Here is a 72,089-nt window from a genome sequence, read left to right on the forward strand (position 1 = left end):
TATAATTTGCGTAATCACTGGTGGTAGAACCTCTTGTGAGTCCGCACGGGTAGGTACCACCACCCCGCCTATTTCTGCCGTGAACCAGTAATGCGTTTCGGTTTGAAGGGCGGAACAGCCGTTGTAACTATACTGGGACCTTAGAACTTATATCTCGAGGTGGGTGGTGCGTTTACGTTGTAGATGTCTATGGGCTCCAGTAACCACTTAACACAATGTGGGCTGTGAGGTCGTCCAACCAACTAAGCAATAAAAAAAAAAAACTTTAACTAACACGGGGAGTCTGTAACAGCACGATAGCTTCACCGTGAAAGGCAAAATCGTGATACCTACCCATGCAGACTTAAAAACTCACTCTAACTAATATTACAAACAATTAACAATAGTGTCAATAATTGTACGGTTCGCCCTAATCGTAACGAAATTCTGAAGAATGTATAATCTTTTCCGCCCTTTGCAATTTGTAATAAGACAACAATAATGTTGTTTAGATCGTTTTTGTAGAGATTAGAATCGGTTAAACAATTTGCTTGTCTCTTATGCCCTTATTGGCACAAAATTCGATCCACAAAACATTGACGCATATTGCACCTTCTGTTTTTAGGTTTGCAGCTTTGGAAAGGGTAATAGGAAACTGCATCATTGTTTATTTATGAGTTTTGATAGAACAGAAAGGCAACAGCTTATTGACATATCGACGCTTGAAAGGCAAACGTGACTAAGCGACAATGCGTGAACTTTACAGTAGACTATACTGTAACTATACTGAGATCTTAGAACTTATATCTCAAGGTGGGTGGCGCATTTACGTTGTAGATGTCCATGGGCTCCAGTAACCACTTTACACCAGGTGGGCTGTGAGCTCGTCCACCCATCTAAGCAATAAAAAAAAAGACTAATTTAAAGTTGAAATACCTGAAAAAAAATCTATTTTAACAAATCTAGCTGTAGGATTGAAATGATTTTAATAGACCTAGAAATATATATATTTCTTTGCGCATCGAATATGCTTATTGCCTATCATTTATGTACAAAGCTGTTATTGTCGGTTAGTCACGTTTGCCTTTCAAGCGTCGATATCGTCATCTCGCATTAAAACTGTATAATCTCAAAACTTAATAATTTTACAGGAGAGTGTTTTAAAGGTTTAACATGTCATTGTAATATTTTTAATATTAATCATATTTGCAACATATATTTTTTGAATTTTTACCAGTTACATTATCCGTCTTTTAAAGTAAGATAAAATTATGTATTAAATTTTGTTAATAGTAGAAACAAAATATAGATAAACTAAAAAAAATAATCTAAACTACGCTCTTTTGACAGTATTTATGAGAAAAATACTGGTGATACCAAATATTTAGGCATACTAACTCAATTTCATGCGAAATGACGATATCTGGAAGCATGAACATGGTCTTCTCTGCCAGTCTATAACGGAAAAACTAACGGAATACCTTTTTTTTTATTGCTTAGATGGGTGGACGAGCTCACCGCCCACCTGGTGTTAAGTGGTTACTAGAGCCCATAGACATTTACAATGTAAATGCGCCACCCACCTTGAGATATAAGTTTAAGGTCTCAGTATAGTTACACCGGCTACCCCACCCTTCGAACCGAAACGCATTACTGCTTCACGGCGGAAATAGGCGGGGTAGTGGTACCTACCCGTGTGGACCCCCAAGAGGTCCTACTACCAGTGATTACGCAAATTATAATTTTGCGGGTTTGATTTTTATTACACGATGTTATTCCTTCACCGTGGAAGTCAATCGTGAACATTTGTTGAGTACGTATTTCATTAGAAAAATTGGTACCCGTCTGCGGGATTCGAACCCCGGTGCCTCGCTACATACGAATGCACCGGACGTTTTATCCTTTAGGCCACGACGACTACTGCTTTCTTTAGTTAAGCCTAGATTACTGATAGTCAAGAGGTGTTTAAAGCTTTTCCAGAACTAATTAGTAAGCTCCAAGGTTCAGCCGGGAGGGAAGAGGTTTGCCAACCACCAGCCAAGCCATGGATGAATGAATGGATCAACCATCGGATGAAAATCGCGAAATGGGAAGACAAAGCGATAGATTTACCGGATTGATGCTCTCGTCTGTGTAAGGGATACGGAGAACTGTGCTTTAACTTATCACTAGTGCTACAATACTAAACTGTGTTTTACTGGTGGTAGGACCTCTTGTGAGTCCGCACGGGTAGGTACCACCAGCCCACCTATTTCTGCCGTAAAGCAGTAATGCGTTTCGGTTTGAAGGGTGGGGCAGCCGTTGTAACCATACTGAGACCTTTTACGTTGTAGCTGTATATGGGCTCCAATAACCACTTAACACCAGGTGGGTTGTGAGCTCGTCCACCTATTCTAGGCAATAAAAAAATTAAATTTAAAAAATCTTGCAGAGATTTATGCCTATGAAAGTATTTTTCAGTAAAAAGTTAGACATTTTTAAATCGTGCGTTGTGGATAGAGTAGAAATCAACTCGAGAATAAAGCTAGGCCTCTGTTATCCGTCGCCGACGGATCCTGTCTAGACCAGAACAACTGGGGTGTGAAGATATATCAATATTTACGTTTGTATTCACGTCTCGTCATACTAAACGTTAACCGGAATTTAAAAGCATTCGGCGTTACGCGGCTATATTTTGCGGATCGCTTTGTGCAATATCGAACCAATAATTCAAGCCATTAGAAGCATATAGAACCGGTTTGTTAATTTTATTTAAAAAAAAAGTGTGGCACTCGGGAACTGCCGCGGTAAAGATATTGCATAGCATTTTTTATCAACTTATGCAATTATAATTAGACAATGATAATTTAATATTAAAACAATAATAAAACAAGTTCACGCTATATTAAACATTAATAAAAGCAAAACCTTAACTGTCCCCTTCACACTCATAAGATAGACCGTGCGAGAGAGGGATGAGCAGACTTTTCATGATGCGCATGGAGTGTGACGTCACGCCACGCGCTTATTCACAAACACTACACAAGCGCAACGTGTGAATGTGTTGAACGCGAGCTACATGGTAGGCGGAGTGAGGGGGTGTTGGGTTTTTTTCGTTACGGAATTTCATGATTCGGTCGCCGCACTCAAGGACCGCGATAAAAGCTATGCAATAGGTTAAAATTTTTTTTTTTTAATGGTTCGTTTTGGTTTTGTATCTGTTATTTAGATACTATCTTTGTTAGTGTAGAGTCTACATATGCGACATTATGTCTATAGAGTTTTTTCGGCTTTCGCATGTCCTAGTCCAGCGAGTTCCAAACTTTTTTACAGAGCGACGCATTAACATTCACATCACAAGCAAAATTTTTGTTAGTTGAATTAAATGTAGGTTCTTTCTTCTATATCGTTCCCTCACTACTGAGGATCGCGACCACATGCGATGTACTTCCAATGTGCTCGATCATGGGTGGCATGGACTGCATGGTACAGACTACCACCGAATGCTTCTCTTGCTAGATCTGACCATCTGGCTGGTGTTCTGCCCACGGCGCGCTTGCCTTCTATTCGACCCGTAATTATGAGCTTCTCTAATTCATGTCTGGGAGACCGCATGATGTGTCCGAAGAAGCTCATAACACGTTCCCGGCAGATGGAAGAGAGCCTTTTTCGGATGTCTAGCTGCCTTAGAATGGACTCGTTTGTTCGCATGGCAGTCCACGGTATTCGCAGCATCCTCCGCCACACCCACATTTCAAATGTAGGTAACATTCACTAAATGTAGTAAACTATTGTACGTTTACACTAAATGTTCCCCTGAAGAAGAAAATTGAGGAACTTTTTTATAAAAAAATACCATATTTGTGAATCTTGTCACACATTTGAGAATATGTCGCGACGCAATGGTTGAGTGCCGCTGTCTAAGTAAGTCAGTCCTAATAAGGCTCATATAATTTTCGTTCTAATCATGAGAGGTGATGAGAATGGGTTCCGTTAGCCGCCAATTCGTCCGTTAACTATAGAAATAAGTTTAAGGTACTGACGACATCTTGGATGCGCACTTCCCGCGCGATGGTAGATCTGCACAATTAGACCACGTCTGCTCAGGGGAGGTGATTTTAGCGTTACTTCACGCCGAACCCCGCGGGGACCGTCAGGGATATTACAAAGAATTACACTGTGATTTTTTGAAGTGAAACTTCTTTATCGACGTAGGGAGACAAAAAACGTATGTAACGTTTTTCGGTTACGCGCCATCTTAATTTCTTCCGTTACGCGCCATGTTTATTTTATTTCTATTTAGTTTGTTATCAACAGATGTCGCTGCACGTAAATTCAACCATTCCTGAATCGCGGTGACGAGATGTTACACAATTGATAGACGTTCTCGTATTTCGCTTGCTAGATCATACTTACCTGGTATAGGGATGCCGTGATCATGCAGGCGTTTCCCCGGGGTGCGGCTGCTCCATTGCACTGCGGAGTGGATGACCCTTGCGTTTATTTTTACATTTTACAAGTTTCACTTCTACCGTGTGTGACTTGCACACACACACACACACACATTTTTTTCTTTCATATCTCGATATTTCGAAAGTTTCCCCAGGCTCAATTCTAGTTGATGATACCGGTGGCAGCTTCAGACGGGCAGATTGATTTTAAAGATATTTGATAACAGAAAAAGCTCCTTAACACGTGCTCTGAGGAATTGTTAAAACGTTCGCGTGGGCAACCTCATTTCTGAACATTGCTACTGTGCGCATCTTTTTAATACGCTTCTATTAGCTTCAGACGTATGTATGTTTGTAACGGAATCTTTGAACATGATTTTGACCCCCTTCAAAACGTCGGATTAACTCGAAATTTGGTACACTTATTAAAGACCGATGACAATTCAATATTTAAAAAAATAATAGAAAAAAATATTGAAAAAATTGAAATTCAACTAAAAAATGAAAAATAAATAATACTTTAAAAAAACTAACAAAATATGCTTTTATAGAAAATACAACTGAAAAATAGAAAATAAATTTTAATAAATTTGAATTCTGTGTGCTTTTCAGGAAAAATAATCAAATAATCAAAATAATCCTTCTACTCATATCTGTTCATAAAATATTTATAACTACTGATACCATGCACCCCACGCTTCTTTTACAATAAAATATTTTTTTCTTACCATATTTTTAAATCAAATTTATAATTTTTTTTTTTTCTATTTTTAGTTGGATTTTCTATAAAAGTGTATTTGGTTAGTTTTTTTAAACTATTATTTATTCCCATACAAAGCAGCAGTTTAGCAGCGTTCAAAAACGACCCACTGTAATACGTACATCCTATGATGATTTTTTTAGGGAACGCGGCGGTGTGGGCTATGAAAATCGAATGTGTCGCGGCGCTAAGTAGATGCGCCATAGGAATTTGCCCATAACATAGACGTCCAAAGACGTTCCGACAAAATAAATATGATTATCTAGAGGCCGTCATATGACGTTGCGCCATTTCATAGTTTTAAAAACACTATGTGAGGTTTGCTGATGTTGAGGGTTTACTGTGCGCTCTCTTCCGGAAACCTCATCAGAGTGGTCAATGAAACAATGACTATAATTGTATGTTCATTCGCCTCAGCGACCGCAGTGGATCGCTGCACGTTAACCACTGACTGACTAACGTATGTTGCTCATTACTATAACTGCATAGTAAGCTAAGCGGGGCGGGGTATCATTCCCCTACAACGACTTTGTAAGACGTTGCTCATGTGAACGTGGATGATTCCATCGTCTCGTTTCTACCGCACCGCGTCGCACCGCCCGCCACGAGAGTAGAGTTCATCCGTACTACCTGGACCCACTGCTTTCATCACAGTACGCTTCCAGAGATCTTTTTTGCCACGTACCATCCGGCTATGGAATGAGCTCCCTTCCACGGTGTTTCCCGAGCGCTATGACATGTCCTTCTTCCAAAGAGGCTTGTGGAGAGTACTTAACGGTAGACAGCGGCTTGGCTCTGCCCCTGGCATTGCTGAAGTCCATGGGCAACGGTAACCACTCACCATCAGCTGGGCCGTGTTTACTAGGGCAATAAAAAAAAATTGTTTGCTGGATTCAAGCCGGTGTCGTCTGATAAGGATACACCGGACGTCTTATCAATAAGCCTTTTTTTTCTTTCCATTTAAACCACGTGTCAAGCCCTTTGGTCTCGCAGTGACCTTATATCCCTGATGCAGTCTTTGGGAGAGGCTTTCTCTAAAGCAAAGACATAAAGAGGGGTGAGTCGGGGAGACTTTTATTGATTTCTCTTTCTATATTTGATGTGCAGTCAGTTTGGTTAAGATTGGCGTCTTTTTTATATTAAATTTCTGAGAATAGTTTGAATGTTGTTTCAGATTAAGTGGGCGTTCATTTCTGAAGCTTATCTGAAGGCATAAAGTCGAATATTAATAATATTTTAGTATTTAACACTAAACATTATAATCAAAATGATTTGTCTACAATACTCCCTACCACCAGTGTGTGATACTATACATCGCAGCATAACACAGGTAACCCTTCTATAACACGGTAGATATACTCCTACCAAGTGCCGCGTTGTGTGAAACCGTTGTATGTATACGACAAAGGGAAGGTCTTCGAACGAGCGGGTGATATTGCTCTGTAGACCGACGGTCCGAATGTTGTTGTTCGGAACTTGTATATATGTAAGCTTATCTTGAAAATGTCGTAAGCGAGATTCAGATATCTGACAAAGGTGATTGTGTTCTGTGATGGCTACCACCACACCGAATTAAATGAGACTAGAAGCCAGTACAAAAGGAAGAGTAATTTTTCTGTGTGAAACATCTTAACAACTATGCCTGTATGTATTTTTTAGCTTTTATACATAAATAATAAGCAGTGATATTTCGGTTGTTCCCATTTATATTGTGTATTCATAGTGCATAATGTAATTTTAAACAAAAATATCGTTATCGTGTTGTAGAAGTTTCGTGCTGTGAGAGGGTTTTAGGGAATTTTTCTTTACGTGTTAGATTGTAATCGTGTTGTAAAATACCGCTTTATAGAAGAGTTGCTTGTATTCAGATAATACTGCGGCCTCTTTCCCGGGGAATCCCTGCGTCGCCTCTTAAAATACTCACGGGAAAGACGGAGTGATGCGATTCTACGCTAGATTTTTTTAAATCCACGGCCAACCTAGCTTTTGGGCAAGGATGCAAAAGAGCAGTAAAGTTGTTGTAATAGAAAAATCGAAATACACAAAAGTGCCAATTCGTTCCAATCCTACTACCGATAAGGCATAAAAGTGTAAATCGTAAAAACGTTGACACAACGTGCGGTTTACCTACAGACACCAAAAGTCGGGGCCGTAAACGTAAGCTGAAGCGATTTGTGATTCAATTCGAAATCGTTTTTTACACACTTTTTTTCTTCTATAATAAAATTATAAATTCAAAATTGAGCTTTTATGTTTTTTTATGCTATCACGTGAACCAAACAGAAACATAAATTATATCTCAAATTAATAATATGTATTAATTATTAATATTTTTACGCCGGTAAGAGTAACGCCATCTATCGCCGAATAGCCGAACGAATATCGAATGATCTAGTAACTATTGCACGGTACAACTATTGCAAGCCATCTATTGTCAGATAGCGGAAACACAATACTCGAAATGTGCGGAATGCTCTCGATAATTCTAGGGATGAGGTATCGACAATAAAAACGTTGCAGGGATGGCACGCAGTCAGTCAATAATCGGAACTACTCGAAGCGAAACAGCGAACGGATCACCTGAAGCGAAGCGGAACAAGCGAATTGAGAGTGTTTGTTGAGTGTTTAAGTGTTCTAAGTGCTGAATACAGTTTTTAGTTGTACTTTGGTGAAATTTTATTTATCCCGAACCCCAGTGCGTAACATTATCTAAATCTGACAGCTAACGCTCATGAGTGCCCGCTAAACGCTTGTAGAACGACTCGTACCTAAAACCGGCTGTACCTGGTTGTATGATAGAAATCCATGTTATTTGTAATAAGGATTCCGTTGTAATAATGCTATTTGGATAGGAAGATCTGGCTTAAGGCCACGTACCTACGTTGCGCATTGAACCACGCATTTAATCTGATTTTAAAGTATGTTTTTTGTTATGTATGGGTTGCGAATTGAGTAAGCTAAGTAAATAATACGACATAGCCACACGATAAGGCTTTACAATTCACTGGGTTCTTACAAACTAAAGTTGCGTGAAAAATATATTATGTTTGAACCAGCGAACACGGATCACACTACGCTGTGATTCTCGACAAGTATCGACACATCCATTTGATTCATCTTTTATTTTTATTTTTTATTGCTTAGATGGGTGGACGAGCTCACAGCCCACCTGCTGTTAAGTGGTTACTGGGGCCCATCTACGACGTAAATGCGTCACCCGCCTTGAGATATAAGTTGTAAGGTCTCAAGTATAGTTACAACGGCTGCCCCACCCTTCAAACCGAAACGCATTACTGCTTCACGGCAGAAATAGGCAGGGTGGTGGTACCTACCTGCGCGGACTCATAAGAGGTCCTCTCTCCTCCACTGAGAAGATCCGACGAGAAACTCAGGGGGATGTGTCTACGGGTTAGTTTGCTCGTTGAATTCGGCAAGCGACGGGTTCGACGAGGACGGTCACCGGTGCTTGAGGGTCCTAAAAGGACCGAGAGTTGTGATGGTATAAAGCAGACGAAGGGAGTATCACGGTACATTAGTGTGCATGCCTCCGTGAATATTATCAGAGATATTCATGGATATAATTTATTCCGTTTTTCTTTCTTTTTTTTTCTTCTGCTTATCCCCATGTTGCTTGGAAACGTGATGGCCCACCGAACTACGCCGGATGTAAAATTCGTACTGATAAATAAAGGAAGAGGTTAAACTGCCGAGGTGAGCTCCACAAACATCATATACGTAGGGCTGGCACCGAGCTTGTTGGTTTTATAATAATTTTTGAAGTTATACTTCTTTAGGCGCGCTATGAAAAATTGATGAGAGTGATTACGATGCGCGCGCACCGTGACACAAAATTAACAGAATGAAGTTGCCCACTGAATCGCTCATTACAATACGACCGACTTAACTTGGCGAGTCTGAATATAGCCGCAGGTGAACTTTCCGAGCCGTACCGAGAATCACCTAATTTATACGATGTCAAGAAAAGGGATATCCAATATACGTGTTTGAGGATGTTGTTTAATCGATTTTTTTTCAAATTGATTAAAATTTAAATTAAAAAAAATAATAATAATAAAAATAAAGTATAACTTCTTACGCGCGTACATAAGTACACGCACCCTTTTTTTTTACCACCTACCTATTAACATTTTGATTGTATCCCTGTCTACCATTATAGTGGAAAACGGAGCTTTGTGCCCAGATAGTGGTGTAGAAGGAAATCATGGGGAGCTCTGAAATCATACACGTACAGTTGTCCAAACAGCGACTGTGAACCTGATGGGAAACAATGAAGGGTATCAGAATAGACGATAAGATACGAATATTCCAAGATGCAAATTCTGCAAACGGTACACATTGGTCTGGGACGATTTCCGCAATGAAAAATCAATATAATAACTGACATATAATATAAGCTTTGACGAAGCATGTTGCTGATAACTCTGTTTCTATAATCTGACGAAGCGTGTTGCGGATAATAATATTATGTTTAAAAAAAGTGTTATTTCATTATTGCGAAAAATAAAGATATAATTTTGATAGTTAGAATCCCTCGATACAGTTAACCTAACTCAAATGCTAGATGTATACTATCAATAAAAATAAAATATAAGCTACATATAATATAAGCCATATAAGAAGCATATAAAAAAAGCCATTAAATACATATAATGCGATTTGCACAATGTGAACACTAGGAACAAACATAGGCTTGCGTTGCCGGCGGCTCGAATTAAGAAAATAAGCAACTCTTTTGGGGGCTCTTTGGGGCTGGGTGTACAGCTTTTCAACAAGATCCCACAAAACGTTCAACTACTACCTGTTCATAGATTTAAGAAAACTGTCAAGGAACGTTTGTGCAACAAGGCATATTATAAAGTTAAGGATTATTTACTAGATGGCACTACGTGGGAATGAGGCGCTCGCTCCTGGCCTTTTCATTTTTCATTATTATTATTAATTGTATTTTTTTGACTTGTTTTTTCTTTTATTGTGAATATTTCTATTTATTTAAAAAAAAAGAAAATATTTGAGAAAAAAACAAAAAAAAAGCCCGCTGAGTTTGTTTCGCCGGTTCTTCTCAGGACTGTGGCTTTTTTTTGGAACCGGTGGTAGAGTGAACATTGTTATTTGTATTTTGACATTCAACAAGTTTGTCATACTGACATCTAAGTTGAAATAAATGATTTTGAATTTGAATTTGAATGTAAGTAAATAAGTGCAGTATTATTTGGAATATTTTTTGTCGCTTAAAAAAAAACTTTAACGTGCCATCCCTGGCGGCTAATATGTGAGTGACGGGAGGTCATAAATTGCAGACGTCACACGCGTCGGTCCCGCGACCTATCGTGGGCCACGGCGATATTAAAACTGTTACCAAAACTTGAGTGGTTCAGTATATACAGTCGTGGTCAAATAATTAGGGACAATCTCTAGTTAAGCCATATTGTGAATATTTTTTTATTTTCCAACGAGTCTTGGCAATATCCCCTATCTTTTACATGTAAGTGTAATTAGTCATTTATGTGCGCAATTATACAAACAATAACAACTTCTTAAACATTAAACCTCTTTACAGTATAGCTGATACAATATCATAGTGCTATTGGTTCAAAGAATGCTGGCTGGCCATTTAATTAGGGACACTGAGGTATTGCGTTCTAATTCCAAAATTGGAATTTTAATACTTTTTTGTTTCTTTTCTTATTGTTTAGTGGTTGTTTTGGCGGCAATCCAGATTTTTTATTTTAAGTTTTGAGAATTATTTTGAAGAAAAATGGGCAAAAATAAAAGTTGCGATCCAACACTACGAAAAATTATCATGAAGTTTGTCGAGCGTGGTTGGTCATACCGAAGGATAGCACAACATTTAAATTGTTCAAAAACTATGGTATCCAATGCAGTGCAACATTTCAAGCGCTATAACACAGCTTTAAATGTGTCAGAATAAAAAGATCGAGAAAAACGACTCCGCAAGAAGATAGAATGATAACCAGGTTAGCTAAGAAAGATCCGTTTCTAGGCTCTATTTTAATTAAACACCAAGTGTTTGGGGCAAACGAAAGAGCCGGTGTATCTGCGAGGACCGTTCGACGACGTTTGGTAGAAGCAGGGTTGTTCGGAAGAGTGGCTCGCAAAGTACCGTTGTTGAAGAAAGAACGTAGAAATGCTCGATTGGCATTTGCACGTAAATATGGACATTGGAGCTACGCCCAATGGCAACATGTACTTTTCTCTGACGAGACCAAGGTTAATTTGATTTCTTCAGATGGAAGGCAATATGTACGGCGTCCTGTAAAAGCGGAAATGAATCCAAGATTCACAAAAAAACAGGTGAAACATGGCGGTGGAAACATTAAAACATGGGGTTCATTTTCTGGACGTGGAGTGGGACCTGTGAGGAAAGTTCAGGGTAACTTAGACCAACATCAATACAAGGCAATATTGGAAGAAACTATGCTTCCCTATGCTGAGGAGCATCTCCCTATTATATGGATGTTTCAGCAGGATAACGACCCGAAACATACCGCCCATTCAGTCAAGTCGTTTCTTACCAGTCAGTTTGTATCGGTGCTAGATTGGCCAGCAAATAGCCCGTACCTCAACCCAATTGAGCACCTTTGGCACGAAATCAAGAAAAAAGTTGCCACTTATCGTAATACAAATTTGGATGAACTTCATGAAGCTTTTTGTGAAGCATGGGCAAACATTCCTGTCGAAACATATCAGAAACTGATAATGTCTATGCCACATCGGTGTCAAGCGGTAATTACTAACAAAGGTTTTGCTACTGGGTACTGATTTTTACACGTAATAAAATGGAGCTGTTAAAGATATTATAACACTGAAGATTATAAATTTTGTGTAACTGTATATTTTTCATTATACTTTACTGTCCTTAATTAAATGTCCACTACAAAATTGTACCTTAATATTTAATACATGTTTAATCTTTGATATTAAATACTTTTTCTATTTATTAATTCTTTTATTTACAGCCATTTATAGCATAATAATCGGACCACATTATGCAAATGATAGGTGCTGAGATATCAATAGGGTTTTATATTTAAATGTACATAACCGGTTATAGCCCTTCACTATCTTGAATGTCCCTAATTAGTTGACCACGACTGTATATATTTTAATAGTTGCTAAAAACATAGACATATGCCCTTTTCGCTCTAAATAAACACGTTCGAAGAGATTGGTCTCTTTTATTTTTGTTTTGATAGGTGGACGAGCTCACGGCTGAATGATATTAAGTGGTTAATAAGCCCATAGACATCTACAACGTAAACACCACCTTGAAATATGAGTTTTAAGATCTCAGATTATCCTGACTCATGCCTCGCGCTTTGTCGTATAATGTGTCGCATGCTTCGCCAAAATACTTAAACATATTTCGAATTCTCTCTCTCCCTCTCTCTCTCTTCGATCGGTTCCTCACTGCTGAGGATCGTGACTCCGTCCGATTTCGTCAACCAACTGTCTCCATCGATCCCGCCCTGCAGCCCGGTGGAGTGCGTCGCTGATAGGTATCCCCAGTTCCTCCGCTATTTGGTCCGACCATCGTTTGGGACCTCTACCCCTAGGCCTTTTTCCCTCTATTTTACCGGTCACCACAAGGCGTTCCAAATTGCTGGTATCCCTACGTGCAACATGACCAAAATACCGCAATATTCTTTTTTTCAATATTTCGCTTTAGTTAAACTAAAAATAACAAAACTTTTATATTGTACACTTTTCTCCTCTTATACATCGTATTTCTCTCTGCTAATGGTTTGCTGGAAGAAAACTCATGAATGAGTTAAGCTCGCCTTTGTACATGTACTTGCTTCGGCAGTACATATACTAAAATTGGAACGATACAGAGAAGATTAGCATGGCCCCTGCGCAAGGATGACACGCAAAATCGTGAAGCGTTCCACATTTTTTGCCGGTTGTGAGCGGCAGGAGTTTTTAGTGGGTTCAACTCCCACATACCCCACCTGCCGCGCGGGTGGGGATCCGGCGATTTTCTCCTGTGGGAAAAAAAAAATAAAAAAAAAAAGGTCGCCTTTGTACATAGTATTTAGAGATTCTTTTAAATCTATTTTTATTGTATTTTCTTTTTTGTGTACAATAAGTATAAATAAAAACAAAACAGTTCATAAGGGTAATGTTGTCAACCTACTGAGTTTCGTCTGAGATTTTCTCAGTTGGTCGCGACTCCGATCCGGTGGTAGATTCTGCGAAGCACTGCTTTTGCTAGGGCTAGTGTTAGCAAACTCTGTCAGCTTAAGCCCGTGAGCTTACCCACCCGTCAGGGCGTAGCTAGAATCAGAGAATAAGTAGGTTTTTTTTTTATAACGTTATTGTCGTTAAAAACACCCACCCTGTATAATGTTTGTTAATGGGTTTTTTTATTGCTTAGATAGGTGGACGAACTCACAGATCATCTGGTATTAAGGGGTTACTGGAGCCCATAGATATCTACAACGCAAATGCCACTACTTACCCTGAGACATAGCTTCTAAGTTTTCAAGTATAGTTACAAGGGCTACCCCACCCTTCAAACCGAAACGCATTACTGCTTCACGGCAGAAATAGGCGGGGTGGTAGCACCTATCCGAGCGGACTCACGCGAGGTCTTACCACCGGTAAATAATAATACCACGAATCAGTCCACGATTCGGCTCCTTGTAAACAACATTTTTTTTTGTTTAATATCAAAAAAAGCCCAAGGAACCCTAAATTTATCGGTTTAACCTCAAGTAAAGTCAGACAAAGTCGAGTAAACAGGTTTATGAGTTCGGTCCGTCCCGGGGGCGTCGTTCCTACGTCCGGGGTGCTTCGCCCCACCACGCACGTAATTGCGACGTATCGGATCTTAGCAAGGTGTCGATGTTACGGCGCAAAATTGTTTTTCGATGGTCGTTTCTGACCGGGAACATCGCTCTTGTGATTGTAAGTTGAGCTTAACAGAAATAAATAGACGTAGCTTAAATTGCCGCGCCGGGACAGAGGCCAAGACCCACTTCGGGGTCATAGCGCCAGCGCTGTAGTAGTAATGGTAGACAGTAGTAGTAACAGTTGTAGTAGTAAATAATAAGGATAATAAGCCTCTTTATTTCTGGTTATATTATATTAGGTGGATTATACGAGGGGCTTAAAGTATGTAATTGCCGATTGATACTGAAAATTGGAAATTAGTTTTTGGAACGAAGTTCCTTATAGGGCGATGCGGAGGGGTACCCTAACCGGGAAAAAACGTCCGTAACGTAAGATTATTATTATTTATGTATAGTCTTAGTATGATGGCGATACAGTGTCTAATGTATAGTCTACGTGATAACGGTTATTATTATTATTCATATAAATAGATGTTTATTTGTATATTATTATTATATATTCTTTATAAATCATTGTGAATAAAATGAAGTTTATAACTTTGTAAAGTAGTTTTTTATTTAAATTATCAATAAAAAATAATAATAAAAAATGTATACCCGAACAATTATTTTCTTTATACCTCGAATAGAACTTAAAATTAATATTTTCATAATAAGGAACTTCGTTCCTATCCGGGGTTCAACACACCACATATCTTTTTCTTTTCATTTAACATATTTATTTAATCAAAATATCTACCATTATTATCTATACATTGCTGCCATTAGGAAGGTAATTTATGCCTTTACGATAGAACTCTGGTGATCTAGATTCTACAAACTGTGTGAAAGCATTTTGTACTGCCTCCTGGGAAGAAAACTTTTTATCACCTAGAAAATTGTCCCAATTACGAAAAAAATGGTAGTCCGTTGGAGCAAGGTCTGGCGAATACGGAGGGTGGCGAATGGTTTCTAATTGCAGTTCCTGTAGAGTTAAAACGGTTTCACGTGCCGTATGAGTCTAATCTGAAGTCGTCGTGGCCTAACGGATAAGACGTCCGGTGCATTCGTGTTGAGCGATGCACCGATGTTCGAGTCTCAGGCGGGTACCAATTTTTTTAATGAAATACGTACTCAACAAATGTTCACGATTGACTTCCACGATGAAGGAATAACATCGTATAATAAAAATGAAACCCGCAAAATTATAATTTGCGTAATTACTGGTGGTAGGACCTCTTGAGAGCCCGCGCGGGTAGGTACCACCGCCCTGCATAGTCCTGCCGTGAAGAAGTAATGCGATTTGGTTTGAAGGGTGGGGCAGCCGTTGTAACTATACTGAGACCTTAGGACTTATATCTCAAGGCGGGTGGCGCATTTACGTTGTAGATGTCTATGGGCTCCAGTAACCACTTAACACCAGGTGGGCTGTGAGCTCGTCCACCGATCTAAGCAATAAAAAAAATATTCATTGTTATGCCGACGCTCGTCCTGATATATGAAGTTCAAGTCTGAATGATATATTTTAACGGCCATCCCACTCTTCAATCATAGCTGCTTCGCCGCAAGAGAGGTTGTTGCAGCTCTGTAGCACTGTAAATAAAAAATAGAATGCATCTATGGTTGGCCGAAAGGACTAATTTCTAATTACTTTTTTATCAACCTTTTTTTTTTATTTTAATTTAAAATTTTGTAACATATTTTTTGTGTTTTTTTTTATTGCCCTTGTAGGCAGACGAGCATACGGCCCACCTGATGGGGAGTGGTTACCGTCGCCCATGGACTTCAGCAATGCCAGGGGCAGAGCCAAGCCGCTGCCTACCGAAAAAGTGGTCGTTAAATTCGAATCTCTTTCATCAGAATAGACACAGTAAGGTACGAAGAGGTACTTCGCAAAGTGGACGCAGTATTAAGGTCCGAACATACATCAACAACCGGATTGAACACTAAATGAAGAGAAATTAAAACAAAACTTCTTCATCTGCTTCCTTCGTCTTTCCCAATCCATTTTGAGAAGGCGGCACGACATGAGAACCCTCTCATCGTAGCCGCTGGAAATTACATACCCGACCCAGTAGACCGAATGGTAAACCGTCGACGTCGCCCAAAGCACGTCATTACGGATCCTCCTGATCCATTAACGGTGCTTTTAGGCACCACAAGCACCGGTCACCGTCCTCGTCGAACCCGTCGCTTGCGACGAAGGGCTCGACGAGCGAACTAACCCATAGACACAGCCCACTGAGTTTCTCGCCGGATCTTCTCAGTGGGTCGCGTTTCCGATCCGGTGGTAGATTCTGCGAAGCACTGCTCTTGCTAGGGTCAGTGTTAGCAACTCTCCGGTTGAGCCCCGCGAGCTCACCTACTAACGTTAGGGTGAAGCTGAAATAGCCTCTCAAGGCTATCAGCATAGGTAGGAAAAAAAAAAAAAAAAAAGCCCGATCTTCGCCTTTATTAACCGACTTCGAAAAAGGAGGAGATTCTCAATTCGACTGTATGTTTTTTTTTTATGTTTGTTACCTCATAACTTTTGACTGGGTGAATCGATTTTGATGATTCTTTTTTTATTAGAAAGCTGACGCTTCCCGTGTGTTTCCAATTTAATTTAGTCCAGTTCTGATAATGGTATCCATGAGAAAACCATGTAAGTCTTAAATTTGCATTAAGTACGTGCCCGACAAATAGATGAATATCACGCCAACGGAATTCGATGATTATTGTTTGTAGTGTATATTAATTTGTTTTGGAATATCTTTTTTACTTTCTATTTGAAGTCGGTTTTTGTTAAAGCATGTCTATTTACGATTATATTTTTTTCAATATCGTCACAGAAATTGAAAAAAATAATATTTTACAATATTTTTTTTAACATTTTAACAATATTTTACAACATTTTTTTTAACCTAATGCCAAAGTCACCTTGCATGATGTACATTTGATTCCGAAGTATTTACTATATTTTTATGGACTACCAGCTGTACCCGTCAATAAAAATTAAAATTAACATTATTATTTCTCACCCCCTTAAAGATTCTCATCATTAACGCCCCCGCAACTGGTGTAGGGAGTCCAACACTCATATAAATATTAGCCTATCCATTAAGTACATGTATGTTCTACATGGATACCAAGTTTCAAGTCAATCGGATGCATGGTTCAGTAGTTATAACGGAACATCCGTAAAAACCACTCTAGATTTATATATTAGTATAGAACCTCTTTACGTCGTAAGCTTGAAATAAAAAAAGTAAACTCACATTTGACAATTGTCTCAAATGATCATAGGATTTTTCACAATGTTTACTTATTTATTTTAGAATGGGTTTTAGTATTAAAAGGTAATTAATTGTGTGTGGTTTAGGATTGGATAGATGTTTATCGGATCTTGATCAGATTATGTACAAAAAGATGTTGCAATTAGTATAAAGACGTAAAGGACTGGGTCTATAGAGGTGCAGTACAGGACTAGAGGCTAGATGTAGGTCAGATCTGTGTCTGTTTGTGTACGAGAATAGCTCGGGATCAGTACAGAGCTGCAGAGGACTGTGTCTATAGTAGTGCAGTATATGACTAGAGGCTAAATGTAGGTCAGATCTGTGTCTGTTTGTGTACGAGAAGAGCTCGGGATCAGTACAGAGCTGCAGAGGACTGTGTCTATAGTAGTGCAGTATAGGACTAGAAGCTAGATGTAGGTCGGATCTGTGTATGTTTGTGTACGAGAAGAGCTCGGGATCAGTACAGAGCTGCAGAGGACTGTGTCTATAGTAGTGCAGTATAGGACTAGAGGCTAGATGTAGGTCGGATCTGTGTCTGTTTGTGTACGAGAAGAGCTCGGGATCAGTACAGAGCTGCAGAGGACTGTGTCTATAGTAGTGCAGTATAGGACTAGAGGCTAGATGTAGGTCGGATCTGTGTCTGTTTGTGTACGAGAAGAGCTCGGGATCAGTACAGAGCTGCAGAGGACTGTGTCTATAGTAGTGCAGTATAGGACTAGAGGCTAGATGTAGGTCGATCTGTGTCTGTTTGTGTACGAGAAGAGCTCGGGATCAGTACAGCAGCAGAGAACTGTGTCTAAAGTAGGGCAGTATTAAAAGTTAGATATAGATGAATATATCTTATGACGCTAAAGAGAACTGTACTTGTTTCAGTCACAGCAAGAGAAGTGATAAAGAAACACAATCATCAATGTTGAAAATAATCCAGGATTTAATACGAATAGAAAAATGGTTAGCCTCAGATTCCGACTAGTCGTGATATCCTCGCAAAAGGAACTGTCCATCTATTTCAACGATAATCATTACCTTAATTATTGTAACTGTATGTGTTCTATATTGACCCAATTTAGGGTTTATATTTTTATTTTTTTATTGCTTAGATGGGTGGACGAGCTCATAGCCCACCTGATGTTAAGTGGTTATTGGAGCCCATAGACATCTACGACGTAAATGCGCCACCCAACTTGAGATATAAGTTCTAAGGTATAGTTACAACGGCTGCCCCACCCTTCAAGCCGAAACGCATTACTGCCTCACGGCAGAAATAGGCAGGGTGGTGGTACCTACCCGTGCGGACTTACAAGAGGTCCTACCACCAGTAATAAAGGTGTTACGTCAAGCCTCATTAGATCACCATCAGCCCACAATCGTCCACTGCTGGACTAAGGCCTCTCCAAATATACATCACTGAGCCCGGTCTTCTGTTCTCCTCAATGTAGCGCGAGAGGCTATGGGCTAGGTGTGGTGATGATTTGCGAAGATTGGTCAGGAAGAAACGGATGAGGAGAACATAAGACTGGGCTCAGTGATGTATATTTGGAGAGGCCTTAGTCCAGCAGTGGACGATTGTGGGCTGATGGTGATCTAATGAGGCTTGACGTAACACCTTTATTACTGGTGGTAGGACCTCTTGTGAGTCCGCACGGGTAGGTACCTCTACCCCGTCTATTTCCGTCGTGAAGCAGTAATGCGTTTCGGTTCGAAAGGTGGGGTAGCCGTTGTAACTATACTGAGACCTTAGAACTTATATCTCGAGGTGGGTGGCGCATTTACGTTGTAGATGTCTATGGGCTCCAGTAACCACTTAACACCAGGTGGGCTGTGAGCTCGTTCATCCATCCAAGCAATAAAAAAAAAATTGTCGCGTTAAATATATCTGGTTTAGGTTTATTATCCAGTGACATTTCAATTCAATGGAGTGACAAAAGATTTCCCACTTGATACGTGTGTTTCAGTGATCCAGAGAAAACGAATCTGCTGAAACAGAAGGCGGATAAGAAGAAACGTCAACATTCTCAGAAGTCGAAGACAAATCACGTATGAGTATCACGATTTATTTCACTCTTCTATCCAATATTGAATGTAATGGACGGGGTTCTGGCAATTTCTTCCAGCTAAGCAACTATCTTATGCTGTGATGACCGTGATGTAGGGAATTTTTCTTTTTATTTTTTTTATTGCTAGATGAATGGACGAGCTCACAGCCTACCTGGTGTTAAGTGGTTACTGGAGCCCATAGACATTTACGACGTAAATGCGCCACCCACCTTGAGATATAAGTTCTAAGGTCTCAAGTATAGTTACAACGGCTGCCCCACCCCTCAAACCGAAACGCATTACTGCTTCACGGCAGAAATAGGCAGGATGGTGGTACCCACCCACGCGGACTCACAAGAGGTCCTACCACCAGTAAAAATTGTTGTATTTGTATGTATGTATTTGTTTCAATTCAGGCAGTTAGTTAAAAATATAGTAATGTGTTTTGTAATGAAACAAAGAACCAAGTTGTTGCTCTGCAAAGAGTTTTTATTATTATTATTTTATTAACTTATTTCTACACTTACAATTATTATAATTATTTTCGAACCTGCAAAGAGAAACAACATTGAAAGATATTGCTTCACCCTTTTTTAAATCTGCAAGTTTTTTTAATCTATTAAGAAAGCACGTTATATTTTTGAATGTCCGAAGCCAGAGAGCAAATCCAATTATGGAATGAACATAGCTTCCACCACAGATAATACTATTATGATAGTCGAAGTTAATGCGCGGGAAATTTAAATGTAATTAATGAAGGGCCAAGAGAGCTTCATTTACATATATATATGTCAGAGGAAGCAATGAGTCGAGTTGATACATGCATAATGCTTACTATTATTATTTTTACGTTGTAATTACTTTTATAATTCTTAATTTTATTTTATTTTGTTTGTTACGTTTTTTTCAATAGCTTTAAAACCTTTTATTAAAATAAATTGTAATAAAAGGTGCCAAAACTGTAAATTCACGTAGGCAGCGACCAATCAGAGCAGAGCGTTTGTCTCGAGCGTGGTCGAGGCGCCATCTTTACTTTTGGGAGGGCTTGTATTGTCGGTTGACGCATTCTTGATCATAAAAACGTATCGAGTTGGATCGTTGGGGACAGTTATATTGAGGTTGGTGCACCGAACTCGCTGCTCGGTCTAAGCTGTTGTATTCTCACAATATTACTATGGAATAACAAGGTATTGTTTAAATAAAATTAAACTAGTGATGAAACCGTATCCATTGTTTTTTGTGCGCGCATTTCATCCCAAGGAAGCCCACTAAGCCCACAGCTATTAATGACGATGCCATCAGGAATATACTTTCCCCGACATATTATATAATGTATTATTTCATTCACATCAAAATAAGGTTTAGCCCAGTAAAACTATAGCACTAACCGAGTTGCTCTATAAAGAGAAATAACATTTAAAGCTATTGCTTCACCAGTTATGTTTTTTATATTTCAATATTCAAAAAATGTTTTAATATTTCTAATGTTCCTTCCAATGTTTTTATAATGTTCCTATATTCAAATTACCATTTATGTCATCTTTATAACATACTAGTTGACCCAGCAGACTTCGTAGTGCCTCAATCGATTAATAAAAAACCTAAGCTTTTGTATAAAATAAACTTAAAACAAACAAAAGAAATCCGTCCGACGGGGTACACATCAAAGGAAAAATAAAATTGTTATTTTTATTTAATTTCGAGCATTTTCATATTTATCTGCCTTTTAAACCTTCTCTGGGCTTTCACAAATAATTCAAGACCAAAATTAGCCAAATCGGTCCGGCCGTTCTCGAGTTTTGCGAGACTAACGAACAGCAATTCATTTTTATATATAAAGATTAACCTCTTTTAAGATTTATGTCATAAATCGTATAGAGGTTACAAATATTTGAGACGCCAGACTCATTCCTCTAGACCGATGATGGCTTGCACCAGTCTCACCGTGAGTTTTACATCGCGTCGCCATCTTAGATAGTCTTGTCTCATTCTATGAAAACCTTTTTATTTTTTTCGTTGTCCAAAGAGTTCAAGCTGTTCTGAAACATCAAAGGCAATGCGCGACGTGGATAATGCGAAGGGAATTCGGATTGACAATAAAAATACTGTGAGTTTGTATATTTTTAAGTGCATTCCTATGTCAGGGATCGTCGCTTGGCTATTTCAACAAACGACCGGTCTAATTCAGAAATTATAAGTTTCTCTTTATTGCTAAAATGGGCCGACGAGCTCACGGCACATCTGTTGTTAAAGGGCTAAGGGCTACCGGAGCCTAAAGACATTAACGTAACGTAAATTTGACCACGTACCTAGAGACATGAGTTCTAAGTGTCAAGAGTTTTAGAGTTTTACAGGCTACCTCACCATTCAAATCGAGTTTTCATTTATTTTTTGGCTAGATGTGTGGACGAGCTCACAGCTCACCTGGTGCTAAGTGGTTACTGGAACCCATAGACATCTACAACGTAAATGCGCCACACACCTTGAGATATAAGTTCTAAGGTCTCAGTATATGTAAAAAGGGTTTCAAACCGAAACGCATTACTGCTTCACGGCAGAAATAGGCGGGGCGGTGGTACCTACCCGTGCGGCCTCACAAGAGGTCCTACCACCAGTAATTACGCAAATTATAATTTTGCGGGTTTGCTTTTTATTACACGATGTTATTCCTTCACCGTGGAAGTCAATCGTGAACAATTGTTAAGTACGTATTTCATTAGAAAAATTGGTACCCACCTGCGGGATTCTAACACCGTTGCATCGCTATGTACGAATGCACCGCACGTCTTATCCTTTAGGCCACGACGACTTACATTATTACTTCATAATAGAAATAGTGGGTAATACCTATTCGTGCGGACTCACAAGAAACCTTACCAGCTTGGTTTGAACAGTAGACTACGAAAACGCATGGATAGTAATTATTATCTAGCCTACTACTAACGACATCTATGTAACGGGGTGGTCAGTTAATTTCACTTTTAATAGAAACTTAAATTAGATTTTGGTTATCAAGTACCTAGTCTTTTCAGCTCATCGATGAAGAGAAAGGGGAATGGTGCTTTCGGGTGAATATTTTTCTCAATAAATAAACACGTACATGAACATAACACACATCTTTTTTGTAGCGACATCTGTAGTATGTTAATGGTATGATAAAATTAGTTTTTAAAGTGCCTAGAACATTACAAAGCTTCAACAGGCAGAAATGGATGTGTGGTGCCCTCTCTTATCAGACCACGACGGAACAACGCAAAACCGCCGTCGCCTGAAACATGTCTTGGCAGATCCTCCGCATTCATTCTTGGTGCTTTTAGGCCTCAAGCACCGGTAACCGTCGAAGCTAGATGAGTGAACTAACCCATAGACATGCCGACCGAGAGGGCTGGTGGTCGTGGTGCCGACGACCGCCGGTCCGGCGTCCCGAAGGGGAGGGTGATGGGGGAGATGTGCTCCGCACTAAACGCTTCACTTTTTCCCCTTTGCCTTTTCATGAGTTTTGTCTCATGCGAGGTTTGGATGCTGGTTGTTGAGCGACAGGAGGTTTTAGTCGGTTCAAGTCCGACATGCCCCGCCCTCCATCCCCAGTGGAGGGCGGCAGTCCGGCGGTTTTCTCCTGACAAAAAAACCCATATTCGTATTCATATAACCCGTAATCATACTCCACTGAGTTTTCAGTGGGTCGCAATTCCGGTGGTAGATTCTGAGAAGCATTGCTCTTGATAAGGCTAGTGTTAGCAAATTCTCTCAGGTTGAGCCCGTGAGCTCACCTATTCGTCAGGGCGTAGCTGGAATTGTTTCATAGGCTACCAAGGCTACGTAGGTTAAAGAAAAGATGGCGTCCATGGCCACTCCATCCCTTCTCCTGAGAGCTTCTTTTCACCAGAGAATGGGAACAGCGTTCTCTGAGTATCACACCAGCGTACTGCTATCGAAACCCGGCATTATTTGCTGGTGAAGAGCGTAAGTCCACAGTAGGTACCGTAGCCTCCCCTATTTTTCCCTTCAAAGGTACAGCCATTATACAGGGCAAATGGAAGATTCGACTCCATATCTCGAAGAAGGGCTTGTTGTGATGTCCATGGGCAGCTTGGTCGTGGATTCGCTCGTCTCATCACGCACTTTGTTATATTGTAATACAAAGTGCAATTTAATACTAAATACTTTTGTAATTACCATGGTAACTTTGATTTCATGTCACAGGGTGGTATTAACGCCTCATCATGATTGGGCTCCGATAGCCACATAATAACAAGCGGACCGTCAGCTTGTCTGCTCAACAACGAATACGCTCTAGACACGTCGTATTGAATTAAAAGATTTATAAAAAAATAATTAAAACCATTTTTACGGTTTTACCTCGCCTCTTTTAAAACCTGAAAAAAATTGCGAGATTAATCCGTAAAATTTGTTTTAATTTTACGAAAACTCGCAAATAAAAACAAAGATAGTATCTAAATTAATGGAATGTCTGAGGTACTTTTTATCGAAAAGTATTTTTTTTATTTCTAGACTGAGAAAGAAGATCTAGACAAGGACGATACGTTTTCGTGCATGTCTTGTGCGTAAGTATCTTTTTAAGATATTTCTTTAGACACGAAACAGGAGATATTGTTGTATTTATTGAAATGAAAACTTCTTTAGAATCGTTGTGATTTCAAACCGGATGCAACGGAAAAAACGACAGGTAAGAGACACAAATACAAAAATGTGTAGGATGAAGCCAGCAAAGAGTGAGACAGAAATATACATACTATTTAATACAGCGCCATCTGTGAGATTTTTTAATACTAACGTGTGTATGAAAGCACTTGTAGTGAATTTTAATTTAGGATTATACGTGAAATTAAAATATCAATTCACAGAGGGCGCTACCTTACAATTATTTACTAATAACAAAATTTTACATATACTTAAGACGTTTAGGATAATTGTATTTTAATTTTGGAAGGTTTCACTTCTACCACGTGTGAATTGCACACATTTTTATTATTTTTATTTATTTCATTATATATGTACGTGTATGTATATGCTTATGTTATTTATGTGTATAATTGTGTATGTATATAGTCTGATATATTGTATATGAACGTTTTTATTTATTATTGTTACTATTATTGTTATTTTGTATTGTATCAATAAGTAAATTGATTAGATTGTACTCTTCTACCCACCTATGTAAAGCTCACCCTCTTTAAGAACGGTTAGCTGGTTGAGTTAAGCTCGCCATTTTATAACTTTTCGTAATATTATATTGTATTAACTGTGTGTACAATAAAGAATAAAGAGATCGGTTTTTTGAGTATCCTTGGTTGTACGTTTCGTCCAGACAGCCCTTTTTTTACTGCCCTTGTAGGCAGACGGGCATACGGCCCACTTGATGGTGAGTGGTTACCGTCGCCCATGGACTTCAGCAATACCGTTGAGTACTCTCCACAAGCCTCGTTTAAAGAAAGATGTGTCATAGTGCTGATAGTTGTGATAACAACTTCAATGATCTAAGAAATTCTTCATTGATAAACTTATTGTAGCTGATCTATGATATGGTACAAATTATCTTAAAAGAATGTACAATGACTTGCTGATAGCGCGTATATGAATTGTCCCGAATATGAATGACTTCGATGTAAAATCTATCCGTATGCAATATTCGTATGCGCTTGCCCGTAGCTACGGCGCTCAGATTTTCTTTTGAGAACTTTAAATAAAATAAAAAGAATATTAGCCGAAACAAAGCGAATTAAAATCAAACGTGTCCAAAATTACAATTGTCCTAATTAAGTAATAATGCTTTAGGACGCTTAAATAAAAAGCGGCTCTAAATAAAATGATAAAATGTTTATTTTATACTAGCGACCCGCCCTCGCTTCGCTTCGGAAACATTAAATTTTATTGTTCATAGTTGAATTCCGCGATGTTACCTGCGGTTATTGTCGTACCGCGGGTGATGCCGCGGGGCGAAGCTAGTCTAAAAATAGTAGCCTAAATTACTCCTTATATCATCAGCTACCTGTCAGTGAAAGTTCAGTCAAAATCGGTCCAGCCGTTCCAGAGGTTAGCCGGAACAAACAGACAGACAGACAGACAGATAGACAGACTGACAAACTGACTGACTTTTTACTGGTGATAGGACCTCTTGTGAGTCCGCGCGGGTGGGTACCACCACCCTGCCTATTTCTGCCGTGAAGCAGTAATGCGTTTCGGTTTGAAGGGTGGGGCAGCCGTTGTAACTATACGGGAAACTTTAGAACTTGTATCTCAAGGTGGGTGGCGCATTTACGTTGTGGATGTCTATGGGCTCCAGTAACCACTTAACACCAGGTGGGCTGTGAGCTCGTCCACCCATCTAAGCAATAATAAAAAAATAAAAAAAAGTGTTAAAAATGTTATTTTGGTGTATGTACCGTATATATGTTCATATGCATGTAGTAAAGCGGTTATTTCAATATTGCAAACAGACACTCCAATTTTATTTATATGTATAGATGTATATGTAGATGTAAAAATGTACAATGCCTTTTGTTAAAGGCTCGGGGATCGTGGCCTCCTAGATTTCTTCGATCGCGCATGCGCGTGACGTAACCAAATATTTCGCCACAATACAACCTACTTTAAAACTATTTTTACGGTTTAATCTCGCAAATTTTTACTATAATTATATCATTTCCGATGTTTTGAGTACTTTACAGTTTTAGCGGTCACGGTCGGACGGGTCAGTGACCTTCGTCACGTTTAACCGTAAAAGTAGTATTTATTAATTGTGTATCTGACACGCGTAAGTTGAATTGTAATTTTATATTTTTTATATATAAAAGGAACACATAGAAAGAGGTAATACGATAGGAATAGGGATTAGAATAAGTGTAGGAATAGGAATAGGAATAGGAATAGAATAGGAATAGGAATAGGAATATGAATAGGAACACGTGTTAATGATTATAATGCGAATTATTTTCTATTCGAAACGGGTTTGGTGTGTCCGTTAAATTCTTTTCTTCGGTCAGATGAGTGAATTCTTTGTTCATTGAACCAATTTATTAGCCCTAATATTTCTTTCAAATCCTTGTTGTTGGCTTCGCGATATTTCAATTGCTTTCAGTACGTTTAGTTCAATATTTTGGATTAATAATTTAATCTACTCATAAATATAAACATTTTTGTTTATTTAAATTTGTTGTCGGCGACGATACCTAAGCGTGGGGGGCACGCGGAAGCGGAGCGCGGGGAGACCCGGAACAAAACGTGGAGACACAGACAGACGCGATACAGACGCGTGCGCAACACTAACATAAGCAATAAGCCGCAGACTTAGAAATCGAGTGATTCAGATGTGGCATTGTATAAGCATGGATATTTTCTATTTATATTATTTTTTCGGGCATCATCTACTATTTTAATACACATTCACTCCGACGCTAAAATAAAATTTGTAAAAATTTACAACGTCTGACGTCAAAGCGTCCTAACGCCGCGACAGAGCGTTGCGTACCTACTTATAGCGCTGGGGCTCTGTTTGACGGTATGTTACCATAGTAGTACAACAAGCTTCGGCGTCATAGCGCGGCGTCAGATTAGCGCTCTGACGCGCGCTAATTACGCGTTCTGTTTGACGAAGCCCTTAATGTGAATCGAATAATATATAATTGTAAAAAGCAAAGTACATAATAAAAGCATAAAAATATAATTTTATGATTTTGTTCAATTCCTAGACATTTGTTTATGGTAATAAGGTCAATGGTAAACACCCGAATTAGGATATATTTTTTCTTTTTTAGGTTAAAGAAAATCGCTGGCTCCCAATATGCGTGCGTTCTCTGCATTACCGCAATATTGCTTGTAACAGTATTCATTGCGTACCTAATTCTATTTAAGAGTACTCCAGTATTTAACTCACAGCCGACTAGATTCTACGACAGCGAACGACTGAAACGGAAGATCGATTATCTGAAAGATAAAAAGGGATGGAGAGACGACAATTTTCGGTGGGTTTTTTTTTTCCGTAACGTTTTCTTAAGTGCTTGTTTCTTCTTAGACCAAGGTTTTTATTGGCGGTAGGACGTCTAGTAAGTCTAGTACGTCTAGTAAGTAGACAGCGTAAATGCGCCACCCACCTCGAAATACAAGTAGTAGGTAGGTAACGCTACCCTGCCTTTAAGGGCGGGACAGCCGTATAAGACGGAGCGTGGGTGGCAGCTTTTACATTGTTGATGTCTATGGACTCCAATAACCACTTAACACCGTAGTTCAAATACCTTCATTATTTGTATTTGCTACAGACTGACAAACAAAAAGCTACCGAATTCCTCTTACAAAAGAAATCTTTCGAAATGTTTATTGCCCTTGTAGGTAGACTAGCATACGGTCCACCTGATGGTGAATGATTACCATCGCCCATGAACGTCAAAAATGCCAAGGGAACAGTCAAGCCGCTGCCTACCATTAAGTACTCTCCACAAGCCTCGTTTGAAGAAGGACATGTCATAGCGCTCGGGAAGCACCGCGGAGGGGAGCTCATTCCATAGCCGGATGGTACGTGGCAAAAAAGACCTCTGGAAACGCACTGTGGATGACCACAGTGGCTCCAGGTAGTATGAATGAACTCTACTCCGATGGCGGGCGGTGCGATGGTAAAAACGAGATGACCGGTTCATCTCAATTAATTCCTTAGAGTACTCTCCATGACTGAGTTTCTCGCCGGATCTTCTCAGGAGGTCGCGTTCCCAATCCGGTGGTAGCTTCTGCGAAGCACGGCTCTTACTAGGGTTCGTGTCAGCAACAACGTCGGTTTGAGGCCCGTGAGCTCACCTACTCGCCGGGTTACGCTGAAATGGTCTCTCAAGACCAACAATAAGGCGCTTTAACACCAATAGTTGTAAGAGACACGCGAGTTGCATGGTTTGACAAATTTTTTTAATGTTACAGAAAACCTAAAGGCGATTCAAAACCCTCAAGCTATGCAGGTGCACCTGAAACCGGTAAGAACTTAGCAAATGTTAGCCTAACACTTTGTATGCGATCTTTATTGGAGCCAATAAGCCGCGTCTCATGACGGACACCCAAATTGAGACATGAGGTCAAAGTCGCTGTCTCAAGCCGAATCCGTTAGTTTGTTTCGCGACAAACGGATGCAGAATTTTGCTAGTAAATGAGCAACCATTTGAGTCGTCTATTATCAAAGGTGGCAACCTGTGCATTTGGACAAAAAAATGTTATTTATATGTCAATACAGATTGATTTGAATATAATCGTCTCCTTCAAAGAATACGGTTCAAAACCTGCATTAAATAAAGGTTAATACTTAACCTGTTATTTATCTAAGATGTCGTTCAGAAGAGTTTTGTGACTGCCAATGGAATACAAAGTCAATAATTCGTTTTTCTGATTTACCAATAATTTTCCAAAGTCACATTGCCGGCTTTGATAATAGTCGACTCATTTATTAATTACACTTCATGTAATATTTACATTAGCGGACTTAATGTCTAAGGCATTCTCCTCTACCAGTCAACCAAAGGTGGTGCAGAGTAGATAAAGGTAGGTAGGTGCATTTAAATTATATTACAAATATACCATATATTTATATACACAAAATACATACCATACATAAGTGTAAATAAATAATGGTTTAAAAAAAAGAAAAAAGACGCTTTATATAAAATTGAACTAAAATTTTTTTAAGACATTATTGAAATAATGATTCTTCTACTCATATCTGTCAGAAAAATATTTATAACTAATAACACCATGCGCCCCACGCTTTTTTTACAATAAAATTTATATATTTTTTACACTATTTTCAATTTAAATTAATTAAATTTATATTCAATTTTTTAGTTGAATTTTATATAAAGCGCGTTTTTTTTGTTTTTTTAAACTATTATTTATTTTTCACTTTTTAGTTAAGTTCCAATTTTTTTTTTTCATTTTTTTTAATATTGAATTGTCATCGGTCCTCGGTAAATCTACAAAGTTTGAATGAAATCTGGCCGTTTAAAGTGGGTCAAAATGGCGTCTTAGGGAGTCAGTTACAAACATACAAACATACATACAAGTGAAGCTAATATAAAGCGTGTTTGGGAGGCTTGACGACGGAGGAAAGATCTTCCACCGAGCGGGTGATATTGCTCGGTAGACCCACGGTCCTAATGTTGTTGTTCGGAACTTGTATATATGCAAGCTTATCTTGAAAATGTCGTAAGCGAGATTCAGGCATCTGTCAATTATCTTGCGTTGTATGATGGCTACCCGCCACACGTGTAATATATGTACATACGTATATTTAACATAACTTTTTTTTTCATAGATACTTTATATTTTTACCGATACAGATATTATTATTACAGATTACAGATTCAGATATTTTTACAGATAATTTATTTTCAGGTTTCGGTTCGGCAAGCTTTCGTGGTTGGGTGAGTTTTAAGCTGTATTTTTAATGTATTAAATGCGTGTTTACCTTACCACTAGATAGATGCGTATGGGGTAGTGATAATGACTGTGGCGATGAGGAACATCTTCCGACGAGCTCGTGTTTGCTCGGTAGACCGTAGGCAACTGTCTAAGAGTCTCCTGTTGCATGGCAGAAATAGATAGGGTGGTGGTATCTATTCTACCAATCTCTACCAAGGTTTTTACTAGTATTAGGAAGTCTTGTGAGTCCGCACGGGTAGGTATCACCACCCTGCCTATTTTACTGGTTCTCTTATTTTACTGGATCTTTTCCAAATAACCGTTTAATTCACAGTAACTCTGGAAAAGATAAAGATACAGCAAGTATGTTGCGGTGTACTTATTAATAATACATTTGAATAATCTATACTAATATTATAAAGAGGAAAGATTTATTTGTTTGTTTGTATTGAATAGGCTCCGAAACTACTGAACCGATTTGAAAAAATCTTTCACTGTTTGGTAGCTATGCTATTCCCGAGTGAAATAGGCTATAATCTTTTTTTTTTTTAAATTAGGGATCCTTACTAAAACTCCAATAATGTAACCCAAGGTGTAAAAAAATTACCTAAAATATTCTTTACATCGCGTGCCCTGCGAAAACTATTGACGATAAAATAAAATAATGTACTACGACTTTGTAAAACAAATTATTATTTACAGAAAATGTCGCGACAGCATATGTCTAACTATTATAGTTATGCCGCAATAAGTGTTCTTTTATTTAAAAAAATAAAACAACGTCAAATATCGTTGAAATTTTTGTTAAAGACCCGAGCAGAGCCGGAGTGGTCCGCTAGTACATTAATAATACCGTTGAATATAATATGAAATCACTATATGATCTACATAATATTCCAATATACTTAAATACATGTAACATCTATACGATTAATCTTAAAAGAGGTTAATATGATATAAAGATGACATAAATAGAATTTCGAATATTGAAACATAAAAAACATTAGAAAGAACATTAGACATATAAAAAGCATTTTTGCAATATTAAAATATAAAAAGATATAAAAATAGTGGTGAAGCAATAGCTTTAAATGTTGTTTCTCTTTATAAGAGCCACTCAATTTGTGCTATAGTTTTACTAAGCTAAACTGTATTTTGATATAAATAAAATAATACATTATATACACTGGTGGTAGGACCTCTTGTGAGTCCGCGCGGGTAGGTACCACCGCCCTGCCTATTTCAGCCGTGAAGCAGTAATGCGTTTCGGTTTGAAGGGTAGGGCAGCCGTTGTAACTATACTGAGATCTTAGAACTTATATCTCAAGATGGGTGGCGCATTTACGTTGTAGATGTCTATGGGCTCCAGTAACCACTTAACACCAGGTGGGCTGTGAGCTCGTCCACCCATAGAAGCAATAAATAAAAAAAACACATAATAAATCAACAGTATAGATAAAGCATAAATAAGCATGTATGCTTGTGTTGTAACACTAGGCGAATAAGTAATGTTCCTTCAATATCCTTTTAAAACAGCTTAAAGTTCTAAATTCAAGATCTAAGTCTAAATCTTATGTTAATTTTTTGAATAGAACCGACAATCTCGAATGAGTTATCAATCAAAAGCTTCACGATCATATAAAAAGTGATTCGTCACGAGTGAAAGCAAAGGGAAAAACGAAACAATGCATTCCAAAGAGGGAGAGATAAAAAGCGGTCCATTCAATGTTGATAGTGCCATATAACTAACTACATTGCCGAAAGTTGTGTACATGCTTAAGCATTTACTAATCACTGAGTATCTTTGTGAGGACAGATTTGATTTTTTTTTTTATTTTTTTTTTATAACAACTAAGAGGCAAACGAGCAAGACGGGTCACCTGAGGGTAAGTGATTCACCGCCGCCCACGGTCACCAGCGTTTACGCCAGTGCGTTGCCTACCCTTCAGATAAGAATATGCTCTTTTCTTGAATAACCCAATGTCGCAGTTGTTGGGGAAGACCGCTGATGGCAACGAATTCCAGAGATTTACTGTGCGTGGCAGAAAACTGTTTTTAAAACGCATTGTAGTGGAACGCCAACCATCCAGATGGTGCGGATGATAGTTCCGACGAGACGATCGGTTGCGAAAATCAGCGGCTTCTATTAAATTGAACAACTCCTCGGAACACTCCCCATTGTAAATTCTGTAAAGTATGCATAGGGAAGATAGATCCCTACGCAGTGCCAAAGGATCTAGCCGATCGGCAAGTTCAGGATCGTCGACAATCCGAGATGCCCTACGTTGGATTCGCTCAAATTGCATCTTATAGCTCTTAGGAAGGCAAACGGGGATATTATTTGTTCGGGCATTGTGCCGAACTTCCTACGAGGTATTTTCGCCTAAGGGGCACGCAGGATACGTGGCACTTGACGTTGTCCAGATATTGGGAGCAGACCACGGGCCCAAGGATGTTTTAGGGCTCTACCTCACCAGCACTCTCCCACCCGATGTCTGATCTCCGCCCGGGTTTGGAAACAGGTCAGATTAGGGAGGTTCCCGCGGTCTACACTTAGGCAATAGGGCAAAAGACTCAAGTGATGTCAAATGGCTACCTGATATTCGGAAATCTGATCGAGAGATTTGAGATAGGCTACCGGGTTCGCCGCAGAAACAGATCGACGCGAATTTACTGGTGATAATGCGTGTTAGGAGTTTGGCAGATTTAGTGTCGCTGACGGTCTATTTGGGCCGTGAAGCTACCATGGGTTCTGTTCCAATAGGTAGCAATAACCTTCAAATCAAATCAAACCAAAAAAAAAAAAAAAAATATTCATCATAAATGATAGAACATACTTGTTGAACGTCAAAAGAACTACCGCCAATTCAAAAAACTAGCCTCCGTCTTGAGAAGAATCGGCAAGAAACTCAGCGGGCATGTCTTTTTTTTTAAATATTAGTTTTTTTTTTATATTAGATTATTTTTAAATATTCATTTTTACAATGAGTATTATAACGTAACAATTATTGCAATATTGAAATGCCCGAAGCGAGCAACTCATTCCCACTTTGTGCAATCTTCTAGATAATCATTGACTTTATAGTAAGCTTTATTGCACAGATGTTCTTTAATAGTTTTCTCAAGCCTATCTATATGTAGGTATATGTAGGTTCTGAACATCTTGTGGGATTTTGTTGTACAGGCGCATAGACAAGCACCCGAATGAATTTCGTATCTTATGTAACCTACTCATCGGCACAACAAGCTTGTGTTTGTTCCTAGTATTTCAGGATTGCGGTTTGCCCTTGATATCGCGAGTTCCCTTGTTAAAGCAGTGATATTAGCGTTTGAAGAGTCGGACAACGACCTCATTTCTCAAGGCGTATACTGTCATTAAAGCTCCAGTTACCACTTAACCTGTGGTACAGCTGTAGACACATTACCTCTACAGGGCAATAAATAACAAATTGTCTAAATCCGTAGCACTACTTTCGTAGCTTCGTAGCCGTAGCACTATAACCGTAGCCTCGTAGTCAAAGCGCTACGTTTTCAGAAAAGCCCCAAAATAAAAACTGTTTACCAGGAATTGGCCTAGTATAGACATCTTGGGCAATCGATATGCGAACCAAAATGTCTACAGCCTCTTATCTCCTACCAATGTTGTAAAACTCGCGCAAGCGCTGTTTGGAAATGAAGGTAGGGATTGACTCAAGCTCCCATAAGTTCTTAGTGTCGGGTGATTATTTACCGACTCCTCAAATAGTGTGATATCTTAAAAAGTCGTAGTGGGCCTTAGTGGTCACTAGTACGCCACAAGGGAGTACCATTTTTTCTAAAAGAAAAATGACCTATTTTAAAATTTTCGCCGCCATAAAATATAATTTTTTGCTAAAAGTCGCATTTTTATCTGACGTTATACTATCAGTATTCTCCGGATACTGCTTATAAACAAGTGATTTATATTCTCAGACATATGCCTAAATAAACAATTCTAAGCAATTATATATGATTAAATGTCACAAGTGGCTTCGCCCGCCCGGTCAATGAAATGTCTCAGTGTAGTTTCAAGTGGGAATAAGATATTTTTGCGGGATAAAACATAGCTTAAATCAGTTTCTTTATCTAAGAATGTCACTATAAAAATCATGTCAATCCGTTGCCTCTTTGCGACATAAAGAAGAATGAACAAACACACATTAACATTTATAATATTAATTAAAACAATAAGCAAAATTATATGAATAAGATCATTGGTATGAATAACAATCTTAATTTTGAAGTGAATTTTGCGATTAAAATCTCATAGCCTGATGATAATCGCATCCCTATATTTTTTAGCGCATTCAAAATCGTTTTTTTTTTTTAAACAAACAATAAAATACTATACGTCCCTCCAATGAATACGAAACTTTTAAAAATACTTTTTTACCGCGTCCCGTAAATCTTAATAAAGTCTAATAAAGAAAAAAATATATATACACGGAAAGAGTTGCTGTTGTCCCAATACGCAGTCTATAAATCAATTTATATCCCGCTGTATTGACGCTGTATAGATTTTAGGACCAAATTTTTTTTTTTTTTTTATTGCTTACATGTGTGGACGAGCTCACAGCCCACCTGGTGTTAAGTGGTTACTGGAGCCCATGGACATCTACAACGTAAATGCGCCACCCACCTCGAGATATAAGTTCTAAGATCTCAGTATAGTTACAACGGCTGCTCTACCCTTCAAACCGAAAGGCATTACTGCTTCACGGCAGAAATAGGCAGGATGGTTGAGCGAATAAAGAAGTTTTCAAGTCACACACAAGTTTTGAATTCGTCGTGGCCGAAAGAATAAGACATCCGGTGCATTTGTATCTAACCATGCAACGGTGTTCTAATCCCACAGGCGGGTACCAATTTTTCTAATGAAATATTAACAAATGTTCACGATTGACTTCCACGGTGAAGGAATAACATTGTATAATCTATATATTAGTACGTGAAGCAAAAACTTTGTATCCCTTTTGACGAAAATTGCGCGGACGGAGGAGTATGAAATTTTCCACACTTGTAGAGAATATCGAGAACAAGTGCACAATACTAATATTTTTTTTAAATAACTCATATAAGATACATTAAATCAATAAAGAAAACATTACACACACTACATACCGTGTATTTGACGCACACACGCATGCATACTATTTATTGTCAAACTTTTGTTCTTGACGTCTGTTGTCAAATTGAGAATTGTTTGTCTTTATTAATATTTTTTTAAAGTGTATCCTTGGCGAAATTTGTGATTATAGAAGTATAAAATACAATCATAATAGTGTACAAACTTACAATTCCAATTAATCATAGTCGAATTTCGACTACTGCGGGACCTATAGTAAAAATCAAATCAGTGAAATTATAATTTGCATATTTACTGGTGCTCGGACGTCTTGTGAGTCCGCACGGGTAGGTACCACCGGCAGCCGTTGTAACTATATTGGGATCTTAGAACTTATATCTCAAGGTGAGTGGCGGCATTTACGTTGTAGATATCTATGGGCTCTAGTAACCACTTAACTTTGGGCTGTCAGCTCGTCCACACATCTAATCAATAAAAAAGGCATAGTAATAATATTAAATTCCCGATAACTATGTAACGTCCATGCAGCTAGTACAAATGGCGGTATAAATTGTGCCTTAGGTGCGAGTCGCGAGCAATGATTTGTGGCCGGCGACGCTGCCATTACTCAAGGAGGCTCAAAGTTTATACTCATTATATTTGTGGCACTCTTGGGAATTGAGGATTGGGCGTTTTTTTATTTTTTGTGGTACAATCTGCCGTTGTGCTTGTGATACCTATCTTAAGTACACAAGATGTTCGATAGATGCCTGAATCTCGCTGACATGACGTTTTCAAGTTATGTTTGTATATATACAAGTTCCGGTCAACCACATCAGGGGCTCTCGTACAATGAGATGTATTGATGGCTTAGCATAATATCGATATCATAATTATGATAGTCCAGTCAAGCTTAGCATTTTTACAACAGTTTATCTTTCCTAACACTATTACGTGAACGGGAGTGTCTGTACGTTGTAGATATTGACTCTATTCTATCGTTTTTTTTATTTTTATTTATTGCATAGATGGTTGGTGCTCACAACCCACCTGGAGTTAAGTGGTTACGGGAGCCCATAGACATCCACAACGTAAATGCGTCACCCACCTTGAGATATAAGTTCTAAGGTCTCAAGTATAATTACAACGGCTGCCCCACCCTTCAAACCGAAACGCATTACTGCTTCACGGCAGAAATAGGCAGGGTGGTGGTACCCACCCGCGCGAACTCACGAGAGGTCCTACCACCAGTAAATTACATAGTTTAAGTTATTTTCAATGTAAAATGTTTGTGACGTGCCAGTACTTTTTTAAATATGTAAATAAATAAGAAAAAATCTGTGTCTCCGTTGACTTCGTCGCGAGAACAACACACACATAAATAATATAGACATAACTAAAACAGAACATAATCAGCAAAGTAGTCGGTACGTACAAAACGGGTTGACAAAGGGCCCTGGTCTGTCTGTCTGTCCAGAACAATGGGGTCCCGCGGGCGGACGGCAGATTAAAAAAGTCTGAAACGAAAGATTAATGTGTATATAGTGAGACGAGTCGGGGCCATAACTATGTATAGTTTTGAAGGGTTTTTATAAGGACCGCGCTTTCAAACTGTTTTGAGCTTTTAAAACTGTGGCTCTGCTTCGAGGTCACTGTAGGGCAATTATTATTGCTTTCGGAGGCCATTACGCGAAGCGTTTAATTTTTACCAGTGTGTGCAAAACCACGCACTGAAGACTACATACAATATACATATAACATACATATACATTTGGCCATATGCATTTTCGAATGCGTCAGTATAATAACACTAGCCGTACTCGCCCGCTTCGCTGGGTATTTAAAATAAACTTTATTATTTATTGTCATTATTATTAGGGAGTCCAACACTCATATAAATATTAACCTATCCATTGAGTACATGTATTTTCTACATGGATACCAAGTTTCAAGTCAATCGGATGCACGGTTTAGTAGTTATAACGGAACATCCGTAAAAAACCACTGTAGATTTATATATTAGTATAGATGTGTTCTTCGCCCGTAAACTTCCTCAAAATCGTTTCCAAGCGCTCAAAGGAAGTTCAAGAATACATTGCTTTTAATTTAGATACATTCGCGTCTTACCTTAAAACTGTATTTCAGGAGGTCCTTTCTTAGATACCGCATGCGTTAATGATTAATTGGGTCCCACATATGTGGATACTAAATTCAAAACAGCGTTGAAGAAGCTTTCGTCCAATACCGCTCTGAAAAGTTATATAATAATAATAATAATACAGTGTTGATAAAATGAACTAAAAAGATTTTTTTTATTTTTTTTTGGTGCATTGTAATATCTGTATTTGGTGTCTTCGTGAGCACTCACAAAGAGGTCGTCCAGGTATGCGTTTTGTTAATGATACTTTGCTGCAGCGAAAAGCGCATTCATTGACTTTTGACTTTGGTTCGAGAGCTAGGTATTGTTTTGGATTGTTTTACTCTTTTTTTTTCTCCCATCTCATCGTTCATAGCCTTGAGGGGCTATTCCGGTTTTATCGGGTTGATAAGCGAGCTCATGGAGTCAGACCTGAGAGAGGTTGCGAAGATATGCTCCAAAAAGAGCAGTTTTTTGCTAAATCTACCACCGGATCGAAATCGCGACCCAATGCGAAGATCCGGCGAGAAACTGTGTGTTGTCTCTTCGGGTTGAAATTCACGCTGAACTCTTTAATTTTTTTTTAATTACTTAAATGGGTGGACGAGCTCACAGCCCACCTGATGTTAAGTGGTTACTGGAGCCTATAGACATCTATAACGTAAATGCCGTCACCCACCTTGAGATGTAAGTTCAAAGGTCTCAGTATAGTTACAACGGCTGCCCCAACCTTCAAACCGAAATGCTTCACGGCAGAATTAGGCAGGGTGGTGGTACCTACCCGTGCGGACTGACGCGAGGTCCTACCACTAGTAAGTATCCACCAGTAATTATCAGCAAGGCGGCAGGATCAGACGCATATGATGAGTTTATCGCAAACATATCCAGCTCTTGGCCTATAAGCATTATTGCGGGAACGAACCGCGAAAAAAAGGGCCCGTAAATGTCGTGCCAGACGTGCGCCGCTGACGAAAAAAAAAACTTAACGGCCGTTTGTATTGCTCTTGGAGCTTTTTCATTTTTCACTTTGCGGCGCTTACGTTGGAGCGCTTTCGTCGTCGTGAAAAGCACGGCGATATTTTTACGTTAATGCTCTAGTTAAATGTTTACGATAGCTAGACGAGCATACGGTTTGCTTTGTGTTAAGTGAAAAAAAACTAGTGTTCTCGGTCTGTGATTTTTTTTAAATTAAAAACGTTAATCTCAACCCGATCTTGGCATGGCCGCGTGCGTCTTAGCATCGCCTGAGAATGACACAGATGTTTTACGGTTTTGTTTCTAGTTGTCACGTCTAGGTTTTGATAGTCTTTATAAATAAATAATTGTTTAAAAAAACTAACAAAATATGCTTTTAAAGAACGTCCAACTAAAAAAAGCGTGGGGTGCTTTTCAGGATATTATCAAAATAACCCTTCTACTCATATCTGTTCATGAAATATTTATAACTACTGATACCATGCACCCCACGCTTTTTATTACAATAATAATTTTTTTCTTACACTACTTTTAAATCAAATTTATTAAAATTTATTTTTAATTTTTTAGTTGGATTTTCTATAAAATCATATTTTGTTAGTTTTTTTTAAACTATTATATATTTTCATTTTTTAGTTGAATTTCAATTTGTTCATTTTTTTTTTTAATATTAAATTGTCAACGGTCCTTAATAAGTATACCAAATTTCGAATTAATCCGACGTTTTGAAGGGGGTCAAAATCATGTTCAAAGATTCCGTTACATACTAACATACATACGTCTGAAGCTAATAAAAGCGTATTAGAAAGCAATTCACGTAAATGCATTATAATAATTTTAATTTAATGAAACTTGGCTTCGTAAATCGATTTGATATACCAGAGTGAGAGACGAGAGAGGCATACGCGTTATTGCGTCTAAGCCCGCAACCGCTTAAGAGCCGTGCGATCATCCATCCATTCATCTAGGGCTAACAAAAGAAAACGGCCAAAGATCATGAGCTATTCCGTGCGACGGTACTAAAATTTTTTTATTGCCCTTGTAGGCAGACGAGCATACGGCCCACCTTATGATGAGTGGTTACCGTCGCCCATGGACTTCAGCAATGCCAGGGGCAGAGCCAAGCCGCTGCCTGCCGCTAAGAGTACAAAGCGTTTGTGTTCGTATTAAAAATAATTACAAAATAGAGAGAGAAGGGATGAGAGAACGAAAAGAAAGAGGGAGAAAGAGAAAGGTATTATACACTACTCGCTTGTGTATGCGACTGTCGCGCCTGCGCTCGTCTCATTTAACGGTTTTATTCCACGCACTTTTTTACACGGATTTTTTCTTACGGTTTTACCATCATATTTTTTTCAGTTCGGTCGCGCAGCAAAATCCCTATCCCCTCCGAGCCTGCCGTAAGGAACTTCGTTCCAAGAAAACCCAAACAAACAATTCTACAATTACAAATTAACTTGTCCCATGTCGCTGCAATAATTCGTGATCACTTTAATGCGTATTTAAATAACGGGAAACGAGTAATTAAGAATGAGTGAATCACTCGGCGTACGTAAATAAAGCAGGTCTTAATTAGTACGCAGGTGCGGGGCGAGACGCGGGCTTAACTTAGTGCGCGGAGGGGAGAAGGAGCGCTAAATATTATATCAATTTATTGTTCCTTGTTAATTGTTCGCCTGTTTGTGATGCTTAGGGTGGTTTACGCGTTGCGACGTAATGTTTTTGATAGTCACCCTTATATTTTGCACGGGTAGGTATCACCGCGCTGCCTATTTCTGCCGTGAAGCAGTAATGCGTTTCGGTTTGAAGGGTGGAGCAGCCGTTGTAACTATACTGAGACCTTAGACCTTATATCTCAGGGTGGGTGACGTATTTACGTTGTAGATGTCTATGGGCTCCAGTAACCACTTAACACCAGGTGGGCTGTGAGCTCGTCCAACCATCTAAGTATAAAAAAAGTTTTTCGCCGAATCTTCTCAGTGGATCCGATCTGGTGGTGGGTCCAGCGGTAGATACACTGCTCTTGTTAGGGCTAGCAAGAGCAACGTCACCAGGTCAGAGCCCCGTGAGCTCACCTACTGGTTCGGTCATCTAATATGGGCCCTCGAAGTCACTATGATATAGTTTAAAAGAGATATTAAAAGAAGAATAAAGTTTAAAGATTTTTAAAAGCATTTATATATACTAAACTCTTAAATACGTCAACGTGTGAAAGTGGAAATTTCGTAACTTGCATTTTAGGCTTAGACACTTTTTACAATATTCTTGTATAAAAAAATACTAATACTAATAATAGTCCGTATCTCGTTTTCTTACGATTAAATTTTTCATCAAATTTTATACCAATTTGTCAGCTTTATATCTCAATAAATATATCAAATCAAATCAAATCAAATCAAAAAAGTTTTATTCAACATAAATGAAAGTACATACTTGTTGAACGTCAAAAGAACTACCGCCAATTCACAAGAATTAGCCTCCGTCCTGAGAAGAATTGGCAAGAAACTCAGCGGGCATGTCTTTTTTTTTTTTTTTAAATATTAGTTTTTTTTTTTTGTTATGTATGTAAGCTGTGAACTTTTTCGAAATACTTTTATGGCTCTGGTGTAAAGTTCCAAACTCCCACATATCTCAAAGAACGTTTCGGGTTCCTATGTGATAAGCATAATTTTTCCCTGAGATCATCGGATAGCCTGAGACTAATAATGCCGGCGCATTCATCATCATTCTTTGATAATTCATTCACCGTCCAGGCGGTTCGATTGTGGGATGCTCTGCCGGGCGCAGTGAGAAGTGCTCCCAACTTTAAACTGTTTTAAAAGAATGGTGAAGGAACACTACTTATCTTCTTAGTGCTGTTTGTTTGCATCATTATCATTTATCATTTCCATACTGTTGATTCATTATCTGTATGTAAGTATATTAGTATGTATTGTATGTAAGTACGTATATTGGTATATAAGGTAAATAAGTTAGCTATATATTACATATTATATGTAAATGGTATATATGAATTTGTATGTATATATTTTCTAGAATAATGTATTGTCTTTAGTACACCGCAACATGCCTGCTATATTTTTATATTTTAAAGAATTTCTGTAAATTAAACGGTTGTCTGGAAGAGATCGCTTTTAGCGATAAGACCGCTTATTATACAAATGTATCTGCTTTTTGACTGTCTTTTGAATGTAAATTGTGTTTTGGTGTGCAATAAAGTGTATTCTCTCTCTCTCTCTCTTTCTCTCTCTCTTTCTCTCTCTCTTTCTCTCTCTCTTTCTCTCTCTCTCTCTCTAAAGTTGGATTTTTCAAGTTACGACAATTCTGTTTTCTACCATCAATTTCTAACCCGCGATTCGCAAAGCATTGTGCTCATTAATCCTAAGGCGGTTTATTACAAAACTTGTACATTACGTAAGTTAGTTTTGTTCTCTCGTTCCGGCTTAGCCGAAATGTGAAGGGATCGAAAGAGACGGAGAATTCCACACACGGCACATGCCGATAATGAATACAGCCATTTCGAATTTTTGTTAAGGTCCATACATTCGCTTCAAGAAAAATAATAACTCAATATAATTAATAAATTAGGTGAATTTAATGTATGCTAGAGGTCCGGCAGTAGTCGAAATTCGACTATAATTAATTGGAATTGTAAGTTTGTACACTATTACGATTCTATTTTATACTTCTATAATCACAAATTTCGCCAAGGCCACACTATAAAAAATATTAATAAAGACAAACAATATTTAATCTATTCTCAATTTGACAACAGACGTCAAAAACAAAAGTTTGACAATAAATAGTAGGTATGCATGCGTGTGTGCGTCAAATACATGGTATGTAGTGTGTGTAACGTTTTCTTTATTGATTTAATGTATCTTTTATGCATTATTTTAAAAAAATATTAGCATTGTGCACTTCTCTATATTCTCTATAAGTGTGGAAAATTTCATACTCCTCCGTCCGCGCAATTTTCGTAAAAAGGGATACAAAGTTTTTGCTTCACGTATTAATATATAGATACTCGTTGTATTGTAGTTTTCTTCATTTTTCATCCTTAAATCTTTATCTTGTAATAGGAAATGCTGTGTATAAGAGAAACGATATAGCTTGCTTTGCCCTTTCCTTCTCTCCACGGTCGAGTGGTTCGCGAGACGCTCTGTCTATTCTCTCACTCTCTCTCTTCCTAAATAGTATCTTTCCTCTCTAGTCGTAACGAATCTATCGGGAGTTAAATTTTACTCTCAACTCGCCTAAAGAAGTTTCACTTCAAAAATTATTTCATAGTGAAAATCGTTCGTGAAGTTTGTTTGAAAGTCGCAGTGGCCTAAAGAATAAGACGTCCGGTGCATTGGTATTTATCGATACACCAGTGTTCGAATCCCGCAGGCGGGTACCGATTATTCTAATGAAATACGTACTTAACAAATGTTCACGATTGACTTCCACGGTGAAGGAATAATATCGTGTAATAAAATCATGTAATTTGCATAATTAGTGATGATAGGACCTCTTGTGAGTCGAGTAGGTACCACCACCCTGCCTATTTCTGCCGTGAAGCAGTAATGCATTTCGGTTTGAGGGGTGGGGCAGCCGTTGTAACTATACTGAGAGCTTAGAACTTATATCTCAAGGTGCGTGGCGCATTTACGTTGTAGATGTCTATGGGCTCCAGTGACCACTTAACACCAGGTGGGCTGTGAGCTCGTCCACTCATCTAAGCAATAAAAAAAACACAAGCACTATGAGCTCATAAGTTAGAACACGGCTCCTCCTTAAATGTTTGCTGCATGTACTGGTCCTAATCTCAATTCTCGAAAGTTCGGGTCAGCAATTAATGAACTTTGATAATAAAATCGAAACTAATTAAGAAACATTTGAGGCCCGTTGTGCTTTGACGTTTCATATGTTTTACCTAATTTAGTTAATTGTAACGGAATTCAATTTGAATGTATGAATTTGAAATTAAGCAGAGCAGTTTAGTGTGAGCTTTCTTTCTTTCTTTTTTTTCCTATCTATGCTGATAGCCTTGAGAGGCTATTTCAGCTTCACCCTAACGTGTGTAGGTGAGCTCACGGGGCTCAAACCGGAGTGTTACTAACACTGACCCTAGCAAGAGCCGTGCTTCGCAGAATCTACCACCGGATCGGAAACGCGACCCACTGAGAAGATCCGGCGAGAAACTCAGTGGGCTGTGTCTGAGGGTTAATTCGCTCTTTTTTTTTTTATTGCTTGGATGTGTGGACGAGCTCACAGCCCACCTGATGTAAAGTGGTTACTGAAGCCCATAGACATCTACAACGTATATGCGCCACACACCTTGAGATATAGTTCTAGGTTCTCAGTATAGTCACAACGGCTGCCCCACCCTTCAAACCGAAACGCATTACTGCTTCACGACAGAAATAGGCGGGGCGGTGGTACCTACCCGTGCGGACTCACAAGAGGTCCTACCACCAGTAATTACGCAAATTATAATTTTGCGGGTTTCATTTTTATTACACGATGTTATTCCTTCACCGTGGAAGGCAATCGTGAACATTTGTTGAGTACGTATTTCATTAGGAAAATTGGTACCCGCCTGCGGGATTCGAACACCGGTGCATCGCTCAAGACGAATGCACCGGACGTCTTATCCGTTAGGCCACGACGACTTCGAAGCGTCGCCACGACTCGTCGAGCCCTTCGTCGCAAGCGACGGGTTCGACGAGGACGGTGACCAGAAACTTTCTTTCGCTTTAGTTATTGTTGTCCCACGGAGGATACAGCAAAAATAGTTTTAAATTAACACACACATAATACTTTTTTCCTGGTAAATTACGCCACAAGGCAATGTGAGTTGATAAATATTGTTTTTAATGGCATTTTAGGCAGACGTGCATACGGCCCACCTGATGGTGAGTGGTTACCATCGCCCATGGATTTCAGCAATGCCAGGAGCAGAGCCAAGCCGCTGCCTACCGAGCCAAGCCGCTGCCTACCAGCAATTTAGGTACTTACTACCTGAATAGCCGGTAGACTATTTAGGTACTTACCACCTGAGATGTTTTTTTTTTGTGTATCGCCAATAGCTCTTCTATGAAGTGTTTTAGTATTAGCGGTAGACAGCGGCTTGGCTCTGCCCCTGGCATTGCTGAAGTCCAAGGGCGACGGTAACCACTCACCATCAGGCGGGCCGTACGCTCGTCTGCCTACAAAGGCAATAAAAAAAACAAAACATTCTTTCTGGGACACCCTGTATATCGGTGGTTCATGGACGAAACACGTGCCACGTGTTACGTGAAAATCTTTTTTCGATCCAATGCAAACGTAAAATAATTCGTCCTAAGTCGCATACTTTGTTATTAGGTGTCCGCTAATGCCCACATTAACTTGGTCTCAATTTACCAATGTAAATTGAAAGCTCTCTCGGCCACCTGAGGTCTGTGCCGAGTTAATTTACAGCAACGGGTTAATACGCGGCGAAGCGGTCGCGGATTCCGCCTTCCGGACCAGGCCCTAATGGCCGTTGTTGTCGCCGAGCGATTTGCGGTTTTAATATTCAGTGAATGCCTAATTTGAAAGTTTGCGCGCGTGCGAAATTCGTTGGCCGAAGCTACTTTCGATTTAGGGTTTATTAAAAAGAAAATATAGTTTTATCTATTTACTAGCCGTAATCGCTTCGCTGGGCATTTAAAATTAACATTATTTATTGTCATTATTATTAGGAATCCAACACTCATATAATTATTAGCATATTCATTAAGTACATGTATTTTCTACATGGATACCAAGTTTCAAGTCAATCGGATGCACGGTTCAGTAGTTATATACGGAACATCCGTAAAAATCACTGTAGATTTATATATTAGTATAAATTGCTTAGATGGATGAACGAACTCAAGGCCCACCTGGTGTTAATTGGTTACCGGAGCCCATGGACATCTACAACGTAAATACCGCCCCCCACCTTGAGATATGAGTAGGAAGGTCTTAGTTATTACCGTACAACGGCTGCTTCACCCTTCAAACCGAAACGCATTCATGCTTCACGGCAGAAATAGGCAGGGTGGTGGTACCTACCCGCGCGGACTCACAAGACGTCCGACCACCAGTAATTACGCAAATTATAATTTTGCGGATTTTTTATTTATTTTTGTTACATGATGTTTTTCCGTCACCGTGGAAGTCAAGCGTAAACATATGTTAAGTACGTATTTTATAAGAAAAATTGAATTGGAAGTAGATGAGAGGTGACGAAAACTGGCAACGGTGGCGTAAATTGCGAGAGCCTTATGCTCAGCGATGATAAATTTTTTTATTGCTTACATTAGTGGACCAGCTCACAGCCCACCTGGTTTTAAATGGTTACTGGAGCCCATAGACATCTACAACGTGAATGCGCCACCCACCTTGAGATATAAGTTCTAAGGTCTCAGTATAGTTACAACGGCCGCCCCATCCTTCAAACCGAAACGCATTCATGCTTCACGGCAGAAATAGGCAGGGTGGTGGTACATACCCGCGCGGACTCATAAGAGGTCCTACCACCAGTAAAATCATATGTCGATTGATGGCAATAAAAAAGCAATTAAATAAAATTAATAATTAAGCGAATGTCGTTTTTTTTTTAGTCAAGTGATCGAGTTATCAAGTATGTAGAGTCCGTAGACATGACAACGTAAATACCGCCACATGTGTACCTTGAGATAGAAATTTATAGTCTGTTCGAGATCGTACTCGTATTAGTGATGACATCATTCTGTGGACGAGTAGAGGACGATGACTATGCAAATTTGCAGTAATGCGATTGGTCGTCCATATTGTTCCCCTTACCCCCCCAATCCTCGATTCGTGTAACACACTAGTTCAGTCATGTAGAAAAGTTTGAATAATAAACACCTAACATTATAACTGTAGAAAAAATCCTAAATAATAAATAATATTCGTTAATTTCAGAATGATCTAGAAGGTTTCGCGTCGAATTCCCTATCGAACATTCTAGATGAATACAAAGTTAGCGAAATTCAGAACAGCGAACGTCTTAAAGGTAACGGTTTGAATATTTATGAACGGTACGTTGTCTGAAGTCGCTGCGGCCTAAAGGATAAGACAGCCGATGCATTGGAACTAAGGGACGCCACTGTGTCGGTGTTCAAATCCTGCCGGCGGGTACCAATTTTTCTAATTAAATACGTACTGGACAAATGTTCACGATTGACTTCTACGGTGAAGGAATAACATTGTGTAATAAAAACCAAATCCGCAAAATTATGATTTGCGTAATCACCGGTGGTAGGACGTTTTGTGAGATGGACGGATAGGTCCCACCTTTTTGTCTAAGGGTGGAGCAATAGTTGTACTATAAAAATTGAGACTTAGAACTCATGTTTCAAGATGATGGTGGTGGGATTTACGTTGTTCATATCTATGGGCTCCGTTTACCTATTAACACCAAGTTAGCCGTGAGCTCCTTCACCCATAAGATGATGATGTTAACGTAGTGCCGTTGTAAGCATGCTCCAACCTAACAGCAAGTGAAACATTAATTTGTCGGCCCGTCGACCCGTGCAGCCAAAAATATTACTCATTTCAGTTGAAACCATTACCAACCATTTGGTAATTAAAACATAGCAATATACCATAGATAGCAACGTTAATGACCACATAGAATTTAGCACGAAATAGAGAGTATACTTTTTTTTTTATTGCTTAGATGGGTGGACGAGCTCACAGCCCACCTGATGTTAAGTGGTTACTGGAGCCCATAGACATCTACAACGTAGACGCGCCACCCACCTTGAGATACAAGTTCTAAGGTCTCAGTATAGTTACAACGGCTGCCCCACCCTTCAAACCGGAACGCATTACTGCTTCACGGCAGAAATAGGCAGGGTGGTGGTACCTACCCGTGCGGACTCACAAGAGGTCCTACCACCAGTAGTACTTGTGCGTAAGTACTTTTTATTATGTGTATCTCACAAAAGGTGAAAAGGTAAGGTATTTTTTTAAACATCACCCTGCGACTCCTACAATTAGCCAAGCACTGTACACCAAGCTGGATGTATAGTGTAATAATATAATAATACCGTGCGCCGAGCCTCAGTTCGCGAAATATGGAGAACAGCTATCAAGGCTTTAATTAACAATGACTCCACGACTACTCTGCCAAGAGTAACCGAACTATGATGATACAGCAAGCTTGCAAAAATAATACTGATGAGCCTTGAAATTTTCAGACTTCTACAGGAAATTGATGGAAACAGAATCACAGATACAACAACTGAAAAAATCAAACGACATTAACTATAACGCTAACATTTTGAATGGGCATAAAGCTGAGAGATTTAAAAGATCGCCCAAGCTCTTTGGATTTTATAACAAGCACAGTAAAGTTAAAGATTCAAAAGATAACGCAGGCATCAAAAAAGCGAAAGATACAGGCCATGAGAAAAATAAAAATATCACCGTCAATAGTGAAGTTACAAAAGATAAAAGATTAAAGAATGATAGTGTAACTGAGCCCACTGTTTTAGAGAATAATAGGAAAGAAGATTATGTTCCAAACAGGAAGGTAGCTAAGTGCTCGCACACGCCCAAGGAAAGTGACGCCCACGAAAAATACAATAAACATCCGTTTTACCAACACACGCAAAAGTTGGAAGACATATTGGAACAAATATTGGGCAAAAACTTTGAGGATGTATTTTCTAATCAAAATGTTGGCGCTCTGTTTGAAAAGCATAAGGACAAATGTAGACACGGTAAAGGGAAAAATATGGAGGACAAGGTACTTGATGACTTTAAATCCCCTTAGCTAGGTAGGTAGGCAGCGGCTTGGCTCTGCCCCTGGCATTGCTGAAGTCCATGGGCGACGATAACCACTCACCATTAGGTGGGCCGTATGCTCGTCTGCCTACAAGGGCAATAAAAAAAAGCTAATTCAAAAACTTGTTTCCACCTAATAACCGAAGTTTTTCCATAACCTCTGAAGCCTCAAAATTAGAATATCTTCTGTTTCTTTTTGTATTTTTTTCTTTTGAAGGCGAGTAATAATAATTACTGTTCTGGTATTTTTCGATAATTCGTCAATGGCGACTAAATAAAATGTAATATACGCCCCACCATATTGTCAGGGAGTTCTTTGTAGGCCTTTGTTTGTTGTCATACAATAATGGTTTCAGCATAAAACAATGAAAGAAAATACTCCAAACAAATTGGAAATTAATACGGAAGACATTAAAGATGAATTTACAACAGCCAATATAGATGATCTAAAAACTAACGACCCTCTGTAAGTTAATTCAAAGATTGGGCTAATTTATTTTTAATTTTATTACAAATAGTAAAAACAATTTGTAAGGTTTTAAGGGCTGTATAAGAATAGCATTGTATAATTAAAATAAAATCCGCAAAGTGTATGTGCAATTATTTAGGTTGGACGAAATGTAACCCAATACTGCATTACTGGCTAACTACGCCGTGAAATAGGATAATTAAATTTCGGCTTTTGTTTCAATGTTGGGTGGTTTTAGTCGGACGAACCATGACTTGTATGATTCATCTGCAATTATGCATAATAAATTTAGTTTAAATACTGTTACCATAGCAAATCAAACTAACAATTTATTTAATATGTTCCTTAATAATACTACCGGTCAGGATATCATAGCGAAGTTATTAAGTATTGTGTCGTCATAGGTCCTCGGTGCGTATACAAGTTTTCAAGCAACTTCAATCTTGATGTTGGTGAAAAAATTTCTTTTGTTGCATACAAATAAACATACATAGACACCAAGCTGATAAAAACGTATTATCATAATTCGTTCCGCAAACACAGCTCAATGAGTTTCTCGCTGGATCTTCTCAGTGGGTTGCGATTCCGATTCGGTGGTAGATTCAGCGAAGCAATTTTTTTTTATTGCTTAATTGGGTGGACGAGGTCACAGCCCACCTGATATTATGTGGTTACTGGAGCCCATAGACATCTACAACGTAAATGCGCCATCCACCTTGAGATATAAGTTCTAAAGTTACAACGGCTGCCCCACCCTTCAAATCGAAACGCATTACTGCTTCACGGCAGAAATAGGCGGGGCGGTGGTACCTACCCGTGCGGACTCACAAGAGGTCCTCTTGTTAGGGCAGATGTTAGCAAAGTCTTCCAGGCTGAACCCCTTGAGCTCGTCTATCGGTTCGGTGAAGTTATAATAGCTCCTTAAGGTTACTAGTCATAGGAAGAAACAAACGACTCACGGATTTACTCAATCAAAATTCAGCGTACCTTAATTTTTTTGTAGAAATTTAAGATTTGATCGAAATCTTATTCACACTCCTGTACATACCAGTAAAGGTAGCAGACGATTGTTGCAAGTAAATGACAATGAGAACTTGGAATATCCACTACTGAAAGAAGCTAGCGATGGCCATGTTGCTAATGCTGAAAAATCTGCGGATAGAGTGAAAAGGGATGAGGTAGTTAAAATGTTGTTAATTTGATACATATTTTTAATGTTAGTTTCTAGGGCACTGTGGGCCAAAATGTCGGTCATTGTCAGTGTCTGTGGAATGTGGATACTACTTTTATATATAGTGGCTTAGGTGACGAAGAAATGGAAATCCGCGAAGCCAACTTGCTTTTCTTAATTTTAAAGGCTGAACAGCTCCCTAGTATGGTATATTAAAAAGTCGGTATTTAAAAAGTCGTCGTGGCCTAACGGATAAGACGTCCGGCGCGTTCGTGTTGAGCGATGCACCAATGTTCGAATCCCGCAGGCGGGTACCAATTTTTCTAATGAAATACGTACTCAACAAATGTTCACGATTGACTTCCACGGTGAAGGAATAGCATCGTGTAATAAAAATGAAACCCGCAAAATTATAATTTGCGTAATTACTGGAGGTAGGACCTCTTGTGAGTCCGCTCGGATGGGTACCACCACCCTGCCTATTTCTGCCATGAAGCAGTTATGCGTTTCGGTTTCGGACCAAAGATAAAATCCCAACAATACTTGGACATAAGTTACAAGCCATTGAAACAGCTGCTGTCCGAATTTGCAGAAAGGGACCAATATTTGCTAGATAGATAGAGCCTATTATTTCAATCCAACCTTATCACCAATTAAAGATATTATCAGTATAAATAGCTGAGTAGAATTTTCCGTAAATTTATCTAGCCAATGATTTTTGATCCAGTAGAGTCTAGTTTTATTTTCAAAATTGAACATACTTAAAATTTAACTATGAAAAATCATCATCATGGAATCTCGGACTCGTTAGTACAGTAGTTAGCGGCCTTGACTGTTGCGACGAGGAACGTGGGTTCAATTCCCACATCAAACACTTGTGTGATGACCAGGTTTGTTTGTTCTTTGTCTGGGTGGTTATCATCTATAAGTATGTATGTCAGTCTCTGGTGTCCATAACACAGGGAATCCTAATTTGGGGCCAGATGATCGTGCGTGATTTATTAGTTGTTATTATTTATTTATTTATGGAACCGTTTCGTACGTATGAAATTATGAATTCTCCCCAAAACAGGATCAGCAAAACAGAAAAATCTTTCATCCGTTAAACATAAACAATCCGAATTGGAAAGGTCCCATGCCATTGTATCAGGACGAAATAAACGCGATGGTAAAACAAGCTGCTTTGAACGCGAGGCAAACTGTTCTGACAAACAACAATGTTGAAGTAGACGCTCCTCTAAACACTAAAGAAGTGAGACCAAAAATAGATGACGAAGAACGAAGCTTAAGTGACGCGGAATATATAGAGGATTACTTCAATGACAAATATGATAGCTTAGTCGGTGTTGCTCAAGCTTATAGTGATTATGGAGTGCTTAATTCCAAGAAAGAGACTACTGATAAGAATGGCGACAAGAATTTGGACCCCAAAGTGATGTTGCTAGATAAAGGTTTGCTGAAACGTGGACTGTTTGGAAGATTAGAAAAGTGTTGGTAATATTTTGTGTATTTGTAAAATTTATTGATACGTTTGCTTATTTATTGAGTGTAAGTCGTAGTGTGAGCCTAAACTGGGATAGGTATTGTTGACTGTTTCCACCTAGAAGCAGTAATGCATTTTGATGCCAAAGGCAAGTCGTTTTATAACGCATACTTTAGATTCACTCCCCATGTCTCCAAGGTAGCTGGTGGAATATACGATATAAAATATCGAACAATAAATTAGCTCATGTATTCGTCTAATGCAATTAAATATTGAGTCTCTCCTAAGAAATAATATTATGTTTGAAAGCATCGCTAAAATTGCTCTAATTTCCAATAACTTGCATACTCAGGTACAGATCACCAACCGTCGGAGGGAATCAGAATCGAATTCAAACCAACGTCTGAAACAAGAGATGATGATCCGGCGGAAATCTACAGGCTACTTCATAAACATATTCACTTTTCGAACGAAAAAGATTTAAAATTACCTCCTCATTTGACATTACCCGCTTCCGATTTAGGGCTAATGTATACCCCTATGAAATGTGATAAGCTTGGTGATATGAAAAAAAATGATGACAATAAAATACAGGAACAGGAAAAGGGTATTATTTTTACTTTGAGTAAAGGTGTGCGATCTTTGAAGTCTGTAGATGAACTGAAATACTCTGAAGCCATCGGACATACTGAAAAAGAAAACGGAAATGACCATAATTTGATAACTAATTTTGATATAAATATTAAAAACGAAGATGATTTAAATTACAGAACGAAGCCTAATTTATCTGAAAATGAAAAAGCGGCACATGTTGATTTAGTGAAAAATGATGTTAGATATAAAAGAGAACTGACTAATGAAAAACTTGATTTAAATAATAACACTAATGCCAAATCGAGATTAGCTTTAAATATAACAAATGTAACAGATCTGGTTAACTCTGATGTTGACTTAAATACTGAAAGAAATATCACGGTGAATACTGTGAACGAACTTGTTGATTCCACTGCAGGAATGGGTCTAAGCGATTTGTTTTCTATGTTTTCCGAATTCTTCAGTTTCATGGAGAGTATGGAAAGAAAAAATAACCAATCAGAATTAAATGGGTCAGTTAAAAGTTTTTTATGAACATTTAATTAGTGTTTCTTTGTATATTTGCTCTCTCTTCATAAGCCATTCATACGACTGTGATGAAATTATGCTATTGTAATCAAAAATAATAAGTGTTTCTATTTGTTTTGTTTTTCAGAACAAACTTGACTATAAAATCTACTAACGGTACAGATGATAAAATGAAAAGTGACGCTTTATATTATCCGACATACGACGCGGATATTCTTAAGAATATTGGTCACCGATCTAGAGTTTTAATGTCGGTAAACGAAAATAATTTAACACGGAATACTGACGATGCTGTTAATAAAACAATTGTCAGAAACGAAAATAAGTTGAACGTTTCAGGTATACAATTAATGAATTTTTTTTATTGTTCGGATGGGTGGATGAGCTCACGGCCCACCTGATTTTAAGTGGTTATCCGAGCCCATAGACATCTACAATGTAAATGCCGCCACCTACCTTGAGACATGAGTTGCAAGGTCTCACTTTTAACAGTACAACGGCTTCCCGCCTCTCAAACCGAAACGCATTACTGCTTCACGGCAGAAATAGGCAGGATGGTGGTACCTACCCGCGCGGACTCACAACACGTCCTACTAGCAGTAATTACGCAAATTATAATTTTGCGGGTTTGATTTTTATTACACGATATTATTTCTTCACCGCGGAAGTCAATCGTGAACATTTGTTAAGTACGTATTTTATTAGAAAAATTGGTACCCGCCTGCAGGATTCGAACACCATTGCATCGCTAAATACGAATGCACCGGACGTCTTATTCCTTAGACCACGACGTCTTCTCTTATTTTTATGTTAATAAAAAGTTCAATTTCCTCCTCCGTGCTTCGTATTTCTCAATTCTGAGGGTCGTAATCATTGTATTGTATCATTTTCTCTCACGAGATAAATCTCCATTTGTTTCTGTCTGTGTGGAAGACGTTTTAAACTTAAATTTAACTAGCCTCAACTAATTAAATTCGTTCTGTTCTAAAGACAGTAATTGCTGTGTCTGAAATGTGTGAATGAAAATATATTTTTGCAGATTATAATATAAACAGCGAGACAAAAATTACTTTGAAAAATAACGATTTTAAAATTCCTATAAATGGAAATAGGAGCACGGACGATGATATGCGTTTATCGCCTGATAAAGAAAAGGACAACATACGCAAAAGAAGTATAAATGAAGGTAAAATGTATTGGAATGAAATATACGACGATGAATATGGTGTGAAAGATGATCTTTTCGAAAATGGCGTCAGAGACAAACATTCGATTGACGTTAAAAACATTGTGAAGTCATCAAAAGATTGGATAGATGATAAAGTACGGAAGATCGTGAGTGGTTTTAAAGTAAGGAAACAAGAGAATCCGATTGGGACAGAAGACAAAGAGGCTAAGAATTCTCATGAGTTAGTAGTAACTAAATGTCATTCATAGTATTTGTCAAGTTGGTACAAACAGGTCTAATATCTAAATATTGATTTTGCGAGGTTGTTTTTGATGTGTTTTTTTTTCATGGCTTCTGAAGCGGTAGTTTCTGACATAGTACCATCACGTATCCGAGGCTTTTTAAACAAATCACCGTGATTCATATTTAGCGACATATCTTTGTAGAATTTTAGAAACGCATTATTATATAGCGGATTTAATAAGTATGAATGTGAGATAAATGTTTTTTTAGGAACGTTAGAGTCAAAACAACTGTCAAGAAACACGTGAAAAGAGAATTACATAAAGAAGAGGTCAGTATGGTTTCTAAAAAAAGTCGGTTTAAGAAAAATCAAATCTTCGAGCGAATCAAAGAATAAGAATCACTCTTTTTATGACCATAATAGTAGTTAGTCACTGACTTATTACAAGCCAGGATTTAAAGAGAGCTCACGGCCTATCTGATGTTCAAATAGCTGGGGTCCATTGGGAATTCCAAAGTGTTCCAAAGTGAGGTTCCAAAGTGAATATCCAAAGAGAATTCCGCTAACCACCTTAAGATATGAGGTGGATGTCATTATTTAAACTGGAACGCACGAGTGCTTCATATATACTCCTGGTAGTGACCCAACCACCTCTTTTGATACCCACTAATGAATTTTATATATTTAATAAATTACTCCTGCATTAAAGTTGCCGCTGGAAACAATTTAGTTACGTTTATATTCCTTTGGACAATTATGTATCTGAACCTTGGTATATTTGGACTGCTCGATATGGCCACAAGGGCCTTACTTCCGCGCAGATGGACCACACTGCTCAAAAAGCAGCACGAACCTCTATTCTCTATCTCTATTATTTATCTCTATCTATCTGCGAATATCTCTAGGTAAATAGCTACAAGCCAGCCAGGAAAAGCTTCGACGAATTGAATGCCAACATGAAAGAGGTATGCCGAAAGGCCGCCAAAGCTGTTGAAGAGAGCAGGAATATACATGGTAATGTAATGTTGGAGATTCGCATCTAATTGGAATACTAAGTAGTAGGCGCTAAGTAGGCGCTTAGTAGGAAGCGTGTCTTTCTTCGCCGTCTTAAAAACTCGAGACGATGAACCGACGATCGTCAGTATCACGACCTCCAGGGTAGTCTAAGAGAATCATCATCATTCCCCCACCCTTCTCTCAGTTCCCTGGGGTCGGCCCAATATGTTTTCTCCTTCCATAGTCATCTATCATATACCATTTCTTCGATCACTCCCCTCTTACACATATCATCTTTGACGCAATCGATTCTTCTAAGGTCTACCTCTTCCTCTATAGCCTTCCACATTCATAGTTAACACTCTCTTACCAACCTCATTGTCTAGGAGCAAGTCTAAACTATAGTATGCAAAAACCTTGGATTTCAATTACTAAGAATAGGGAAATGACCTTTATAAATCAAGGTGATTCTTCCCACCCTTCAATTCGGAACTTATGACTACTTCGCGGCAGAAGTTAAGATTGTAGTGACTACGAACTGGTCCCAAATACTCTGGTAAAATTTATGTAATGTATTGTGGGGATTTATTGTCTTTATGTAACAGTAAGAGAAAACACGAAAGAGGATGCCGCAGCCACGTCTCTGATGCAGCAGTTGACTCGACTCATGACGGACCTGGTGGATTATCAGGTGCAGCAGAGAACTTGCCAAAGTGAGTCTCGAAATCTGTGAAGATACAAATTTAAAGTGATGTGATGTTTAGTATAAATATAAACGAGATTTAAAAGTTAGTTTGCCAAAAGAAGTTTCACTTCTGACATGTGTACTTTGTATTCACGCACTTTTTTTTAAAACAATTTGATTTAGAAGACTGCACAAAGTGGGAATGAATTGCTCGCTCCGGATATTTCAATATTGCAATAATTGTTACGTTATAATAATCATTGTAAAAACTTTGATTTTTTTTATCTAATATTTAGAAAAAAAAAGACATGCCCGCTGAGTTTCTTGCCAGTTCTTCTCAGGACGGAGGCTAGTTTTTGTGAATTGGCGGTAGTTCTTTTTGTCGTTCAACAAGTGTGTACTTTAATTTTAGTTGATTTTATTTGATAATTTAGGCACTAGTGCAATGAAAATGCCTTTACATTAGCGTACGAGAAGATTTTAATATAAAGGACAATATTTAACCGCAATTTATTTTGTTTGTCATTACAGTAAATCACTGAGAAACTTTATTATTGCATTAAAAGTAGGAGTTTACATTTAACCTAATCTTATGTGGATAAGGATATGGTGATCGCTGCTATCCATGTTAGGATCCAAATAGTTTTTTACTATGCATAGCCTCTTAGCCTCCTAGCCTAGCCGGAATGGACGAATGCTTTACGGCACAAATAGATGGTATTATGGTGGTGCAATAGAGTTAAGGGATTTAAGGCATGAAGCAGAATTAATTCGGCTGTTAATTAACAAATGGATGATGCTACTACTGATCAGATGACGGAATGTAAATGGTAATAGTTTACCGAATGGTAAACAGTCGACGTCGCCCTAAATACGTCATTACAGATCCTCCCGATCCATTAACGGTGCTTTTAGGTACCACAAGCACCGGTCACCGTCCTCGTCGAACCCGTCGCTTGCGACGAAGGGCTCGACGAGTAAATTAACCCATAGACACAGCTCACTGAGTTTCTCGCCGGATCTTCTCAGCGGGTCGCGTTTCCGATCCGGTGGTAGATTCTGCGAAGCATTGCTCTTGCTAGGGCCAGTGTTAGGGAAAAAAAAAGGTTCTTTTTTTGTTTGACCAGAACTACCACCAGATCTTCGAAATTTTCTGGAATGGCTGACGTCTCCAAATAAAGATGCTGTTAATTCAGATGCCAGGAGGGGTTTCCTTAACGAAGATACCTTGGGACTGCCAATTAATGGTAAATTAGTTTTGGATGGAAAGCTGATTTGGATTTAGATATAAAAATTAGATTAATTAATCTGGTAGACTAAAAAAATGGTGTGATATTTTTTATTTATTGCTAAGATGTGGAGATGAGCTCCTGCCTTACCTGAGGCACATAGACATCTACAACGCCAGTCACAGGTTTAACAGTACAACGTCTGCTTCACCCTTCAAACCGAAACGCATTACTGCTTCACGGCAGAAATAGGCAGGGCGGTGGTACCTACCCGTGCGGACTCGCAATACGTCCTACCACCAGTGATTACGCAAATTATAATTTTGCGGGTTTGATTTTTACTACACGATGTTATTCCTTCACCGTGGAAGTCAATCGTGAACATTTGTTAAGTACGTATTTCATTAAAAAAATTGGCCAGGAGGCATACCGTGAATTCTCCTGCTCATTTTTAGCCAAGAACCGAATAGTGGACTAGTGTTTTGTTGGTTTACAACAAGCAAAGGCAGATTAGATCGTATGTGACTGACTGAAAATATGTTTTATCCAGAAAATGCACAGGAAATGTATCCGGATTTCATGATGACGTCATCAAGTGAAAAGGATCAATCTGGACAGAGATCTGACTGCCTTGGGACTCTTCGTGCTGTACAGGATTTGATTAACCAGTATGATGGAATGACTGACGAAGATAAGGTATTCTCGATTGATTTTGGTGTTCAGGTCAAAAAGTCTTACGTTTATTGGATTAAAAATGATAATGCAATGGATGCAAAATACGTCTTAAATCTCACTATAGAATCTAGATAGCCCAGAGAGAATTGTTTTCAATACCAATGTTGTTATAGAATTGTTTTCAATATCCAGGTTCACTTGTATAAGTACTTTTGGTAGGCAAGGCGTTTTGTAAATATTCGCGAGAAGGTGCCATCATTCTGTTTACTTCTGCGATGAATCATGCTCTGCCTTTTGAAGCTTTGGCAGATGTCACGTCTTTGTCAGAATAAGACACGTGTTCAGTTAAGATACTAACGTATATTGGGATTACAACCTAACATGCTATCGACAGCCCGACAATCCCGAGACCGACGTAGCATTACTGTAATATAATTATCGCTAACACATACATATAATTATTAGTCGCTATGGGAATATTTGTGGTTCCTACACTCTACAATACAATTGTGATCAGAACTTCGTGCTCCAAGTTGGCTTACCTTGTGATATCTTTGAACAACGATAACCCCTTAACTAGGTGAACAAAGGACTGATTAATGTACTCGGGCGATTTGCTCTTTGCTTACGTAAAAAGAGCTCTTTTTTCCATTTCAGAGCAAGATGTCTGGCGTACGAGAATATTTAGAAAGTCAAGTCAATTTTCTTCAACAAAGAATGTCTTCCTATGCTTTCAGTAATGTTAGTATACAAATTAGAGAAGCGTAGATTTGGGTGATCAGCCGAGGTGGAATTACTTGACTTGGTGACAGGAACACTTTTGGTTTTATTATTTCGGTGCCCCGATCTAGATGGCGGCAGTGTGGATGTAGGGAACATACATATGAGATACTCCGACAGAAATAACGACATTTAGATGCCCCTCAGCTCTAACACTAGGAGCAGGCTTAAGGACCCGGCAACCGTACTCGTCCAACTCGCCGGATCTTCTCAGCGGGTCGCGATTCCGATCCTGTAATAGATTCATTCGCGCAGTAGCTACTCTTGTGTTGTTGGGTTTTCTTTGTAGGCGCTCGGGTGGCTGTCAGCAAATCCCACTCCTTCTGGCTGAGCCCTTGTTCTCCCACCTGCCCGGTGAAACTGAAAAGGCATCCCGGCCACCATTAATGACTCAATCATAAAAAAAATTACGGCATTTCGTTGTGGTTTTTATTCTGTATTATGAGGCTAATTATCAGGAATAGACAGACTCTGCCCATTCCTATGGCAGACTCGGCCTATCCTGGTCAGAAGACAAGCATTTTATGGGTTTGAATAATGAGACAGCAACGATACAATACGATTCGGACTTAGAACTCATCAAGGCCTATTACCACTAATTTGGCCAAAGTTGGTATGCTTTGTTTTTTAACTGAATGAAACATGTTTCCATTTCCTACTACAGGTTGAAAGTCAGAATTATTTACGTTACAAGAGGACGATAGGCATGGAGCCGAAGCAAATGAAGCGTTTGAAAAAGCGGAACCTGTCCAAATTCATTAGGAATTTCGGGAAAAAGCACACGAAAGCTACGACAGATTGCAACGAAGAGGCTCAGGTCACAGATCCAGCTCAACGCGTGAACGGGAAAGACGTGTCGAAGAAGTTGTCTGACAAGAAGCGAAGAACGAAAAGAAACCTCAGGGACATTTATTACAGGGCATTGGCTGACGCAAAAAAGATGACGACGGTAAGAAAAGTCCCGTATGATGGAGAGATCGGCCAAGTGTCGCAGTAGCTACAGCAATTATGGACAGTGGCTAAGTTTGTTTGACATTTGGAACATAAAACAACGTTTTTAATAGAACATTTTAATGTATTTGTTATTTTGATTAAGGTTTTTATAGAATAGTTGTACATTTGATTCTAATATATTATTTGGTTGTTGATTTTTTTAAAACCCCTTTGATTAAATCTTTTCTATACTTTTGTATGGTTCAAAAGACTGAACGGCCCTTTATGGAAAAAATGGGGAGAATCGTGGTATCCACTCGTACAGGCGTTTACTGGTGGTAGAACCTCTTGTGAGTCCGCGCGGGTAGGTACCACCGCCCCGCCTATTTCTGCCGTGAAGCAGTAATGCGTTTCGCTTTGAAGGGTGGGGCAGCCGTTGTAACTATACTTGAGACCTTAGAACTTATATCTCAAGGTGGGTGGCGCATTTACGTTGTGGATGTCTATGGGCTCCAGTAACCACTTAACACCAGGTGGGCTGTGAGCTCGTCCACCCATCTATGCAATAAAAAAATAAAAAAACCGTGGTATCCACTCGTACAGGCTTCGTCTGCTGAGGCGAAATCGTCAGTTCTGAAAGCCGTGTCTAATTTGGAGACTGTTCTTTGTCTACTCATTGTGTAATAGTTCTCCACTTGTCCCTAACTTCGGTAGTCTTAGTGTTTCGGGTATAGGCATGCCGATTAGAGATGCAATCAGTTTTGACCAACGGGTTGATGATTGACCAAGTGGTCTTTTCCATCGAAGTGGCCTACTGCTATCGGCTTTTAGAGATTATCTGAATTTCTGCGACCATACTGGCTTAAAATATACTATGTAACTATACTGAGACCTTAGAACTTATATCTTAAGGTGGATGGCGCATTTATGTTGTAGATGTCTGTGGGCTCCGGGAACCACTTAGCACCAGATGGGCCGTGAGCTCGTCCATTCATCTAAGCAATAAATATAATAAAAGTGCAATAATGGAATAGTCTTATTTTATGGTCCGCGATCCCAATTCTAGATACATAAATGTAGTAAGACAAAGAGCAAACAAATATGTACGTCACACGAACAAAGCCCCTGCTAAAATATTAAGGAATGAGTATTACAGAAACTACGTGCACTGACCAGCCTTCCCGATGTAGCTACAATGAGCTACACACAGCCGACGCTGCAGACGGAACACATTTAATAAAACAAATATACAACCCTGCATTTTATTACTCAAAGCCAGGGCTGGAGAGAGTCTGAATTTTCGTGATATTTTACAATATTTCATATTTCGACATACGAAGCGGTAATATTACGTACAGGCAAGATAATGTTTCTAATTTGGAGCCCTAAAAGAAAAATGTTTATAACGCGATTTTTTTTTATTACTTAGATGTGTGGGCAAACTCACAGTCCACCTGGTGTTAAGTGGTCACTGGAGCACATAGACATCTACAACGTAAATGCGACACCCACCTTGAGATATAAGTTCTAAGGTCTCAGTATAGTTACAACGGCTGCCCCACCCTTCAAACGGAAACGCATTGCTGCTTCACGGGATAAATAGGCAGGGCGGTGGTACCTACCCGTGCGGACTCACAATACGTCCTACCACCAGTAATTTGAATGTTGTTTCGGTTAAAAGCCCGAAAAAGCTTTAATTCATTGCTTTAACATCCTTAACCAACTTGTACAGACTTCCAGACCAATAAAAGGTCAAATTCTTAACAGATGTAGTTTCGTTTTTATTATCAATCCTAATAATATTTCGTTTTGAGTTTGATGGGTCGGAAAATTGAAATTTAAAATTTTAATGTAGCTTGGACTACACGGTTCATAGCGATACATGTAGGGTGTGGATAATCCTGTCAACGAACCTCCCGATCCACTAACGGTGTTTTTAGGTACCTCAAGCACCGGTTACCGTCTTCGCCGAACCCGTCGCTTGCGACGAAGGGCTCGACGAGTAAATTAACCCACAGACAAAGCCCACTGAATTTCTCGCCGGATCTTCTCAGTGGGTCGCGTTTCCGATCCGGTGTGGTAGATCCTGCGAAGCACTGCTCTAGGGTTAGTGTTAGCAACGTCGTCAGGTTTGAGCCCCGTGAACTCATCTACTTGTTAGGCTTACTCTGAAATGGCCTCTCAAGGCCATCAGCTTAGGTAGGAACAAAAAAAAAGTCAACAAACTATAACTATGCAATGCGTTATGGTAATTGAGCGTGGACTGTATTTATTGTTTTGAGATGTTAATTGTATCTTTAGCTTTTGCCCGCGATTCCGTCCGCGTGGAATAGTTACTTTGGCATAACGCTAAAATTTTACCCCCCACTTCATTTACGTAGAAAGTGAAAATACTTTTTAATTATAGAATGTTAAGGAGCTATAAGCCCCTATTTTGAAACATTCTTTATTGTTTTTTTTTTATTGCTAGATGAGTGGACGAGCTCACAGCCCACCTGGTGTTAAGTGGTTACTGGAGCCCATAGACATTTACGACGTATATGCGCCACCCACCTTGAGATATAAGTTCTAAGGTCTCAAGTATAGTTACAACGGCTGCTCCACCCTTCAAACCGAGACGCATCACGGCAGAAATAGGCAGGGTGGTGGTACCCACCCGCGCGGACTCACAAGAGGTCCTACCACCAGTATAAGTTGTATTGGTCTAAGCTTATATAGCCTATCCTATAGCCTTCCTCAATAAATGGGCTATCTAACACTGAAATAATTTTTCAAATCGGTCCACTAGTTCCTGAGATTAGCGCGTTCAAACAAACAAACTCTTCAGCTTTATAATATTTATCTTTATATGACAAATTAAAGACTTAAGAGAAAATTAAATGTAAAATTGATGCGTTGCTCTTGGCAGCTGGATTTGAAAGGGGATTGGTGTCATGGCGGACGTCGCTCTCTGACATTTTGACGTTCAGAAAATGAACACTATGTACATGGAATAAGTGAAATTTTTAATTGAGAAAATTTCTTGATGCATCTACAATTATTATTGGTACTTTCTGAACGGGGCACTGAACTTTTTGGTGGGAGAATTTGTGTTAATTTGTTTTTATGTTGTTAATTAAGTGTTTCTTTAGTTTTAAATGTGTGATAACGGTGGCTTATCATTTAGCGTCCACAAATGTGGGAAAATGGACAAAATTCGCGGAATGTTCTCGGGCTCTCCCAAAAAGTCCACTCAAGAGTCCCAAATTTATCTCAAATTTACCGAGATCAAATTTCATTTCATTTAAATCCCTACGAATTAATTACGAATTCAGATAGATTGACTTCATTTCATTCCGTTGCTATTATCTATATATTAATACGTGAAGCAAAAACTTTGTATCCCTTTTTACGAAAATGGCGCGGACGGAGGAGTATGAAATTTTCTACACTTATAGAGAACATAGAGAAGAAGTGCACAATGCTATTTTTTTTTAAATAATGCATAAAATATACTTTAAATCAATAAAGAAAACATTACACACACTACATACCATGTATTTGACGCACACACGCACGCATACTATTTATTGTCAAACTTTTGTTCTTGACGTCTGTTGTCAAATTGAGAATAGATTAAATATTGTTTGTCTTTATTAATATTTTTTTATAGTGTAGCCTTGACGAAATTTGTGATTATAGAAGTATAAAATACAATCATAATAGTGTACAAACTTACAATTCCAATTAATTATAGTCGAATTTCGACTACTGCGGGACCACTAGTTTTAATTAAAAGGGTATGTTTGCAATATATATTTTTTATATTCTCGAAACTGATAACATTGGAATCGCAAGAAGTCGGTTACCATGCTGAATAAAGAAAACTACTGTACTGAGAAAGTCGAGAAAATTCCTAGACCTGTGTATATTTTTTGTTAAAAAAAAAAACTTCAACAATTACATGACATTTGGCGCGAAATTTAAATTTGAGTTTTAACAATAACACTATGACGCGCTGTTCTCACTCGACTATAGTGTTGTCTATACTAATATTATAAAGAGGAAAGATTTGTTTGTTTGTTTGTTTCGAATAGGCTCCGAAACTACTGGAGCGATTTGAAAAATTCTTTTTCCATTAGAAGCCGACATTGTCCCTGGTGAATATAGGCTACTTTTTTTAATTTTTTTTTAATTTTTTTTTTTTTGTTTTCATGTGTGTTTTAATGTTTCCGAAGCGAAGCGAGGGCGGGTCGCTAGTTTATTATAAATATACGGTTTTGATTTGAAATATAATTTTAAAGATGATTTTGTAGATTTTTAAAAATTAATAATAAACTACGTGTGTTTGCAATAACATCGTTCAACATGTCGACGCCATTTTGTCGTTCAGTGTCTGTAATGGCGCGATCGCTTTTATAGTGTGACAATGCATTAATGAAAAAACAGCAATTTTAATATTTTTACGATTTTTTTTGCGCTTGTAGGCAGACGAGCACTCGGCCCAGCTGATGGTGAGTGGTCACCGTCGCTAATGGACGTCAGCAACGCCAGGGGTAGGGCTGATCAGCTGCCTACTGTTAAGTACTTTCCAGGAGTCTCGCCATGCCACCATAATGCCGCCACCCACCTTGAGATATGAGTTCTAAGGTCTCAGTATAATTATAACGGCTGCCCCACCCTTCAAACCGAAACGCATTACTGCTTTACAGCAGAAATAGGCGGAGTGGTGGTACCTACCCGTGCGGACTCACAAGAGCTCCTACCACCAGTAATTATGCAAATTATAATTTTGCGGGTTTGATTTTTATTACACGATGTTATTCCTACCGTGGAAGTCAGTCGTGAACATTTGCCAAGTACGGTTTTCATTAGAAAAATTGTTTCCTTAATGTTACGCATGTCAACAACTGACGGTATTCAAGAGAATTCATGACTAAGCTACTCCCAATATATATACTATAAATACGAGTGACTATTATAATAGTCGAACCAACGACGCTGACATCATCATTTTAAAAACACCATGTAACCAGCCTCACCGTCATTTACAATATTGTTGGTGACATTTAAGCTGTAATTATAATTCATTAATTTATCGGATAATAATAATAATCCATACATTCAAATACACATTTAAGTCAAAATTAAATTACAAATACATAGGTGCATATAGAAAATAAAATAAAACCATAGCAGCGTTCAAGAAATCTGTTAAAGAACACCATTTATCCTTACCATATTAAATTTAATAAAAGTATATATATTTGTATAATGTATTATAATATAAAGTAAGTATGTATATGTCGGCGTTACGCCAGGGCTTACACACAATAAGGCCTTTTACAATTAAAATACAATACAATTCTATAAAACTTTAACATTACTTGTTTACAACAAAAAGCCACGCCTGAGTTATTCAGTGGTTCTTACACAATTAGCCATTTTGTGATGGTTATAGCAACTACAACTTCTTTTATACAAACAAATGTAATTACTGCGAAACAATTTACAAAACATAGCTTAATATTGAAAATACATATTTTAGTGATTTTACATGACTCACATTTAATTTACTTTACATGAATTACTTTTAAGTAATATTAACTTACATTGTTATTATCCAGCCTAATAATAGATGGTGCCAACAACATCATTGCATGACAATTACAATACTTAATTAAATTATTAGTACTGTTAATTATAATATAAATTATTATTAATATTTATGCTTTATTAATATTTAATCATTTATACAGTCATTTGTGTTTTTAAACAATAATATAAACATTAAACATATTCTGAACATTTTCACATCAAAATAGTGTCTGCTAATTATTAAATATGGTAGAATAACAGTTTTGTTGCTAATAATAAATAAATATTAACATAGAATAAAGTAAACTATATATTATTATGTTAATTATTGCCAACAGTGGCGTTTGCGCCCATATACCTAGTCAGGTCATAAATTCTGTCACATGTTTAATGGAAAATAATTGAAACAAGTTTATTCATTATGTAACCATTCATATACCAAAATGAACTTAACAAAACATAGATTCTTATGACACTAAAGCTTATTCAAAATGACCTCCGTGATTTTGAATACAGGCCTTCAATCTGCGCGGCCAGTCGTCTATCGCAGCACGAACGAGATCCATGTCAATATCGGCGGCTGCCTTAATCAAGGATGTCTTGAGTGACTCCAAATTGGGATGAGGCTTTGAGCACGCCTTTTCCTCCAAGTGTTGCCATATCTTGTAATCTAACGGATTCAAATCTGGACTGGAGGAGGGCCAGTCTGCGTGCCGGATGAAGTCGATTTCACGCGCCGCCAGCCAGTCTTGTGTGCTCTTCGCTCTATGAGCTGGCGCCGAATCTTGTTGGAATACCCAGTGCCTATTATTGAACATGGTATGAGAAACAGGTTCCACAAAGTTCGTCAGGACTGTATTTTGATACACAACTGCATTCGTTTTTACACCTTTCTCACAAAAATGTACCTCTGTTAAGCCCCAATAAGAAACTCCCAACCATACCATGAGCGAGGATGGAAAATGACCTCGTTGGACACGCGGAATACGGTTGCTCGCTTCTTCACTACTGTGTGCGTACACCTTATCATTTTGTTTGTTGTAGCTCTCTTCTACGGTAAAAATTTTTTCATCCGAAAAAAGAATTTCCCGATATTTTTTTCCTGCGTACCGCTTCAACAAAGCGCGGCATCTCTTCAGTCTCAGGTCCATTAGACGAGCATTCAAACGATGTCCTGTTTTTCTTCGATATGCCCGAAGCCCTAAGTCTTCATTTAACACCCTTTTCACCGTGGTTCTGCTTAACCCCATCTGAAGGGCCAACAGTTTCTGCTTACGTTTGGGATTTCTTTGAATTCGCGCCTTCACAGCTTTTATCACTGCTGGAGTCCTAACAGACCGAGGGCGACCACTTATTGACCTGTCATCTACACTAGAGTCTTCATTGTATCGTTTGATGGTACGATAAACGAATCTTTTGGTTACATTCAAATTTTTCAGTATGTTAAAAATTTGAATTGGCGCGTAACCGCAACGATGCAACGCAATAACTGCAACACGGTCTTCTTTAAGCGTCCACTCCATATTTAAAAATGAGTAAAATTCTAAAAGTATACATTTTTATTTTCATGAACAATTCGAAATTCGAATTCAATAAACTTTTTTGTGGCCAGCATTCTAAAAGAAAAGTTTTTACTGTGTGACAATACTTATGACCTGACTAAGTATATATATGTCTGTGTGTGTGTGTGTGTCTGACTATCCACGGCCCGATCACTTAACGTTAAGCCGGCCTTGACCTCGTTCATGCAGTGTAATAAAAATTTCCCCTCCCTGCGTCGTATTCCTCAATGCTGAGACACGTGAACACCCTCCTCTCGCACTTCCTCTCTTTCTCTCGCAAGATTTTTCCCCATCTGTCACTGTCTTAATTATTTTAGTCTTAAAAATACAACACAAAACATACCTACTATATTTTTATATTTTCCAGAATTAATCTAAGTTAAACGGTTCTCTGGAATATATCGTTTTTAGCTATAAGACCGCCTATTGTACAAATCTATCTGCTTTTTGACTGTTATTTGAATGTAAATTGTGTTTTGGTGTGCAATAAAGTGTATTTATTCTCTCTCTATCTCTCTAAAAACCAAAAATATAATTTCGTATAATTGTCAACGCCCATGGTCACCCTACGGTCCGCCATTTTGATTTATCTTTATGTAACGTTAAGCCGCTTAAACTCTTTAAGGCCCACACATTATTCTTTGAGTTTAATTTTGTAGTTCAAACATTAGAGATTTTTCAATTTTCTAAAACGGTATTTCTGGACTTAGAAAATTGCCACTTACACGGAGATTGGGAATATATGTTATGAGACTAAAACATCAAATCGATTGAGACTATTATTTTGGATACTTAAATAAAAATGCAAATACAGAACACTTTTTTTTAACGTTCTGTAAGTTTTACTACCTAATATAAGCTATGCTACTTATTTAAAAAAAAAACCTACCTATGCTGATAGCCTTGAGAGGCCATTTCAGCTTCGCATGTAGGTGAGCCCACGGGGCTCAAACCCGGAGTGTTGCTAACACTGGCCCTAGCAAGAGCCGTGCTTCGCAGAATCTACCACCGGATCGAAAACGCGACCCACTGACAGGATCCGGCGAGAAACTCAGTGGGCTGTGTCTATGGGTTAATTTACTCGCCGAGTCCTTCGTCGCAAGCGTGGGGTTCGATGAGGACGGTGACCGGTGCTTGTGGTAAAAGCACCGTTAATGGATCGGGAGGATCCTTAATGATGTGAGCCGCTGAGAAGATCCGGCGAGAAACCGAGCAGGCTGATGTTTAAATGTGTTCACCATCATTCGCCGTCTTTCTTACTTCCTAACACGACAAATCAGTCATTCATCCATACCGTTCCATTCCTACATTTATATTAATTAACTAGCTGACCCGGCAGACTTCGTAGTGCCTTAATCGATAAATAAAAGACCGACGGGGGACACATCAAAGGAAAAACAAAATTGTTATTTTTATTTAATTCCGAGCACTTCATATTTATCTACTTTTTAAACCTTCTCTGGACTTCCACAAATAATTCAAGACCAAAATTAGCCAAATCGGTTCAGCCGTTCTCGAGTTTTAGCGAGACTAACGAACAGCAATTCATTTTTATATATAGAGATTAATGATTAATCATTTATCATACCCGATCCTGTGGACCGAATGGTAAACAGTCGACGTCGCTCTAAACACGTCATTACAAATCCTCCCGATCCATTAACGGTGCTTTTAGGTACCTCAAGCACCGGTCATCGTCCTCGTCGAATCCGTCGCTTGCGAAGAAGGGCTCGACGAGCGAATTAACCCTCAGACACAGCCCACTGAGTTTCTCGCCGGATCTTCTCAGTGGGTCGCGTTTCCGATCTGGTGGTAGATTCTGCGAAGCACTGCTCTTGCTAGGGTCAGTGTTAGCAACACTCCCGACTTGAGCCCCGTGAGCTCATCTACACGTCAAGGCGAAGCTGAAATATTCTCTCAATGCCATCAGCATAGGTAGGGGAAAAAAACTTTAAGAGTTTTAAAAAGTCAATCAAAGAAGTAACTAAAAACAATACGTCGTGTGAATTTTGTCCTGAAGACGACACTTTTATAACTGGTCGTAGGACTTCTTGCAAGTCTGCATGGGTAGGTACCACCACCCTGCCTATTTCAGCCGTAAAGCCGTAATGCGTTTCGGTTTGAAGGGTGGGGCAGCCGTTGTAACTATACTTGAGACCTTAGAACTTATATCTCAAGGTGGGTGGCGTATTTGCATTGTAAATGTCTATTTGCTCCAGTAACCACTTAACACCAGGTGGGCTGTGAGCTCGTCTACCCATCCACGCAATAAATAAATAATAAAAAAACCTTGATAAAATCAAAAGTCTGCTCATTTATTGCCTCTAAGACAGAATGAGTTCGCCGGGTTAGCTGGTTACTGATCATTTCATCGGTACCTAATTAAAGTTCGAATTCGTTGTCAGCCAGGAATCTAAGATTTTTTTTATTGCTTAGATGGATGGACGAGCTCACAGCCCACCTGATGTTAAGTTGTTACTGGAGCCCATAGACATCTACAACGTAAATGCGCCACCCATCTTGAGATATAAGTTCTAAGGTCTCAGTATAGTTACAACGGCTACCCCACCCTTCGAACCGAAACGCATCACTGCTTCACGGCGCAAATAGGCGGGGTGGTGGTACCTACCCGTGCGGATTCCCAAGAGGTCCTACCACCAGTGAAAAGTACTAGTAAGGTACCTAAGGTAAATGAATCCAAGTAAATAATCGCGCTGTGTTACAAAGTCACGATGCTTTAATGCGCGTTATAGACCATCCCCTACATTCCTACCATGTTTTACAACTAAAAATCTTCCTCGTAATTTATCAGGAAACAATCTTACTAAAGTACATAAAATATGTCGAAAATAAACCCCTCTTCTATATCGGATAGTGATGTACCATTATCGATATAAGTTGTTCAAGATAATTAGTGTTGTACATTATCGACGTTATGATGCCGAGACGGCACTTCGGTGCTATTACACTAGGGAGGGGTAAGTTTTATCGATATTTTTTTAGTGTTGTGTTATGTTTTTTTTTTCTAAATGAATTTGAATAGCAAGATAATAATAATAATAATAAATATTTACTAATAATCACGCCACGTTAACTGGTCCCGTGATAAGTTCGTAAAGAACTTGTGTTACAGGTACCAGATAACGGAAATAAATGTAAGATTTTTATTATACACATACATATATTTAATATACATCCATAACCCTGGAAAAGACATTTATATTTATGATACAAATATCTTCCCTTGGCGGGATTCGAACCCGCGACCCCCTTGTGTAGTGACCATGTCACTTACCACTACACCAGACGGCCGTTAAATAATAAAATACTGTTGGAAATAATTCGAAAGTCTATATATATATGGGCGCAAATGCTTCTCGTGTGGTCCCATTAAGTTTTTATCAAGATCTGACTAGTAATTTTTGAATTAGTTAACCCTTTGAGGTCCAAAGCCCACACGTATTGGATATATAGTTTAGTATTTAACTGACTTCATCTACATTCATAATACTCTCATTTTATTTTGAAGTTGTCGTGGACTAAAGGATAAGACCTCCGGTGCATTCGTATCGAGCGATGCACCGGTGTTCGAATCCCGCAGGTGGGTACCAATTTTTCTAATGAAATACTTATAAATGTTCACGACTGACTTCCACGGTGAAGGAATAACATTGTGTAATAAAAATCAAACCCGCAAAATTATAATTTGCGTAATTACTAGTAGTAGGACCTCTTGTGAGTCCGCACGCGTAGGTACCACCACCCTGCCTATTTCTGCCGTGAAGCAGTAATGCGTTTCGGTTTGAAGGGTGGCGCAGGCGTTGTAACTGTACTAAGACCTTAGTTAGAACTTATATATCAAGGTGTGTGGCGCATTTACGTTGTAGATGTCTATGGGCTCCAGTAACCACTTAACACCAGGTGAGCTGTGAGCTCGTCCACACATCTAAGCAAAAAAAAAGTAATTTCCTTTTCATTACATGTGCTATCGCTAGCTCATCAAAATTTTGTTCATAATCAATTTGTCGATCATTTGTTTATAGTTATTTCTGGACGTTGGCAACAGTTCTAATGTTTTTATTGCTTTCACGTTAGAATGAACTCACAGCGTACCTATTGTTATAGAGTTACCGAAACCCATAGACACCAATGACGTAAATTCCACCACCTTCTTTAGAGATTAGGCCTAAAACTCAATTGCATCAAAGGCTTGTCCCAGCCTTGAAACGGCTTCGCGGTACAACTAGGCGAGGTCATGGTACCTACCCGTGCAGACTCACAAGCCTTCCTACCACATGTACTCTCAATTTTTTTTTATTGCCCTTGTAGGCAGACGAGCATACGGCCCACCTGATGGTGAGTGGTTACCGTTGCCCATGGACTTCAGCAATGCCAGGGGCAGAGCCAAGCCGCTGCCTACCGCAAAATGTCAAATGTCTATGCAGTATTAAGTTTTCAATAAATCTAATATAAGTATATCGAATTAATAATAAATCATCGATGTCGACATAAAAAATAAATTTCGCATCTCTAAAAGTTGGCAATGCAATAATTTTCGTACAAAATACAGCACTTACCGACCATACTTTCTGTGTACATACAGGATGATGTTTTATCGTAAGACGAAAAATATTTTTGTTGACAGTTTCATATCCATTGCGTATTCCAGTCAAACAATTAAGAAAATATCACAAAAATAACTTATATGACGGAGAAACTCGTGGCAACGTTCAAATAATGACGTCAGCGTCGCAACAGATCTTAGTTAATTAAATTATTATTATTTTTATTAGTCGTCGTGGCCTAATGGATAAGACGTCCGGTGCATTGGTTCCGTATCAATAACCTATTATTGAATAGTAAGAAAACTAAATGTATTAAATTTACTTTAAAATGTATTAAATCATCTTTAAATGTGAGACAAGTAGATAGTAATGTAATTGTTTCTGAGGAATCATTGGAGCTTGTGGAGTCAACCGTATTTCTTGGTATAACAGTGGACTCCAAACTGCAGTGGGGACCTCATATTCATAAATTGGCGAGTAAGCTCAGCTCTGCAGCATACGCAGTAAAAAAAATTAGAATGTTAACAAACGCGGACACGGCTCGTTTAGTTTACTTTAGTTACTTCCACAGTGTCATGTCCTATGGCATTTTGCTATGGGGCAATGCGGCCGATGTAGAAATGATATTTATTCTGCAGAAAAGAGCTATACATGCTATTTATAACATGCACTCAAGGGAATCCCTGAGGGAAAAGTTTAAAGAAATTAAAGTTCTCACTATGCCATCCCAGTATATCTTTGAAAATTTGATGTATGTTCATAAACATATTGAGGAGTTTCCTAAAATGTCGGACATACATAATAGAAATACTAGGAACAAACACAAGCTTGTTGTGCCGATGAGTAGGTTACATAAGATACGAAACTCATTCGGGTGTTTGTCTGTGCGCCTGTACAACAAAATCCCACAAGATGTTCAGAACCTACATATACATAGGCTCAAGAAAACTATTAAAGAACATCTGTGCAATAAAGCTTACTATAAAGTCAATGATTATCTAGAAGATTGCACAAAGTGGGAATGAGTTGCTCGCTCCGGGCATTTCAATATTGTAAAATTGTTATGTTATAATTACTTATTGTAAAAATGAATATTTAAAAAAAATCTAAGATTGAAAAAAAAACCTAATTTAAAAAAAAAAAAAAAAAATACATGCCCGCTGAGTTTCTTGCCAATTCTTCTCAGGACGGAGGCTAGTTCTTGTGAATTGGCGGTAGTTCTTTTGACGTTCAACAAGTATGTACTTTCATTTATGTTGAATAAACTTTTTTGATTTGATTTGATTTGATTTGCATTCGTGTTGAAGCGATGCACCGGTGTTCGAATCCCGCAGGCGGGTACCAATTTTTCTAATGAAATACGTACTCAACAAATGTTCACGATTGACTTCCACGGTCAAGGAATAACTAACATCGTGTAATAAAAATCAAACTCGCAAAATTTATAATTTGCGTAATTACTGGTGGTAGGACCTCTTGTGAGTCCGCGCGGGTGGGTACCACTACCCTGCCTATTTCTGCCGTGAAGCAGTGATGGGTTTCGGTTTGAAGGGTAGGGCAGCCGTTGTAACTATACTGAGACCTTAGAACTTATATCTCAAGGTGGGTGGCGGCATTTACGTTGTAGATATCTATGGGCTCCGGTAACCATTTAACACCAG

General features: G+C 38.6%; 1 protein-coding gene and 1 non-coding gene across 2 annotated transcripts; both read left to right on the top strand.

Moving 5' to 3' along the window:
* The first annotated feature begins 12,999 nt into the window (after nt 1-12,999).
* Nucleotides 13,000-13,106, top strand: LOC114245029 (U6 spliceosomal RNA). Its single transcript, XR_003624750.2, has one exon. It is a non-coding gene; the product is annotated as a U6 spliceosomal RNA (small nuclear RNA).
* A 4,254-nt stretch (nt 13,107-17,360) lies between these two features.
* On the top strand, nt 17,361-58,788 carry LOC114245696 (uncharacterized). The gene is made up of 24 exons (XM_089733455.1): nt 17,361-17,380; nt 18,191-18,268; nt 19,273-19,354; nt 21,381-21,461; nt 22,387-22,422; nt 23,867-23,919; nt 27,130-27,336; nt 28,277-28,329; nt 29,738-29,766; nt 45,901-45,991; nt 47,181-47,731; nt 48,126-48,235; nt 49,242-49,416; nt 50,482-50,899; nt 51,245-51,998; nt 52,142-52,353; nt 53,054-53,423; nt 53,696-53,756; nt 54,332-54,440; nt 55,028-55,135; nt 56,235-56,354; nt 56,887-57,032; nt 57,669-57,752; nt 58,456-58,788. Exons 1-24 carry the CDS (start codon nt 17,361-17,363, stop codon nt 58,786-58,788), a joined length of 4,281 nt encoding a protein of 1,426 aa, XP_089589581.1.
* Nucleotides 58,789-72,089: the final 13,301 nt, after the last annotated feature.

The sequence above is a fragment of the Bombyx mandarina genome, chromosome 02 (genome assembly GCF_030267445.1).
Source record: "Bombyx mandarina strain Sakado chromosome 02, ASM3026744v2".
Taxonomy (NCBI): Eukaryota; Metazoa; Arthropoda; class Insecta; order Lepidoptera; family Bombycidae; genus Bombyx; species Bombyx mandarina.

Excerpts from the sequence above, each read along its gene's own strand:
- LOC114245696 (XM_089733455.1), top strand. The coding sequence starts at position 17,361 with ATGGGTTTTAGTATTAAAAG. Across the intron at positions 17,381-18,190 it reads ATGGGTTTTAGTATTAAAAG|TCACAGCAAGAGAAGTGATA; the intron begins GTAATTAATTGT and ends TACTTGTTTCAG. Across the intron at positions 55,136-56,234 it reads GCAGCAGAGAACTTGCCAAA|AACTACCACCAGATCTTCGA; the intron begins GTGAGTCTCGAA and ends TTGTTTGACCAG.